Here is a 72,089-nt window from a genome sequence, read left to right as displayed (position 1 = left end):
ACTAACAGGTGAGCTGTGTGAGCTTATGTCTTTGAGGGAAACAAGGAGAGGTTATAAATGGATTGATAATGAGCTAGTATTGATTCTTCAATGTGGTTTGTGTTCTACACTTCAAAAACCAATGTTGGTATTAAACTGAGGAATACACACACACACACACACACACACACACACACACACACACTATAGTCTAGATTTTTCAAACTTTTTTGTTAAAGTTTTAGCACACTTGAATTCATCTGTAATTCATTTATCTTTAAGTAAACTCAGTTCCTTAAAGCAAATTGATGTAATTTTTGTCTTTAATGATATGACAAATGGACTAGATTCTGTTATATTAAAAATTCTTAGAATAAGGGGCTGGAGAGATGGCTCAGAGGTTAAGAGCACCAACTGCTCTTCCAGAGGTCCTGAGTTCAATTTCCAGCAACCACATGGTGGCTTACAACCATCCGTAATGAGATCTGGTGCCCTCTTCTGGTGTACAGATATATATATATATATATTATATATATATATATATATATATATGCAGAATGTTGTATACATAATAAATAAATAAAATCTTTAAAAACATTCATACAATAAATGCTAATACAATACAAAGTCAGTCACAAGTTAACAATTTTGTAACAATATTGAGTTCAAGGATAAACAATGTCTCATGGTGAGTATAGGAAACACCTGAGGAAGTTGAATGTGGATTTTTCAAGCTTACTGAGTGTGTTTCTTGCATATATAAGACCCTAGATTTAATTTCCAATGCAAAAAGAAGTGAGCGAAAAAGAATTCTTGAAAATATTTCTGAAAATCAAAGTAGTTTAGATATACTTGAGACACATTTGTGTATGGTCAGATTTGATAGGAACTGCAGTGTTTTAGCTTTGGTTCCATGAATTATCCAATAATTCCTTAGGCATTCTACCTAGTCCATTGCTGACTAAAGAAAAACATTGCAAATTAAGAGTTCAGACTTGTGGAGAAATGGGACTTTCAGTACTATCACCTGGGATGTAGGTGGAGCATTTAAATAAGAGTTTGAGAAGGTCTAACTGAAGTTGAGCTCAGTGTCTTTGGCTTCTCTCTCTTAGGCAGGGTGTTTATTGTCTCCATTCATGTCTATTGTGATGTGCAGGTATGTCTATGTGTATATGACTGTGTGCTATGCATGAGCATGAATGTGTAGCGATCAGGTTGTGTGGTATAAGCCATGTGTGCTCTGTATGTGCATGTGTGTGTAGGGAATAGGTGTGTACTTTTACATGAGTGTGTATATGTGTTTGTGATGAGTTTGTGGAGAATGAGGTGTATATATATGTGTATGTGTGCATGTGTATAACATGTACCTGTGTGTATATGGATGTGGATATATGCACATACACGTGTTTTGTGTAGGTGTGGTAGTATGAATGTGCACAAGTGTATTGTAGGGGTTGCATGCATATGCATTTTTATAGTATGTGTGTGTGTGTGTGTGTGTGTGTGTGTGTGTGTGTGTGTGTGTGTGTGTGCAATTGCATATACATATACACATGCCATGTACATGGTTTGCTTGTGGAGGTCAAAAGACAGCTTGTGGGAGTTAATATTGTCCTACTATGTCATTCCCAGTGATTGAATAAAGGTTATCAGGCTTAGTGGCAAGTTCCTTTGTCTGCTGAGCATCTTTCTACGCTAAGACAGAGAAAGGCTCAGTCTGGCCTTGAAACTCACTATGTAGTTCAGGTTGGCTGTGGTGATAATATTGTTTAGGTGATATATTTTTTGATTTAATAAAGCTTGCTTGAAGGATCAGAATGCAAAGCTAGCCATAGTCATAGAACCTGGGCAATAGAAGCACACACCTTTAATATAAGGGCTCTGGAGACAGAGGCAGATGGATCTCTGTGAGTTCAAGGCCACCCAGAGATACATGGGAGTGAATCAGTATAAAAAGGAAACAGAGATCATGCCTTCAATCCCAGAACTAGAGAGACTATAAGAATCTCAGTGCAGTCTCAGGAGAAGTCTGAGGTTTTGTGAGGAGTAGTGCAGTCTGGAGATTCAATCTGAGGTTCAGTGGATCGCCCCTTTGGTCTGAACATTGATAGAAGTGAGAACTCTATTTGCTTTGCCACTTTGCTTCTCTGATATTCATCTTGAACCCCAGTATCTGCTTCTGAACTTTTATTATTCATGTCACAGTTAACTCATCTCAAACTCTCAATCCCTCTCCCTTGGCCTTCATTTTCTGAGATCACATTCATTCATCCCTGCACAGCGGGAGAACATGTTCTCCTACTCATCCCAGCAGTAGGATTGAAACCAGTCCCTCTTACAGGATCAACAAATCCTCTTGAATTCAGCCACAATCCCAGCATTCTATTGTCAGTAGTAAATGGACTAACATCCTTACAATTTATCTACCATCATTTTTCCCTGCAGAAGACTATAGGACTGAAAAAACATGGAGGCTTTTATTTGTTTACTTTACTATGTTTTCCCATGCCTGTAGCCCCAAAGTGATGTGGGTTTGTGTTGTACTAATTGTCCAGAAAATTCTAGGGAAAATACTGTTAATTTCCATGTAGTTTCTAGCAGCAGACTTTTATAGAAGGAAACTAGTTTCAATGTCCTTACAATGTGTTTTTGTTGATAGAGTTAGATTTGATTTTTTCATATGGGACAGTTTTAGATAGAGAGTCTACTGATACTTTAAGAATGTCCCAGCTTATGCTCCCAGATGTCAATGGAACAGAACAGTTCATGGTGCCAAATGTTTTTCTGCTGAGCACTGATCAGAAATGAGAATCACAGCTGATTACAGTTGATTCCCTCAGGGACGTCCGTCCCCACAAAGAGCAGTAAACATGGTCAGCTTGTTTGTATCTAGATTGTGCTTATATTTATTCAAGTGCACTCTCTGAATCCCCTTCCCATGAAGTTGCACAGCAGCCAGGTGTTGTTTCTGGGAATGATGTCCCTGCTTCAAACAGGGCCACTTGACTGGTTTGTCTGTTGCAGTGTAAGATAGCTTGCCTTCCAGATGCTGGGATTCTGCTGGCTCAGACTCCACTGCAGCATTTTGTCTTTGCTGTTTGCTTTTGCAAATAGATCACAAATTTTGGCTCATCATGTGACTGTGGGGTAGAACCAAGGAGAACTCATTCAGTCCTTCTGACTGATTAGACACACTGCTCCAGCTTCAGACCTGATTGTTCTCATGTCCCACACAATCTGCAAGTAAACACAGCATAGAGAAACAAAAATGATATACATACCTCAGCCTTAAAACAAAGACAGTGGCTGTTGGCACACTTGCCCCTTGCCTATTAGTTAGAATGGGAATCAGTCTGAAATTAAAGATAATCTCACATGTCTTGGGTGCTTGTGCTATATATATATAGATCTATACATTAGTTACTAATTTGGTTTTAGAAACAATATCTTTATACATAGCCCGTATTAAGTGCAAATTTTTGATCCTCCTGCCTTAGACTCCTGAGTGATGGATTTATAGGTGTATATCTCCACACTTATCCTGGAAATTAATTTTATTTATATTGTGAATATTATAACACATATGAAAATTATAACAATTCTCGAAGGATATGACTAATCATTGATACTGTGTATTTTTAGTTTTATTTTTTTTTAAAAAAAACTTTTAATTCACTTTTTTTGTATAAGGATTGCTTTCTGATGGGGGATGTCTTTCTGTACATATGTTTCTCTTATTGGTTGATGAATAAAACAGTGATTGTTCAGTAGCCAGGCAGGGAGTATAGGTGTGACTACCAGACAAGGAGAATTCTTGGGAAAGGACGCAGAGAGTGAGCCAACAGAGACACAAATTATGTAGCCACCGAATGTGTAACAGGTACCGGTATTCTCTGGTAAGCCAAGACTACCTGGAGATACATAGTTTAATAGAAATGGGTTAATAATTAAGTGAGAGTTAGCCAATAAGAAACCTGAAACTATGCCTAAAGGGTGTGGCCACCACCGTAAGTTCACTGGCAAAGCAAGATGCCACCACACTTGTCCAAATTATTACTCATTTTTGTAACAAAATAGGAATTTCCATCTTCAGTGTTTTATTCTGATGGTTCAGTCAACCATATATCAAGCAGCTAGTGTCTTTCCTTGATATATATCTGCAATACAATGAAGGAGGGAAATCTACCACGTGACTGTCTTCCATCTGAAAACACCCAATTCTGTGAACTAGCGTGTGTATTAAATAGAACACAACTGTAGCAAACACTGTGCAAACTTCCTTAACAGTCTGGGTCCTTGCTTTTCCAGTTACATTCAGTTTAAGCTACATCTCTTCTATTCCCCATGAGGATAAGGTCATTCTTCATGCTACGTCTTTATTACATTCTTGCAAGAGGCTCTGTTACCAATTTCTACACTTCTGCCACCAAGTCTCTTCTAAGTCTTCAGATTCTTCTTGTACAAAACAACATAAAGCAACACAACACAATACAATACAAAACAATCTTTATATGGATTTCCTGTTGATTCTTTAAGTTTGTCAGAAGTCAGTTAGATCCAGCCAAAGGACCAAATCTGACCCATGTGTTGTTTGGGTAATTGTAGTTCTATTGAGATATACATTTGCATGTTTTGTACTGATGGCAGGCTTTTGCTCTACCAAAGTCTTTTGGGTAAAATGGTAGAGTTATTACAAACTTCATGACTCATGTAAACTACAATGCTCTGTGGTCCTTACAGAGACATTTTGTTAATCACTCGCCACATTTATTGAATATGTAAAAGTTTGTGGTGTTCTAGATGTTATAGACCTAAGTATAAATGACTTGATCCTTTCTGTCAAAGAGCTCACAGTCTTAGAGACACAGATATACCAGGAACAAATTAATTACAAATTAATTAAGATGAATCAGCATGAATCAGAACACATTTACTGTACATAAAAGAGGAATTTAGGCAAGGGACAAAATGAGGCTGTCTTGTAAAGACAGCCTGAATGTATGGCTTGTAGACCAAGAGTTTTCCTAATGAAGAGTGGGAACACTAGGCACCTTCCTGACAAAGGAGCAAAGAGACCTTTGCAAAGCAACAGGTAGTTTTGCTTGGCTGAACTATGTTAAAAGATGACTACAAGTTTGAAAGGTAGGTAGTGGTAGACCTCAAACTAGTGTTTAGTGGCTCAGATTCTTGCACTGCACAGCTTTAGGGTTTTTTTTTTTTTAATGTGGTATGGAGAATATAGGGAAGGACTTCATTCTAGAAGTTGGATTTTCTTCCTTGTGTAGATAATTGCATGGCTTCTTTAATACCCAATTTTTATCATCTTCTATCTCAGTGGTGATCTGTTTGCTCAGGATGCAATTCTTTAAAAAAAGCAGGAGTGTGTGTGTGTGTGTGTGTGTGTGTGTGTGTGTGTGTGTGTGTGTGTTGTGTTTGTGTACTGGGGAGTCTCTGTTAAGCTGAAACCATCATATTTTTACTTCAAGCTGTTATAGGTGTCTATTAGGAATCAGGTCTGAGGAATATTACTTTCTAAAGTCTTTGTTGCAAGGACAAATCAGGGATATTTCTCTATTTCAGGACTTTTTTACGAAAATCAATTTATTGGATATGTATGTATCAAGTGGCATGAATAACTGATAACCTTTGCCTCAGTATTTGACAAACAGTATTTTTATAGTTTCATGATGTAAATAGTTTTATTTGAAGTTTGCATACATGTATGTAATATACTTTGATCATATTCACCCTATTACCTCTTAACTCTCCCTCTCCCTTTCTTCTTATATAACAGCTCTCCTATTTTTACTGACATAACTTACCCCCAACCTATCTTGCACTTAAGAGTGTGGGGGTAAGTTTATCTTATAAAATGCCTTACTCACTTACCATGATATTGCTCAATTCTACACCTATATCTTTGAAACAACAACTCTATTCTTTTTTCTGGCTCAATTAAACTTCACTGTATTTATGTGTATTACTTGAATTTCCACACATCTTTTTATTTATTCATTGATGTGTATCTAAGATGACTCTATTTTCAAGCTATTGTAAATAGTGCGGCAATAAATATAGATGTGGAAATATTTCTGAGTTTGCTAATTTTGATTCAGGTATGGACCATATTGTCATTGTATGCTCATTGTCACAGACACTAGTCTGAAAGACTGTTTTGGATTTGAAATAAATTGCCCTTCATATGGAAGTGGGGATTAAGCAAATGGAATTTAAAAAGTAGTCATTTATTTGCCATGAAATCTGCTTTTTGTTTAATTAAAAGATGCTATTAATTAGTAGATAACACAAGTGGAGATTAGTGCAGCTAATTTATTCTCCCTGCCAAAAGAAATGATGTTTTTAAATTTTGTACCATGCTCAACTTCAAACTCTCTTATCCTTCTTTGAAATCTCACAGCAGTGCTGCTATTACACTTCAGAGTATAGAAATATTCTTCTAAATTCCTGATCAATAGATAGTACTTACATTGGAATACACAGAAATGCCTCTACACATACACTTTGCTTCCAAGAACTTGTGAGGTTGAAGCCATTTTTCCAACAAGTTTGTTGGGCTCATAAAGTTAGCCATTTATCTCAGAGTCTCAAATCAAGCATGTAGCTGACTCCAGAATGAAAGTGTGAACTCCAGGAACTGTTTAAATTGTGGACCATTTTTCTTTTTGCAATAGTGATGTAAGCATGTAATCAAAAGAGTTTTAGACAATAGTTCCTTTAGACAACAGTCAAAAAACCCAAGGTGGTAAGCCAGGCTTCCCTGATGAAGCCATGCAGGTCCTCTCCTCTGTCTGGAAAAGGATTCATAGTGCCTCCCACCCACCACTGCCTTTGCTGGCTGTTGTGAAAGTTGCAGGACAAAAACAATCAACATCAACTTCTGAACCAAGGTCAGAATTCAGATTCATTGTCTCAATTTCAATTTTTGCTACTGTTAACTGAAAACCAAACACTGGAATTTATAAAGAAATAGGTTTATTCCCTTCATGGCTCTGGAAGCCCAAGAACATTATGTCACCATGTGTTGTATATGATATACATAGTAAAGGACATCAGATGATGAGCTGGAGTAAGCCTGTAGTCCTGATCTCCATGTTCACAGCCTCTGTGATAAAAAAGGTTGCCTCCAAATGCCAGTACGCTCTGATCATTAAGCTTCCAACAGGAAACATACTCAAACCACTGCATTCATGTATTTGATTATTTCCATATTCTCTTTCTTCTTGAAGCCTGGATTCTGCCTTTCATTATAAGGCATCAAGTCCTTTGGGCAATTTTTATACCTAAAATTGCCTTTAATTCAGGTGACATCACTGTGGCATCTAAGATACATTTTTTGGATTGGTAAACTAATAAAAATGGAGAATTATTTAAAAGGGTGGAGTACTGTTGGCCATTGCTATTCAGAACTACCATGTCATATTCTTGGATGGAGGGGCAGAAATATTGAGTTGGGGGAAGAATAGAGGAGAGAGAGCAGGATGAGTGAGAGACACCATATCAGAGGGAGCCACTATAGGTCCGAGAAGATATCTGGAACCAGGGAGATCTCCAGAGACCTACAAGGATGACACTATCTGACAATCCAGGCAATGGGGGAGAGGATAACCTAAAAGCCCTTCCCCTAAAATGAGATTGATGACTTCTCTTTATGCCATCCTAGAGCCCTCATCCAGTGGCTGATGGAAGCAGAGACAGACATCCACAGATATACACTGAGCTGAAATCGGGAATTTAGTTGAAGAGAGGGAGGAATGAAGAGCGAAGGGGTCTGTACCAGGTTGGAGAAACCCACAGGAACAATTGGCCTGAATAAGGAAGAGCACATCGACCCCAGATGCTGTCGAGGAGGCCAGTACAAGGTTGATCCAGACCCCTGAACATGGATGTCAATAAGGAGGCCTCTGCACTCCAGGGAGCCTCTGGTGGTGGATTAGTATTTTTCCCTGGTGCAAGAAGGGACTTTGAGAGCCCATCCCACGTGAAGGGTTACACTCTGGCCCTGGACACATGGGGAAGGGTCCAGGACCAGCACAGGAAGATTTGGTGGACTTTGCAGAGCCCCCATTGAGGGCCCTACCCTGCCTGGGGAGTGGTGGGTGGATGGGGTGGGGGGTAGGCTGGGGTGGGGTAGGAGGGATAGAGGTGAGGGAAGGGAGAGGGAGAAGGGATTTACATGTGAAACAAGCTTGTTCCCTAACTAGAACTAATAAATAAATTTTAAAAAAGCTAATTCTTTGTTTCTATATGAAAACTTTTATACTTTAATTGACGTATTTAATTTATATTTAATATGACATCTTATTTATGAGGATTTATTCCAGGTACTTTAATATTTGTTTGTTTGCTTTATCTTTACCTAATTTTCTGTGGGTTATTTGAATTTCTTTTATTGTTATATTTGCCTCTCATACCATGTAAATATAGCTTTTTGTAAGTTTTAGAGAATAGACCTCTTAAGTGGTTGCTCTAGAGACGGCCCTGTGTTCTCAGTAAAGGAGATGTTTATATGAAATTCAGAGCATGCATTAAATATATCTCATGCTTTTATTTCATTTTTACATAGAGAACAATAGGGAGGGTTTATTTTAGTACACAGTTTGAGAATACAATCCACCATGGCATGGAAGACATGCTGTCAAAAATATGAGTCAGCTGATCCCATTGTATCTGCCATCAAGAATCAGAGAAAGGTGTTGCTGTTTAGTTCATTTTCTCCATTTTGTTCATTCTGTTCTACTACGTTGATGCCTTTTCCTACACTGGGAGTGGGCCTTCTCTCTTGAGGAAACCAGTTTTGGAAAACCCTCATGTTTGCAAAACACCCAGAGGTGTTTTCATGGGGATTCTAAATCCATCAAAGAAGATAATGAAGAGGAACCATTTCAGTGATACCTACATTTTCTACTCAAGGAACTATACATTATATCCTTAAGTATACAACATAGTTATAAAACAACATGTCATAGACAGCCCATGTGATTCCTTACACTTAAAACTTTTCTATATTTATATCACATGAAATAATAGAGAAACTAGTCTGATTTCTCAAATGGGAGTTTGTATTTGATTCACTTTTGGTTTTGAGGAGCCTGGACACTGAAGGTTAGATAACATAGTTTAAGAGCTTTGACAGACCTGGACACAGAGACTAGTTCCTTTAACACAGTTTGTTCAGTCTTTACACGTCTTTGCCTTGTTGACTTACTTCCTTGCTTTATAAGGTTTATGCTTTATGGCGCCTATTTATCAGTAAGCTAATATTTCTACTTAAAGTATAGGTAAATAAAGGCATATATTTATATTCATTTGTATCATGACATTTTTAATCGAGTATTCACATTATGAATGCAAAATTAATTCATCTAGATTTTGGTGTATAGATTAACAGGGAAAAATGTATGCATCAATTGAAAATCAGAAAATACTATAATAAACATTTTAAAAAGAAGAAAGTTTCTCTGACCAAGCAGTATACCTGAAAATATATAACATTTAATAATTGGAGATATGCAAGTTGATGCGCCACTACACACCCACTAAATTGGGAAAGGATGTAAAAATTATGGCAATACTGTATTGTCTGCTGAGGATGAATAATGAGAATCTTCATACTTATGTGAACAAAATCAATACAACCGGCTTGAATAAACAATCTTAACTCAATGCTTGGCAACATACCAGAACCTCATTATCTGTATACCATAGAAATACTGGTCCACAGGTGATTCAAAATTCTAAAAGTTTTATTTATGAATAAGTGTATGTGTGTATGTCTAAATGAGTGTGTGTGGATACTCACAGAGTCCAGAAAAGAGCATTGGACCCCTGGAGGTGGAGTTGCAGGCTGGAGTTGTGAGCTTCCTTGTGAGTTCTGGGAACCAAATTTGGGTTCTCTGTAAGAGAAGCAAGTGGTCTTAACTATTGAGACATCTCCCAATCCTTTGAATGAAAATGCATGCACAAGGGAACCTTCCCAGCAGGCTGTTATCAAGGGCCATGTGTGTGTCTCTAGTTATTCAGAAACCATTGTCTTTGTTGATATCCATGGCTCCTGTGCCATCTAGTGCCATGCTGACTCCAGTGGGCTGGGCTGCCTCCTGGGACCGAGTTTGGGTACATGAACCATGTTGCCACTGGGGCCACATTAGTTTGGGTGGCTTTTGCCATCACCCGAGGCCATGGTCACAGCCAAGCCAAGGATGCGGCCGAGGAACATGTCCGTGCAAGTGGTCTTACTGCAGTTGAGTTCTATGCTGATATCCATGACTCCATGGTGCCACCAAAGGCCACATGAAGCCTGGGTCTGGGGTGGCCTTGTTGATGTCCAGGGGACATGCTGCCATCAGAGTCACCATGATATGAGTGCTTAGAGCTACCACTTGGAGCAAGGATGTCAACCAGGCTAAGCTGCTTTCTGAGGCCATGTCTGGGTCTGTGGCCCAGCTGCAGCTGGAGTCTGTGTTGAACTCTGTGGCATAGTACTACTAGGTTCCATACAGAGGCCCAGGATCTGGGCCAGAGCCTGCAGCTTGGGTAGAGTCAGAGGATCAGCTACAGCAAGGGCCATACAGATATGGGTGTCCTGTGATACCACCTAGGCCTAGGTGGTGTCATTTGGGCCCAGGCTGCCACCGAGGCCCATGTCTGGGTCTGTGGTCATGTTGGGGCCAGGGTCTGGATTTTTCTATGTGGCTCTGGTTACCACCAAGCTCCATGAAAAAGCCCAGGGTCAGATGAGCCACCTCAGTCCAAGTTGGTTTTTGAGGACCAAGATGCATCCATATCTGTGTGCCCTGTGCTGCTTCTCAATGACATGGTAATGTCTGGGCCTTATCTGAAGCTGAGGGCCATGTCAGGGTCCATGCGTCCATTACAGCCAGGTTCTGTTTGATGTTCCTGTTACCATCGAACGCCATGCAGGCACCCAAGATCAAGGGCCAAGATAGTGTCTTAGGACCATACTGCCGCTAGGGCAGTGTGACATCCAGACCCAGCTGCTGAGGACTATGTGGGGTCCATGGTTCTACTGTGGCTGGAGTCTGAGCTGAAGTCCTGGTCCTGCATTGCTACCAATGGCCACATAGAGGCCCAGGGTTGGGGGCCACAACCTGAGGCCTTGTTGGTGACTGGTGGCCATATGGCTGCCAGAACCAGTCCTACCTGATTGGCCATTCGGTCCACCCAGAGCCAGAATGTAGTCCAGGTCTAAGCTGCTGACAAGGGCCATGCCTAGGTCCAGCCACAGCTGGGGTTTATGTTTATGCCTGTGGCCAGTGTCACCTCAAGAGGCCTTAGGAATCATGCGAGATTAAATCACAGTGCTATACTGAGCCCTTCACTGCCTGGAAAAGCTGGCCTCTCCTCTTGCTGGCCACTACAGCAAGAGAGCTAGGCCTTGAACTATGGAGAGAGGGCTCCCACCCCTCACCACAGGCAAGGATGAACCCTGAGGACAGGCATGTAGGGTAGAAGACTCTGCCCCTACACCCCAGTGGTGACCCTAGTGGTGTGATCTGATCTGCCTGGCTAACAACCAGGCTCCAAACAGGGCCTTGAATTGAGCCATCCTAGCATCTACCCTATCTAGATTCTGCTGGGGTGTGTGAAGGAACTGGTCCTATGGAAGAGTACCTGCAAGATCTCCAAGACTCTAGGGAAGCCACAGGATACCCCAGAATAGCTCTGGTGAGGATCCGGGGAGGATGGTGTACCAAAACCAAGAGGCCTTGAACCAGAACATCAACTCATTGCAATGAACATTTGCCATTCAGCTGGACAAAGGGGTATAATATATGACACACTGAACTCCAATGCCACCAGGATGGATGAAGAATTAATGGAGAGGCAGAGAAGAGAAGCAGAGATCTTCTTTTTCTCTTCTTCTTCTTCTTCTTCTTTTTTTTTTTTTTTTTTTTGGTTGTTCCTGGTGTGGTTTTTGTTCTGTTTTGGTTTATTTTTTATTTTTTCTTGTTCTTGCTTTTGCTTGTTTGATTGCCTACTTTGTTTGTTTTCTTTTGTGTGGGAGCAACAGTTATGAATAGGGATATGGAGGGGTTAGGGGTGTGCAGAATTGGGGTGAATGATGACATATCCCCAAAGGTCAATAAAGAAGTTTAAAAAAGAAAGAAAATACATACAGAAGAGAATTTGCAATACGATTACTCACAGTCAGATCAAAATGCAGGAAAGTGGGTGAGCCAACTGGTTTACAGTCATAGGGTAGAATATAAGAGAGTATAGATATGAGAACAGATTTATCCACTTTACATTTCCATGTGTCACCTCTGTCCCAGCTTTATCTACATCATCACTGTTCCGCTATAGACTGCCGGGAAGTTTCTTTAAAATAACATGTTATAGATATTCTTTATTTTACATATTACAAGCTCAGCACTTTTGACTTATACTCCCTTTCCCCACAAATCTAACACGAGCAGTGTGTGGCTTTTGTTTAATCAGAGAACAAAGCATAAGAGAAATGTGATGGTGGGTTTGCTCATCTACACAGGTTAAGCCAGTGCAACTCTGCTTGTCTTGGTTATGCCTCCCAACTCTTATAAAGGGTGATTGGAAATTCCAGGAGATAAAATGTACCCAGAGGTCAAGCCAGCATGGATAATTCAACTGGCAGAGAAAACATCAATCAACCGACAACATTCTGAGAATCTGTACCCAAACTATTAGAAAAGAATTGATTTTCTAAAGTTTTCAAATTGTACATAAACTGGCAAGCAGATTTTGAAATTATAACTTCCCTCTTTCCTATAAAGAGCCAAGAAAGAAAATGGAAAAGATAAATGTTCCATCCATAGTTCCCCAAATCCTCCTAATCTACTAAGCCTTCCATAGCTGGTTTAGGATTAGGGGGTTTTATACAAATATTAAGCAAAGAAGCCTGGTGTAACACCACTCTTTCTAACATTAATCCACATCTGGTCCAACAGTATTGTGGTCTCAAGTACCACATCTGGCAACACTTATGTAACACTCTCTTTGTAATTGTAACCCACTAGCAATAATTTTCTCACCTGTTTCTGGTAGCACTTGCTAAGTTTTAGTAGGTATAATACCAGACTTAAATGGAGACATGCCAGAATTTAGGCACATTGGAGAATTTAAATTGTTTCCAAAGAAGAATTTGGCTTTCAAACTCAAGTTTTTTATTTATTTATTTTTGCCAGTTAGAAAAAAAATAGCACTGTACTGCAGAGTGAATATGTTTATGATATGTTTTGAAAAGAAGTAAACCCAGAATACTATACCTTCCTGGAAGTAACTAGTCTGAAACAACCTAAGGGCCTCTACCTCATCATATATTACTTGCCTCTGTTGTTCCAAGGTCTGCCAGACAACCTGCTGGATGGGCATCTAAACTTGATCTTCCCTCACTTAGTGTTCTGCTTTTGGAGTGAAGTGTTTAATTCACTTAACAAGTTAATAAGACTGAACCTGATACTTTTGAAAATGAACCTGTGATTTGGACCAAACTTATGCATATGCTGAAGATCTGCATGTTACTGGGTTTTCAGAAACTGTGCCCTGATCCATTAGTTGGCCTTCACTATTTTCATTTGTAAACTTATGAACTTAACGAGAAGCAGGTTGATTTAGATGTCAGCTTGCCTTGCATGTGATAAAATTTACCTCTGTCCTTGTTAAGATGATTCTTGAATTCAGATTGAGACTCTTCTATCTAAAGTTATACATTAGCAAGAAAAATATCCTATTATTCAGGGTGGTCCTGGCTCAAGATCACATTTCATAAACACCCAGTTTTGGCTGAGAGTCTATTCTGACATTTCACAGAGATACAAAATGGCCATCTCATTTTCAGAACTCTGGAGAAATCCACGTTATACACACTACCATAGTGAGATTAAGGGATTAAGGGATGGAAACCTCCTTTTGAGATACATAAAGACATGTGGGTCAAGTAGAAGTTACATCAGAAGACATCTGTTTTACAGAGGAATTCTTATATTCCAAGCTGCCAGGTTTGGGCAGCATGTTATGCAATATCGGATGACCACTACATGGCTGAGTAGTACCTTTGGTGTTCTAAAGCAGAGATCTGAGCTGCAATTAGCTAACAAAGTTTTAGAACATCTGATTATTCTTTTTCTGATAAAACATGAGATAGTCACTGATCTTGCTGTTAAATTAGAACCTTAAAGATATAGATTTATTCTTTGGAACTACTTTTAAAAAATGTATTCATTTATTTTTTATTTGTACATTTATTTAAATTATAGTCTCACTGTGTTCCCCTGGCTGGTCTGCAACTCACTATATTGACCAGAATGGCCTTTACCTCACAGATACCTTCTTCCTGCTTCTCTACCTTACAAGTGCTGGCATCAAAGGCATGTACCATCACTCCAGTTTTGGATTATATATTTATATATACATATATACACACATATATATTTTCTCTCACATGTATGATATTTATAATAGCAGCATCATATAGCTTTATTTATCTGAAGTGGATGAAGTTCTGCAACTCCACATGGCGCCATAGCCAAAATGATAGAGGGAATATTTGTCTTTTAATTAACAAGACTTTCCTGTTAATATAGATTTATATTATTTATTTATAGTCATGTTTTACAATTGGTGTATAAAGTAATGAGTTTCATTATGGGGCTGTTATAATACATTGTTATTGTAGATTCCCTTTCCAAGCTGCCTCCCTCTTAATGATCCCTTTTCCTCTTTAACTAACCTTCCTGCTTTCCTTCATATCCCCTACCTAACTCTCACTTGAGACCTCTATTTCTGTTCTCTTACTCCTTTTTCTAGTTATGACCTATTACATGCCCAAATAAACACACATAAAAAAATTAAAATATGTCATTCATGTATGAGAAACCCATAGCCAACATTATTCTAAATGGGTAAAACCCAAGATCATTTACTCAAAAATCTGGAAAAAATAAGGGTGTTAACTGTGTTCACTCTTATTCAATAAGGTGCTTGAGGTTTTATCTAGAGCAATAAAATTATCAGCAAATGAAAGATGTACAAATGGGAAAAGAAGATATACTATCCCTAATTTGTATTTTATGTAATCCTGTACATAAAGATCCTATGGACTCCACCTGAAAATTACTGGACCCATAAATAGTTGAAGCAAAGTACCAGTATTAAAAAAACAATAACAATTAGTAGTCTTTATATTCACCAATAATGAAATTTTTGTGAAGAATTAAGAAAATATTTCATTAAATGATTGCTTAAAAATGTCCAGAAATAAACCTGCCCAAGGAGGTGAAAAATTTCTGTAATTAGAAGTTTAAGAACTGAAGGAAAAAAAAACTGAAAGAAGATACTGGAAGTTAAAAGACCCCTCCTCCTACCCTGCCCCCATGTTTATGGGTAGGAAGAATTAATACTGTAAAAATGTCCTTATTACCAAAAATAGTCTGCATATTCAATGTAATACTCCTTTGACTTCTACTGATATTCTCTGTTATTTATTGACTAAGGAATTAAGGTACTTGATACTAATTTTGTCTTGTTCACTTCCATTGTGCCTCTTCTGTTATGGAAAACAATATACATGGAATTTAAAAGTTATTCCCGAGAATTTCTAAAGCTATGTTTAATTTATGTGTGTGTGTTCATATGTGTACATGCAAGCTTACATGCTGTTATGTGCACCTACATGAAGATGACTAAGGAGCCTAGAAGATGGTGTCACATCCTCTGGACCTAATGTTATAGGCAGTTGTAAGCTGCCTGGTGTGAGCTTTGGGAATGGAACTGAGATCTTCAGCAAAAACAGTAAGCACTGTAAAATTCTGAGCCATCTCTATTCACTAATGGTTTAAAAATTATTTAATATAATATTTTTATCTAGAAACTATATTATTTTGCATTTCAATCCCACCTGTTCTCTCTCCCTGCCATCCTCCCATGCCCTCCACTCACTCCCCAAGGATAGTGAGGCCTTCCATGGGGGGAAATCACAAAGTCTGTCATATCATTTGGGGAGGTCCTAGGCCCTCTCCTGTGTATCTGGCCTGAGAGAGCATCCTGCAATGGGGAATGGGCTCCTAAAATCCATTTGTGCACTAGGGATAAAAACTATTCCACTGTCACAGGTACCATAGACTGCCCAGGCCTCCTTACTGGCACCCACATTCAGAGGACTTGGTTCTGTCCAATGCTGGTTCCCCAGCTTTTTGACTGAGGTCCCTGTGCTCTCACTAGGTGGGGAGGGGGGAGGAGAAAAGTAGTCAAGACTGTTCTGGAGAAACCTACAGAAACAGCTGACCTGACCTAATGAAAGCACTAGAAGTTGTTTTTTATTACGTTTTTGTTGTTGTTTTTTCTTTTTTTTTCTGAGACAGGGTTTCCCCGTATTGTTTGGAGCCTGGCCAGGAAGTCACTCTGTACATCAGGCTTGCCTCGAACTCACAGAGATCTGCCTGCCTCTGCCTCCTGAGTGCTGGGATTAAAGGCATGCACCTCCACCGCCCGGCAAGCACTTCAAGTTTTAATTGCTGAAAAAGATGAAAATTTTGTCCAGTAGATGTCCAATCCATGGGCACTGACTGAGTCCCAATGCTGTATTAGTGTGGAGAACTACTGCTGCAGGTTACAACCACTTTACTAATATTTCTGACAGGCAAAATAATCCTCCTTAATATAAAAGGTAAATGAAAGAAGAGAGAAATTTAAATTAATGTGATTATACCATATCATGAATTTAAATGGCTTAATATTTTATTGTCTTTGTGATTGTATGTCCGCAAATATGCCTCTCAATCTTCCTATAGCCATCAAGGGGTCCTTGGATTTTCAGTCCATCTGTGTCATCACTGAAATTCTGGTGAATTTCTTTTAAATATTGGCATGTAATTTTTGTTATGTGATTGTCTATTAGCTTGCTATCTACCAGAAACCTCAACCAGAGTGAAGCTTCCATGTACCACGAATAAAACAATCAGAACTAGCAGAATGATTTTTTTCAACTTGAAAAGCATTATCGGTGATATTGTTCTCATGGATGGTGAGCTGTGTATGTTTTCTGCCAGCCATGCATCGCCTTTCACAAGGGCAAGGGAATTTGAGATTGTCTTTTTAATGGTCCACAAATCCTGAAAATTATTTGACTTTGTAGATTAAGTGTAAGATTTTGAAGCATTGGCTAATATAGCCTGAATCTAACAACAAAGAACAGTTCTTTGATGAATAAAATTAGTGCTTTTGTATTCTGGGTTATACTCTATCGGAGTATACTCTATTGGGGATCCTATAACATTCAGTGAAGTTTTTCCTATTAGAAGTTTTACTGTCATTATTAGTTAAGTTTCTCTCTATGTTCATTAAAGATAAAGATTATAAAGTGGTGAGATGATTCATTGGGTAAAGGTAATTGCTGTCAAGCCTGATGACTTGTGATTGAGACTCTCGTGGTGAAAGAAGAGAATCTATTCCTCTAAGTTTTCCTCTGATCCCCATGTGTACCTGTGGCACACACACCCTCCAAATATGTTTCAAGATATTTATGGAAATGAATGTTGTTAGGATGTAGAGAATATGGTGTGGATGAAAGCAGATAATTGTGCCTCAGAAATACTAAATTGAATTACTTTGAGTGACTGACTCAGCTGTACAGTGAAACTGAGGAACTGTCAGAGTGCATATGTCATTCCCATAGTGTTTCTTTTCTAAGCATACCATTATGTAGAAGGAAGCTGTAACCACTTTCCTGTCTTGGACTGAGTTTTACAACTTCTAGTTTTGTATCCTTGCTCAAGTTCAAATTAAAAACATTCAATAAAATTAAACAACTTCTCTTTTGGACTTGGGAATTGCAATAGGCATAGCCTTCCATCCTTCAGTTAGAGATCTTTAATTAGCCATTAAGTCCCTGGTGTCTCACGTGTTGCTGCAAAGACTGACATAGTTAATGGACATAACCCAGGTGTTGACTGAGAATTCTTTCCCCAGGGGCTTTTGTCAAGTCTCTTGTTCTGTGGTTCCTGTTCCTTAGCAAAAGTGATGCATCTTCTGAGACCGACACAGCCATGGTGGCCTGAATGTTGCTCTGTCTTCAATATAAGTAAAGAAGAGGCTGTCCAGGCACTGTGGTTTGTTCCTAGGCAAATAGCTCTGAGGTCATTCTAAGAGAGACAATGCATAATGAAATTTGCCTTCTATAGACCATACATGCTGTCATGATCCTCGTTTTTATAATATCTTGTGCTTATGAAGTTAGGTGATTTGTAGATTCTTCAAAATAAAAAGTGGTGTGTGTTTAAAACAATGTAAAAGACTGCTGTGCAGCATAGCATGGTGGTACATGGAAGGTGGAGGCTGGAGATCAGAAATCTGAGGTCATCATGGGTTACCCTGTGAGTTCAAGTTCAGCTTAAGCTATATCTGTCTCACAAAAAACAAACAAACAAATAACAATAACAAAAAAGAGCACTGGGGTTGTAACTCAGTGTCAGAGTATTTTTTCAAAATATACAAAGTCCAGGGTTTGATCACTAGTACAAAACAAATCAAAACAAAACAGTACCTCACTCTACTATGATTCTCTATGCTTTGACCAGACTTTTGCTCTTTGGTAGAGACACCAGCTCTTACTCTCTGGATGGGTGTGGATTCTGTTACTATTTAAGTTTATATTATATTAATTTAAACTTTAAAGTTTCATTTTGAATTTTATAATCAGCGCTGTATTTATGTTATTTCCCACTCCTCCTTATCACCCCTTCAACATGGGAAGCCATGTCCTCATTCCTCCTTTTCAAATGCAAGAACACACACACATGTGTATATATATACATATATACATATATATGTATATATATATACATGCATACAACCTATTGAGTTTAATAATTTAGTGTTGTGTATATTTAAGGATGACCATTAGGATTGGATAACAAACCAGGAAGTTTGTACCTGGAGAAGACTGATTCTCTCTCTTCTCTCTCTCTCTCTCTCTCTCTCTCTCTCTCTCTCTCTCTCTCTGCAACCATTAATTGCCTCCAGGTCTTCATCTAGAGATAGAACCTTGTAAGATTTCCCCCATCCACACCTGTATCTCAAATATGTACATGTCATATTTATGTGAGCATAGTTTTGAGATTTCATGGGTGGAGAGTTTCTATCAATATAGAAGGTATTATCTCACAGAAGATATCCTGGTCCTCTGGTCCTTACAACAATTTCTTGGAATGTTCCCTTAGCCTTATGGGTATGAGTTGTGTTGTGGATATAACAATTAGTATTGGACATCCCGTGGTCTATTGTTGTCTATATTATAAGCAGTTGTGGCTTTCTGTAATAATACCCTTTGCTACATAAATAATTTTCTTCATGAAATGTGAGCTACAGTATCTGTGATATATAGATCACTATTTATAATATGTCTAGTACTCACTCTAGTTTAGGACATTGTAGTAGTAGTTCTCTTCTAGGGGCCATGACCTCACCAGCCATGGACAGTTGGGTGCATTTACACTACCAAACACACATTCCCTCCCATTGAGCATGTCTTAAGTCCAATTATACAGTTGCTTGTTGCCTCAAAGATGTAAGTATCACTTGTTCATCCTTAGAATAGCTGGTCATGCTGATTCTTGTTTTTAGACCCAGACTGATCCAAAGCTTTCATGGAGGGTCTGATTAAAGTACAAAGGGAACCTAGCTTTGTGTGATTGCTCAGGATTGAACTTGGTAAGGCCATTCTGGGGCCATGTCCTGGGCCTGGAAGGAGGTTTAGTTCCGGGGAACTTGGCTTTTCTTCCAGAAGAGACTGGGATTATTAGCCCCAAACTGTTGTGCACTCAGTCTATAATGCTCTCCGAATACCCTGCATTTGCTTTGTGTCACATTGCTTAAACAGTGTACTGCTGACTTTGTCCTATTGTATGATAGATTATGATAACTCTACCTAATTTATCCTCTGGAAATAATGTATAAGATAATGCCCGTCTTAATCAACTTGCTTGGCATGAGACATAGCTTGATCATGACCTCCAGATCCCACAATTATTTATCTCCCTGTCTTTTGATTATTTGATCCTCTCTCTCTGAACTTGTCACTGAATAATTAAGAATGGTCCATTGTTGTTTTTCTTCATTTATCCTATTTACCTTAGTTTTCAGGCACAGAATGCTTTGATGACAATAATACTCAAAAGGTCTCCATAAAGATGAGTTGTTGCTGCCTCCCATCTTTATTAATCCACAGCTATACCAACCTTCTAACTGATTGGTCCTATCTTTTATATGGAAAAGCAGAATCAAGGAACTGCTATCCTTAATGTCAGTGGTCATATGCTAACCTTTAGTAAATAATGAGTGGTGCAGTATCTCTTTTTCCCCCTGAGGATTAGATCATCTTTATTGAATTTTCCCATGCTAGTTTCCCATTATACTACTTTATTATAATTTATTGTTTACCTTTGATCATTAAGTACTCTTTTTGGTACAAATGATGTATTATAAGAAAGATTTTTGAGGTATAATTGATATGTTAAAAACTGCACATATTTAGTATATGCATTTTGATAGGTTTGGATATATAGATATACCTATGAAACATCCCCACAATCTTTTGCCTCCCAGAGTTCCCTGCTGTTCTTTTGTTTTAGATTTTTAAGTAGTTTTTAAAAAAATATCTCCACATTGATAGAGACATTATGATTTACAAATGATTTTTTGCAACTCATTTATTATATACCTCTAGACCTTACATTCTATTTGTTTCAAGAGTGATCATCTGCTATCGGGGAAGACTGAATTGATCACTATTCAGTAAAATCTCTACCAATTGGCCACATGGAGAAAAGAATGCATCCCCTACTTCACGAACCTTTGTTAAAATTAAAACCTATATTTTTGATTGTCTTTGAAGTCTCCATAAAGTAACCAAGATGAATTATTTCATCCTTCTAAGCAGCATCTCATATAAGAACAAAAATAAACAGAAGGCAACACAGTATTTGAAATTACTTGTACCCAGTGTGAGGGTAATCTTATGCAGGATTTTCTATTTTGAGTGTCTCAATTACTGTGGACATTCCTGAGACATAATCAACTCCCTAAGACATATCCACTTAACTATCACCCAGTCTTCCCAGTGGCCCTATTGCTTACACAGGGAAAGTAGAGGGTTGCACACTGAGCATTATCAGGTGCCTCTCCCTGCCTTTATATTTCCACACAACATAAGATTGCACAGCTTTCAAAAGGGTCTCCCAATGACTATAATACCATAAAAAATCCCTCATGGAGAAAGCAGGTTACAAACATTATACGTGAGGCAATTCTGTATGTTAAAGTCATTATGTGGATGAAGGCAGAAAAAGGATAGAGGCCATAAACACAAAGTATTGGCCATTGGATGACAGATAGTATTTGTTCTTTGTTTCCCCACCTATAATTTGTAGCATGTATGAACATCATGATCACATTTAAAGCAAAAAGTATGTATTTTAGTGAAGTAACTGCATTTGGGTCTAATGGTCTAATTGTTCTGGTTATAAGTCTGAGTATAGGTGATACACATACACAAGGGTTTTCTTGCTAAGTTTTCAGAATATACCTCTCCCAGTCCTGCTGAAGCTACTTACAGAATTAGCTCAGAATTCTAGAATATTCTCCTGACCCTTTGCTTCATATTATTCATCTCTGTCTGGAATGTTTGTATCCACAATAATGTGTGTGTGTGTGTGTGTGTGTGTGTGTGTGTGTGTATGTGTGTTTGTGTCTCTGTGTGTGTATGTATGTCTTTTCTTTTGAAAGCCTTTGGGTCTTTCCACACAGAGGGCTCTTTTTGGTTTTATTTACAGCTAAGGAAATAGTCAATAGGTAAGTGTTGAATAAATAATAGTTATCAGTAAATGCTGCCAAAGTGCTCCAGAAAAACATTAGCCATTGTTAGCAGAGTAGTAACTCACTCCAAACAACTAAAATGTAAGTCAGAGAGAAGTTTTCTTTGGTATAAGGAATATTTGAAATGCCACCTCAGGATGTGGGTCAGCATACTACATGACTATCCATGCCCTCAGAGCTCTAATTTGTGTATTCCTCACAGAAATACTTTTCCTTCCATTTTTACAAACTAGTGTGCTATTTTCCACACGAAGTAAACAAGGTGGGTGCATATGGAAATTTCACACAACTAACAGTGCTCAGCCTGTTATTGTCATCCCCAGTTTCTGCTTTAATCACTGTATTATCAGGTGAAAGCCAGGAGCTCTAGAAATTGTCATCTAAGGGATTCGACACACATCAGTGCATACAGACTCAGGTTCCCAGGGATTGTCAACTCAGAGTCACACCAAAGCAAAAACAAGAACTGGTTATAAACCCCTCCATCCAAACTGTAATGTTTACATCTTACAAATCTAAAATTCAAAACCCAAAATGTCAATTATACAAGTTTAATTTAATATTACAAAATATTAGTGATTAGAAGCAGCTTTCACAGGCAATATCACTTTTCTTAACCTCACATATCCTGAGTATAAGGCTAATCTTAAAAAAAATGTATTTAAAGACATATAGCAAGGTTGAGGCAGGAAATTTGTGAAATAAAGGAAGTTTGGCTGTGCTATATCACAAGACCCTGTCTTAAAAAACAAGTGGTACAAAAAAACTGTGATTTTAAACTTTATGTTAATGTTAATTTGTTAATAACCTGGAACCTTTGAGCTATGTTATATGAAAGCTAGAATTTTAAAATGCAACCTCAGTCTTTGATGATCCTCCATGGAAGGCCTCACCCTCTCAGGGGAGTAGATGGAGGGGGGATCGCCGGGGCAGGGGGTCAGAGAGAATTGGAGGATGGGAGGGAGAGGGAACTGGGATTGATATGTAAATTAAGATTTTTTTCTAAATTAAAATTTTAAAAATGCAACCTCAAAAAAAAAAAAAAAAAAAAAACAACTTACAGCTCAAGTATGGAAAGTACTCTTAAAAGTCAATAGGATGGTTATTAGCTCCTGAAGAGACAGGGAGATAAGTATGGACTCCCACAAAATTAAAAAGTTTCACAAAATTTGGGAGATGTAAATATAAATGACCTCAAAAAGTAGCAAAACATTTACTTTTCAAGAATAAAATAGAAGGAAATTAATATGACACTACTATGATATTTTGTCAGGAAAGCTGGTAAATTTTTGCTTAAAGTGCATTTCACTTCACCAGCAGCGACTAGAGAAGTGGTGCCCTCATATAGTGTCTGGAGTGTCAATTAGAGCAGATATAAAGACTAGTAATCTATCTTGCTACTTTTAGATGCCTAAATGTCCCCATTAGGCATTGTCTAATTAGTACTTCTTAGAAGAAATAATCAGAGATGTGGACATGTTTCTGTGCATCTCAGTATCTTGTGTGTGTGTGTGTGTGTGTGTGTGTGTGTGTGTGTGTGTGTGTGCGTGCGTGCCCATGAGTGCATGTATGTGAAAGAGAGGGGGAGGGTTATGAAAAACAAACCTACAAAATTATTTAGGAATAATTGGACAGAAAATTGCATTCATTTAAAGAAATATAATTTTAATCTTCTAGAATAGTGCTTATGATACAGTGCTTTCTGAAAAAAAAAAAACAGGGGCTGAACTATTAAAATCAGATTGAATTATGTATGTAAACCTGAAAACTGAATGGACTTTCCATTAGTATCTTTGAAGTCCATGATGCCACACATTTATTATTTTTATATTTTCAATGCTGTTCATGGTTTTGAACAGGGGTCAAAAATAAACACTATGAGGAATAGATATATAACCCAAATACATGGCAATAATTTATTCACCTAATACAAATCTATATTGACAATATCTGTGTGCCAACAATGGAGTCCTTGAAAATAAATGTTACAACTTCAGTTAAATGTTACTTTATAGCCCATACTGAAAAGTAGCATAGAGAGTTCTGTTTTTTTTTTTTCCAAAAACACCTCTCATACATATGATGCATTATCCCCACCCCTTTATAACAAGATACTGAAAAATTTTAATTATGTGTATGCATGTTTGTTTGTGTGGGGATATTTGTTTGTTTGCAGGTGCCTGTGGAGGCTAAATAGAACATTGGATTCCCTGGAATCAGGAGCTACATACTGTGGCTGCTGGAAACTTCCTTTTTTCTATTGTTTCCTTAACCTTTCTTTCTTTCTTTCTTTCTTTCTTTCTTTCTTTCTTTCTTTCTTTCTTTCTTTCTCTCTCTTTCTATCTTCTATCTTTTACTTTCTTTCCTACCTATTCATCTATTTTCTGTTCTGAAATCATAATTATCTATAATATTCTTTCTGTTTTCTTTCTCTCTTTGTGTGTCTGACTCTCTCTGTCTCTCTGTCTCTGTCTCTCCCTCTCTCTCAATCTCTCTCTCTTACACACACACACACACACACACACACACACACACACACGCGCACACACACACACACACACACACACACACACACACACACACACACACACACACAATTCAAGGGAAGAGCTGCAGAATATAAGACATTTGAACTATGACCTCAGATACAATTCTAAACTCTCTGGTATGTTCACTTTGGCTTAATCATCCTCTTGGCTCCCATTTCAACTATGAAAGGAGGAAAAGCCTTCAAGATCCATTATATTTTTGAATATGTAAGTTTTCTAATACTTTACTGGTGACATTGTTTTTATATCTCTAACTCTTACTTTTGTAAAACCCTACAATAGGCAGTTACAATGGAATATTACATTTTGATTTCTTTCTATAATATATAGAAGATACTATAACAGCATCAAAGTGGAATACTTGTCTTTTAGAGAAGTAGAGCCTTTTTCATCCTTTCCTTTGGGGAGCTAGCGTCCTGGAGATTTAATATCCTAGCAGTTATCAGGTTCATTCCCTGCAAATTTGAATAATTTAATTTATAGATCATAGGGAAGGGGTTTTAAGAAAAAAAGTATTTTGTCATAGTAAGTTTAAGAGAAAGAAAGAAGGCATAGTGCCTATATGGCAGGAGAGGTACATGAGAGTGTGTGGTGTGGTATTGTGCCTCGCTGCCTAAATTTAAGACTTTGTGTGATGTAAGAAGGAAGTGAGGATGAGTTGGTCAGTCCAGCTCCCATTCCAGTTGTGTGAAGGTGTTTGCAGTTTCAGCCAGTTCCTCAGTACAGGAAAGGGTACTGCCTTAGGGAAAAAGAAGTGAAGAGAAGCCAGGTGAACATTTGAAAATGTTCACCTTCTGGACATGGTGGAACCAGATATTTTGGCATAGACACTTCTGTCATCTCCGGTCTCCAACAAGGACAACTCTGCCAACAGGACCAAGCACATTTCTCTTTTAAGCCAAAAAAAAAAAAAAAAAAAAAAAAAAACCACTGGCAACTTTCTTTAAGGTCTTTTTACTCTAAACAGCCCAACTAAGGAGAACTTCCTGATCTCATGAGTGTTACCAGGGAAATGGGATTGGTTCCACCCCATGGTTGGTGGATCACAGTTTACCAGGACATTTTTGTTCCTTATTTGGTTCTTTAGTCCCATTGATGACAAAATTAAAAAATCCCCTAATAGTCTGGGCTTTCTCACTCTTTCTCTTGTAAGGAGACATCCTTTTTAGAGGCACAGCTGACAATGCCCGCTTGGGGCTGGCCACTTGGGCATGGTCAGAGTGACATAACAAGGATTTAAGTAGTAGGGAGGTGCACATGCAGGCCTGTTTTTTCTCTCTTCTGCCTGGCTGAGCAGACTAGGAGACATATGGTGGGTCACTCCTGCTCTGGTGCAAACCTGGTCACTGGCTCCCTTGTGTGAGTACTATTCTTTAATAAACTACATGTTATCAATCTAGTTCTGACTCCACTTTGTAAACCTCTTTATTCTCTGAATCCCTGACTCTCCCTCTACTGTGCAGTTGCTTGCTGACCTACATTGAAAAGTCATGGATTTCTTTCATCCTTCTCCTCATTTCTGCCTGGATTCTCCATTTGTCCTGTATTTTTTTTCTTTCAAACTTTGATAAAGTTGTTCTCAAACTTCCTTCCTAATGCTTTCTTGCTTTCCCTTGTCCCTCCTTCTTTTCTGTCCTTTTTCTTTCCTTCCTTCCTTCCTTCCTTCCTTCCTTCCTTCCTTCCTTCCTTCCTTCCTACCTTTCCTCCATTTTCCATTTTGAGACTAGGTCTTGCTATATAGCCCTGGTTGGCATGCAATTCTTTTTGCAGGCTAAGATGTTCTCAGTCTCACAGAAGTTGGCCTGCTTCTGCTTTCTCAGTGCTGGAATCAGAGACAGATGCCACCACGCTGCCACCACGCTGGGCTCTGAGTCCATTTTAAATATTCTGTTAATGGGAACTAACCTTGGTTTCTTTGGTAATAATGAGAGGCTGAAACTACTTTTCCAGGTAGTTTCAACTCAAAGCTGATCTTTGTGCAAATCTACAGCTTCTCAGATAGATCTGTTCAGGGGAAGCAAACTATATTGTTAGATTTACCAGCTTTATTCTCACTATGTGGAATATTTTTGAAGAAGACAAGGTTTTATTTTATTTTTATTAATTTTCATGCAGAATGTTTTGATCATGCTTCCCACCCCCTCCAGCTATTCCCAGATTCTCCCCCATCTTCCTGCCTACCTGACTTCATGTTCTTTCTCTCTTTCAGGAAAAAGTAATAGGACAAGAAAAATGCTAAAACAAAACAAAAATACCACGAATAAACAAACAGGGAGTTAATTTTGTGTTGGCCGTGGGTCTGCCCAGGAAAGTGGCTGTTATACCCAGTGACACTCCATTTTGAGAATAATGATTTCCACTTCACCGTCAAGTATCAATTACAAATAGCTTATTAGGTAGTAGTTGACCCATGTGTCTAATTCCCCTCTCTGTGCTGGTGCCCACTACCTGTAAATTTAATCCTGGAGAACTTTTAAGTCAGTTTGAGACAGGGAATAGAAAGATTCCCTGTTAACTTGGAATAGCCAAAGAGCTGTTTCTGGGTCATCTGTGAACTGGCCTTAGCAATGGATATTATTTGGGGTTTCAGACAAAATTACAGTAAAATTGTCAGTGAAAACTCTTCTACTGAAAACAATGGCTGACACTGGAGAACTAAAGTTATTTTTTATTATTTATTTATTTTTTGCTAAAGCTCAGCCCCAATCAAACCAGACATGCCTTCATCTTCATGGAAGAAAGAGCCAGGGAAGCATTAAGAAGTGTGGGTCAACAGAAACCTCAGTGTGGGGAATCACAAATGCTTGGCAAGAAAGATAGGCTGCTCTGTCTCTAGAGTATGCACTTCTGGAATGTCCCATCCATGAAATTCAGATGAAGACTGCTACAAATTATGCAATCCAAGCCATTTCGAAATCTGCTTTTAAAACATGTATTCCTACTTTAAGCAGAGTGGTAGAAATTGCATTAAATGGCTGAGTGTGTCTCTGGATATTTATGTCAAGTGTTCTGTGAGTTTATGACAATATTTCACAGCATTCTCAGGAATGTATCAATTATTCCAAACTTTTTCAGTGTAGATCCCTCATTTTGTATATGCCTGACTCTAATAATGTATCAGGTATGTGAGTAAAAGCTCCCAGAAATAGCCACAGCTTTCACCAAATCACCTGTGAGGGTGATACACTAATTGGAATTTTTATGACCTTCAAGCTGAAATATTATAGGTCCAGAACCAAATCACAATTTACCTTTATCTAACACTAGCTCCCTACAAAAGCATTCCTTGTCCACCTCCGTGTCTGACCTAACATCCTCTGATTGACAGATGAATCCCTGTGGAATGTGTTAACAAAATCCTGATTCCATCCACCAAAAGACTAAGTCCACCAGATAACATCTGAGGCCTATAGCTGAGGTTAGCCAGCTTCCTTCTAACCACCCAATGTTTCCATCCTTGTTTCTGAAAAGTGCTTTGATTGATGATTTTCTTTGTTCTGTTACTATTACAAATTTTCATATTTTTTTTTACCAGTTTGGAATGTAGAATCTGAGTTAGCCTAAATCTGTGCTCCTGGACCATGGTCATTCATATTTCACTCTAGAATAAGTATCTCTTATCCCCTTTGAGATGAAAATTGTGTTTTTGCATTGACAGGAATAGTCACAGAAACAGAAAATAATGAGAAGAATTTGAATAAAAAATGAAAACATGCAAAATTTTATTTGACACTATTATAAACACCTTGTTAATACATTGAGGTATCTCTCTCTCTGAATATCAATGGATGACAGTGGATAAAATAGTATGTCCAAGCTCAGTCTCACATAATTCCAAAATGTCACAAAAGTATAAACTAACAACTTGAGCTAGTTTCATCCTTACATGGGAATTTATATTGATTTTTGTGATAATGCCATCCATTATTTTATGAACTTAGCCTTCAAAAAATAATGAATGAAACAATGAGTAAATTTCAGTCAATAACCTATTATAATTTCCCTTAAGACAGCAATATTGAAGAATTCCAGTTTATTTGAAAGTGCAGAGTTGCTGAATAACTATAAAAATGGCATACATGGTAATGAAGATATTGAAAAATATTTTCAAGAGTCTAAAGATTGAAAAGAAAGGACAATAAAAACAAAAGAGAAAATTATTGCTTTAAGTTGCTTTAGCTAACATTGTGCTATAAATCTATTTTTGAAATGTGAGTTAGATTTTCGATGCAATCAGCCTTCAATTCATGTTTATTAGATGCCTGGCATATTGGATGCTCTCTCTTATATTTTATTTAACATCCTGAGCCTGGATACTTCTAACTTTTCATATCAGGAATCCTATCCTTATATTGGGAGTATATTCTTAAACAAATCAAATGAAGATAATGGATTTATGTCGGCTAGGGGTCAGTGTAACTATACCTGGTATGTTCTCTGTAAATAAAGTTTTATGGGCACACAGCTCAATTGCTTACATACTACACTTATGCTCTAGAGGTGAATATTTGGGAAAGAAATGCTTGGCCTACAAAGTCACAAACATTTATTACTTGTTTATTCACATGGTTCTGGGAATGGAACACACCTAAGCCACTTGTATGACAGGTTTAATCTGTAATACTAAGCTACAAGCCTAGCCTTTAACATTTTTAGTTGAAGAAAAGATCTTGTTAAGATTCCCTGTCTGACCTTAAATTTGAGATGCTTTTATTTTAGCACCCTAAGTTGCTGGGGTATGGCCTTATCCCACTAGGACTCATCCTAGCTCTATGGCTTTACCTCACTAAAACTTTCAAGCAATGAGGAGAGAATCTTTTAAGCAATGTTGCTGCACATTAGTTTAACAACCCCAACCTCTGAAATGATTGATAGCCACCAAGACATCCAAACTTACTTATTACTGATAGTGTGTTTAGCCATTCCAGCAGATCAGTACTTTGCTCGAGAGTAAATCAGACTGAGGTGGGAGAAACAGTGCCATCCTATGAAGTCATGTTCAGGGTTAGGGATTTACCCAGAAGTGGGCATCTGCCTTTAGCCTTTACATTTTTGTTTTTCAAATACCTTCAAAATTAGAGTAGATGTCCATCCAGGCATCTCTGTGAGAAAATAGCTTTGATTTTACAATTCAGAAGTAGAGAAAATAGGACAATCTAGAGGAGCAGAATTTAGGAACACATAGTTCAAATGAAGCATTTTGAGATGACATAGAGCAAGGCCCCTTTTAGGGGAAATTCATGAAAGATACTAAAATTGCAGGCACACCTTGTTTCACCACTGTTATTCCACCAGGAAAGTACATGGTTCAATTACTTTTTGATAATAGAACTCTAGTTGAATAAATAGAACATCTATACCTATCAAAATTCTCCTCCATATTTATTCTATAACATATAGTGATATTGAACAAGGCCCTGGAACAAAATAGCTACTCAGGATATAGTAATTCAACAAATACAAATAGTCAGTGTGAGAACAGTTGATCAGTTTTCCCTTCAGCCATTGTCATTAAACAATAGCATCATATGAATATAAAATGTAAATATAGAAGTGCCAGTAAATTAGTCTAGGTTTCCATTAATATATTATTCTAGTCAAGTTTAATTCCAATATGTTTTTATTTACTATATTCTAGAGATGATCATTCAAGTACAATTTTCCTCAAATTTAAACTTATCATAGTATTAACCTTGTAAAGTGTGATCAAGGAAGATTAATATCCTGTAAAAATATAACAAAACACTATTTTGATCTAGGCATGGTGGCACATACCTGAAATCATAACACTCAGGAGATTGAAGAGGAAAGTTATGAGTTTGAGGCTATTTTAGGCTACATATGTCTGGAATAAACAAAAGTAGGTTAAAATCTAAAATGTGAAAATACTATCACCACCACCACCATAAACAACAAATCATCCTAAAAGAAACAACAGCCTATGAAATACGCTTTTTGCTTTCTTGTTGTAGCCAGGGATCTCATCAGCATCGCAGGTTGGCATCAATGTCCCCTTGTAGCCTAAGCTAGCCTCAACCATTGGGTCTTTTTGCCCCAGGCATCTGTGTGCTGAGGTTACTGGAATGTGGCATCATATTGGAAAAAACACATCTCTTCCTTCTTTTCATCTTATCTTCCTTTTCTAATATGTGTCTCTTCCATAAAAATAAAAGTAATGTTTCTCCTGATCAATACTCTGTCTTCAAATATATTCAAAACTTTATCTTTACTGCATAACCAATTAGGAGGATCATCAAAAGGGAAGCCTATTTTTCCTACTCTCAGGCTTCTTTAGTTGCCTATATTCTTTGTTTAGTGGTGAATCCTTGGGAGACTTCATCTTTCCATGTTAGAATTTCTATTGGGGTTGTCCTTGACAGGTCTTGTTTAGGCAGCTGCATTGCTCAGGTGTAGTAGGTAAAGCTTCCCTACCATTTCTAGGATCTACAATCTCACAGCAGATTTCCTGTTCTTCTGGCTCTTATAATCTCTCTGTCCAACACCATCAATGTTAACAGAGACTTTTGTGAAGGAGCTGTTTTATAGATGAATTTGCTGGTGCTTCATACTCCATAATCAGTTCTCTGCATTTTGAATAGTTGTGAGTTTCTGAAGTGGTCTCTGTGCAATTAGTCAGACCTCAAATCACGTAAATACAAGTACCAACAAATGGACTAAGCAAGGTGTATTTAAGGCATTTTTGTATTTATAGATCTGTAGCAATAACAATTAAGAAAAGGAGTTGCTCCTTATATTGATATGGAACAGCTTTCGTCTGAAGCACATGCTATCTGATATGATAACAGCTACACTGGTTAGTTTAGTATTTCTGTTTGCCTGTTTTCCATCCTGTCACCCTCAATTTTACATGTATTTTCTGGTAACATGTGCTTTTTGGAGACAAAAGATAGCTATAATGTTTTATCCCTTTTTTGTTGAAAATAGATTCTTTTCTCATACAATATATCCTGAGTAGAGTTTCCCATCCCTCTACTCCTTCCAGTTCCTCCCCATTTCACCTCTGATCTGTATATACTCCCTTTCTTTCACTAAGGAGTAACAACAAAACAAGACAAAATAAAACATAAGATAAAAAAATCACAATGAAGTAAGATAGGAATCCCATAAAAATACTAAACTGAAAGCTCTAATATATATACAAGATACATCTTGTATATATATTTGTGTTGGCTTTGTGTAATTCATTTTCTGTTTGCTCATCCTTCATCTCCTCTGGCTCTTACATTCTTTTTGCCTCCTCTTCTCAGTGGTTCCTTGAGCTCTGAGGGGAGAGATTCGAAGAAGACATCCCATTTAGAGCTGTGTTCCAAGGTCTCTCTGCATAATGTCTAAATGAAGTCTCTGTATTTGTTCCCATCTACTGAAAGTGGAAGATTCTCTGTTGATGTCTGTAAGGCACTCATTTATGAGTATGGTAGAATATAATTAGGAGTCATTTTATTGTTACTTACTTTTTTAAGACCAGTAGTATTTGGTTTTACTCTAGTTCTCCGGGATATCTAGTCTCTAGTTCTTGCTCAGCTAAGCAGTTCCATCTAATGGAGTAAGCTTTCAGTCATATCAGCCATTGGTTGATTACTCCAACAAGTTTTGTGCCACCATTGTGGCCTTGGTTTGAAGGAAAATAACCCCCAATGGGAGTGGCACTATTAGGATGTGTAGCTTGTTGGAGTGGTGTGGCCTTCTTGGAGGAAGTTTGTTACTCTGAAGGTGGGCTTTGAGGTGTCAAATATGCTCAAGCACAGTGAGACAGACCATAACCTTTTGCCTGTGAGCCAAGATGGAAGAACTTTCAGCTCCTTCACTAGCACCATGTTTGCCTGAATGCTACCTTGCTTTCCACAGTGATAATAATGGATTAAAACTCTGAAATGTAAGCAAGTCATTGCATTTAAATGTTTTCCTTTATAAGAGTTGCCACAATCATGTGGTATCTGTTCACAGAAATAGAAACCCTAAATATGACTTGCCCCAGGTGGACCAAACGACCGAGAGGCGGCTGATGTTGCTGGGCTACTCCACTCAAGGGAAGGTGAGCTTGGGCACCTGTCTCAGGTACAACTTCTGCTTGTCCACTATGGGATATCCTGGCCTGGGTACTGCAGGCAGGTTGACTTACACCCAGCAGACCAAGCAATCCCAAGTCTGCAAACATTGCTGTGCTAGTCCTGCTTTCACCCACCTGGAGAGGGAGGGCTTCAGATACACCTGCACCCACCATGAGACCTATCACAGTATTGGACTAGCTTGCACCAACCCGAAGAGAACCTTGGACCCATACCCACCAGGAGAGAAAGAGACCCCACCTGCACTAACTGGAAGAAGGAATGGGAAGATGACAATATAAAAAAACACTCAAGGAAATGAAAGTCAAAACAATTCTGAGATACCATCTTACTCCTGTTATAATGGCCAAAACCAAAAACACCAATGACAGTTTATGCTGGAGAGGATGTAGAGAAAGGAGAACACTTCTCCACTGCTGGTGGGAGTGCCAGCTTTTACAGCCACATTGAAAATCAGTATGGAGACTCCTCAAGAAAATGGGAATCAGTCTACCACAAGATCCAGCAATTCCACTCCTAGGTATATACCCAAAAGAAGCACATTCATACAGCAAAGACATCTGTTCAACGATATTCATAGCAGCACTATTTGTAATAGCCAGAAACTAGAAGCAGCCTAAATGCCCCTCAACCAAAGAATGGACAGAGAAAATGTGGTACATTTACACAATGGAGTACTATTCAGCAGAAAAAAAAGAAAACAAAAAACAATGGAATCTTGAAATTTTCGGGAAAATGGATGGAACTTGAAGAAACCATTCTGAGAGAGGTAATCCAATCACAAAGACAAACATGATATGTACTCACTCATATGTGGATTTTAAACATAGAGTAAGGGATTACCAGCCTACAATCCACACTGCCAGAGAAACTAGTAAACAAGGAGGACCCTAAAAGAGACAAATTTTGAGATAGTTAGCTGGTGTCATCTTTGTAGATCTCCAGACTTTTGCCTAGTGCCTGGTTTATCTGTAAACCAAAAATGTCTCCCTCTATTATGATATCTCCATTCTTGTTATCATGTATTCTTCTCCTGACTCATACTTTCTGCTCCCTCATGTCCTCGGCATCCCTCCTCTCCCCTTCTCATTCTCCTAGCTCAGATTCTCATTCCCAATTTGCTCAGAAGATCTTGAACCTCTCCCCTTCTCCAGGGGACAATGTATGTCTCTCTTAGGGACCTCCTTGTTTATTAGCTTCTTTGGCAGTATGGACTGTAGGCTTGGGAGGAGAGGCTACCTTAACTGCCCTCCCCTGATTATGAGATTGATGACTGACTTATATGCCATCCTATAGCCTTCATCCATCAGCTGGTGGAAGTAGACGCAGACAACCGTAACTAATCACCAAACTGAACTGGAACCCAGATGCAGAGAAGGACCAGTGAAGACCACAGAGGCCCAGACCAGGCTGGTGAAATCCACAGAAACAGCTGACCTGAATATCTGGGAACACTTGCTCCCCAGTCTGATAGCTGGAATAGCAGCATGGGACTGATCCAGACCCCAGGAACATGGGTTTCTGTGAGGAAATCTCAGAAATCTATGGGATCTCCTGTAGAAGCCCAGTATTTATCCCTAGCATAGGTGTGGACTTTGAGAGCCCATTCCATATAGAGGAATACTCCCTGAGCCAAGACAAACAGGGGTGGGTCTAGGCCCTAACCCAAAGGATATGAAAGACTCTGATGACACCCTATGGAAGGTCTCACCATCCAGGGGGAGCAGAAAAGATATGTGACAGATAAGGTTTTAGTTGGGGGGCTAGGGGAGGATGGTGGGGGAAGGGAACTGGGATTGTCATATAAAACAATCCTGTTTCTAATTCAAATAAAAAGGTTGGAAAAAAAGAGAGACAAACTTTGTCCCATGAAGGGGAAAGGGTCACCATCCCCTGAGCAAATTGAGACCATGGGAAGATGGGGGAGGGAGCTACGAGAATGAGAGGGGAAGAAGAGGAAGGATGCAGAGGTCATGAGGGAGCAGAAAGGTTGAGTCAGGGGAAGAACAGAAGAAAGGATATGTGATAGGGTTTTAGTTGGGAGGGTTGTAGGGGAGGAGGGGAGGGAGAAGGGACCTGGGATTGTCATGTAACTGAAATAAAATAAATAAATAAATAAATAAATAAATAAATAAAAATAAAAATTAAAAAAGGAAAACACTCAACAACAGGAAAACAAATACGATGACACTAGAGTCTTGGGACTCTACACTAGCAAGACCTGACCATGCCCACACAGATGAAGCAGAAGAGAATGACCTTAAAAACAACTTCACTAAGATGATAGAGACCCTAAATGAGGAAATGGGAAAGAAATGGAAGAAAAGACAAACCAAAAATTACAAGAAACAATTCAAACAGTGCAAGGTTTGAAAGCTGAAATAGAGACAATAAAAAAAAAAACAATCTGAGGGAATTCTGGAATTAGAAAAGATGGGTAAATGATCAGGAACAACAGATGCAAGCATAAACAACAGAATACAAGAGATAGAAGAGAGACTCTCAGGCAGTGAAGATACACTAGGAGAAATAGATTCATCGACCAAAGAAAATCTTAAGTTCAAAAAATCCTTAACACAAAATATCCAGGAAATATGGGACACTGTGAAAAGGCCATACCTAAGAATAATAGGTATAGAAGAAGGTACAGAAATCATATTCAACAAAACTATAGAAGAAAAACCTAAAGAGAGACATGCCAATGAAAGTATAAGAAGCCTACAGAACAACAAATAGAGTGGACCACAAAAAAAGTTCCCTTGCCACATAATAATCAAAACACCAACATATAGAATAAAGAAAATATTAAGAACAGCAAAGGAAAAAGGCCACGTAACATATAAAGGCAAACCTATCAGAATTACACTGGACTTCTCCATGGAAACTGTGAAAGCCAGAAGGTCCTGGATAGATATTCTACAAACACTAAGAGACCATGGATGACAGCCCAGACAATTATACCCAGCAAACCTTTCAATCACTATAGAAAACAAGATATTCCATGACAAAACCAGATTTAAATACTACATATCTACCAGTCCAGCCCTACAGAAAGTAAGGAAGGAAAATTCCAACTTAAGGAAGTTAACTACACTCACAAAACCATAGGCAATTTTACCAACAGCCAAAAGAAAAAGTGGGGTAAATCCACACACAATACCACCACCACCAAATCCAAAACAAACAAGAATTAACACTCAATGGTACTTAATTTCCCTCAATATTAATCATCTTAACTTGCCTATAAAAAGCACAGACTAACAGAATGTATACGAAGACAGAATCCATCCTTTTGCTGCATACAAGAAACACATCTCAACTTCAAAGACAGACATTACCTCAGAGTAAAGGGTTGGGTTAAGATTTTCCAATCAAATGGACTTAAGAAACAAGCTGGTGTAGCCATCCTAATATTTAACAAAATAGACTTCAAACTAAAATCAATCAAAAGAGATAAAGAAGGTCATTTCATATTTATTACAGGAAAAATCCATCAGGAAGAAGTCTCAATTCTGAACATCAATGCCCAAATACAAAGGCACCCACATTAATAAAAGAAACATTACTAAAATTCAAATCATACATAACACATCACACAGTTATAATGGGAGACTTCACCACCCCACTCTCACCATTAGATAGGACAACCAGACAGAAACTTAACAAAGAAACAAAGGAACAAACAGACGTTACATCCCAATTGGCTTAAACAGACATCTATAGAACATTCCATTCAAACACAAAAGAATGTACCTTCTTCCCCATACCACATGGAACCTTCTCTAAAATCAATCACATATTCCGAAACATAGCAAACCTCAACAGGTACAAGAAAATTGGAAAAATGCTTTTTATCTTATCAGACCACCATACTTTAAAGTTAGAATTCAACAACAACACAAATTGCAGAAACCCTACAAACTCATGGAAATTGAACAATGTGCAATTGCACCATTCCTGGGTCAGGGAAGTAATAAAGAGAGAAATTAAAGACTTCCTAGAATTCAATGAAAATTCAATGAAGACACAACATACCCAAACTTATGGTACACTTTGAAAACAGTACTAAGAGGAAAGTTCATAGCACTAAGTGCCCTCATGAAGAAACTGGAGAATAGCCACATTAGAGAACACAACTAAGAGTTCTAGAACCCAAAGAAGCCAATGTGCCCTGGAGGTGTAGAAGCCAAGAAATAATCAAACTGGGGGCTGAAATCAATAAAGTAGATACAAAGAAAACAAAGAATCAATGTAACAAAGAGGTGGTTCTTTGAGAAAATCAACAAGAAAGACAAACCTTTATCCAAACTAACCAAAAAGGCAGAGACAGAAATGAAAAGGGGAATATAACAAGGGAAATGGAGGAAATGCAGAGAATATTCTGGTCATTCTTTGAAAACCTGTACTCCACAAAATTAAAAAATTTAAAGGGAATGGACAATTTTCTGGATAGTTAATCACTTACAAAAATTAAATTAAGAAGAAATAAGCAATTTAAGCAGACCTATATCCACTAATGAAATAGAAGCAGTCATCAAATTCTGCCAACAAAAAAGCCAACAGCAAGATGGTTTCATTGCAGAATTCTACCAATAATTCAAAGAGTAGCTAACACAAATGCGCCTCAAATTGTTCCACACAATAGAAGCAGAAGGTTCTTTGCCAAACTATTTTTTATAAGGCTACAATTACCTTGGTACCCAAGCCACACAAAGATACAACAATGAAAGAGAACTACAGACCAATATCCCTCATGAACATTGATGCAAAAATACTCAATAAAATACTGGCAAATCGAATCCAAGAATATAACAGTGAAATCATCCACCATGATCAAGTAGGCTTCATCACCCGGATGCAGGGATATTTCAACATAGGAAAATCTATCAACTTAATCGAAAATATAAAAAAACTACAGAAGAAAAACACATGATCATCTCACTAGATGCTGAAAAGCCTTTGAAATAAATCCAACTCCCCTTCATGATAAAAGGTCCTGGAGAGATCAGGGATAACAGGAACATACTTGAATATAATAAACACAATATACGATAAACTAACAGCCAACATCAAACTAAATGGAGAGAAAGAAACTCAATGTGATTCCTCTAAAATCAGGAACATCACTAGGCTGTCCACTCTTTACATATCTCTTCAACTTTGTACTTGAAGTTCTAGCTAGAGCAATAAGACAACAAAAGGAGATCAAGGGGATACAAATTGGAAAGGAAAAAGTCAAACTCCACTATTTGTAGATGATATGATAGTTTACATAAGTGACCTGAAAAATTCTACCAGGGAACTCCTATAACTGATAAACACCTTCAGCAAAGTGGCAGGATACAAGATTAACTAAAAAAAAATCAGTAGCACTACTATATACAGAAGATAAATGGGCTGAGAAAGAAATCAGAGAAACATCAACCTTTACAATAGCCACAAAGTACATAAAATCTTGGGGTAACACCAACCAAACAAGTGAAAGACCTGCATATCAAGAACTTTGAGACTTTAAATAATGCAATTAAAGAAGTTACCTGAACATGGAAAGATCACCCATGCACTTGGATAGGTAGAATTAGCATAGTAAAAATGGCAATCTTGCCAAAAGAAATCTACAGAATCAATGCAATCCCTATCAAAATAGCAGCATAATTCTTCATAGACCTTGAAACAACAATAAACAACTTTATATGGAAAAAGAAAAGATCTAGGATAGCCAAAGCAAAGCTGTAAAATAAAGGAACTTCTGGAGGCATCACCATCACTGACTTCAAGCACTCTTATAGAGCTATAGGACTGAAAACAGCTTGGTATTAGCACAAAAATAGACAGGTAGACCAATAGAATCGAATTTAAAACCTTGATATTTACCCACACACTTAAGAACACCTGATTTGGACAAAGAAGATAAAAATATACACCGATAAAAAAGAAAGCATGTTCAACAAATGGTGCTGGCATGTAGACTACAGGTAGATATATATCTGTCACCATGCACAAAACTTAAGTCCAAATAAATGAAAGATCTCAACACAAATCCAACCACACTGAACCTCTTAGAAGAGTAAGTGGGAAGTATCCTTGAACGAATTGGTACATGAGACTGCTTCCTGAACATAATACCAGTAGCATAGACACTGTTATCAACAATTAATAAATGGGATGTCCTGAAACTGAGAAGCTTTTGTAAGGCAAATGACACAATCAACAAGACAAAATTACAGCACAAAGAATGGGAAAAGACATTCAACAACTCCACATCTAACAAAGGTATGATATCTAAAATTTACAATGAACTCAAGAAGCTAGTCTTCAAGACACCAAACAATCCAATTAAAATGCAGGGTACAGAACTAAGAGAATTCTCAATAGAGGAATCTAAAATGGCTGATAGACACTTAAGAAAATGTTCAACATCCTTAGCCATCATGGAAATGCAAATCAAAACAACTCTGTGATACCATGGTACTTCTGTCAGAATGTCTGAAATAAAAAACATGAATGACAGTCTATGTTGGAGAGGATATGGAGAAAGGGGAACACTCCTCCACTGCTGGTGGAAGTGTCAAATTGTACAGCCACTTTGGAAATCAGTATGGAGATTCCTTGGGAAAATGAGAATCAGTCTACCACAAGATCCAGCAATTCCACTCTTAGGCATATATCCAAAAGATGCACATTCATACAGTAAGTCCATGTGTTCAACCATGTTCATAGCAGCATTATTTGTATTAGCTAGAACCAGAAAGCAACCTAGATGCCCCTCAACTGAAGAATAGATAGAGAAAATGTGGTACTTTTACAGAATGGAGTACTACTCAGTAGAAAAAAAATGTAATATTGAAATTTGTAGGCAAATGGATGGAACTAGAAAAGCGAGGTAACCCAGGCACAAAAAGGCAAACATAGTATGCACTTACTCATGTATGTATTTTAGACATAGAACAAAGGATTGCCACCCTACAATCCACACTGCCAGAGAAGCTAGGAAACAAGGAGGACCCTAAGAGAGACATACATGTTCTCCAGGAGAAGCGGAAATGGATGAGATCTCCTGAGCAATTTGGGAGCATGGTGGGATGGGAAAGGGAGCTAGGAGATGGACAAGGGGAGAAGGTAGGAGGAAGACATGAGAGACCAGGAAGATTGAGACAGGGGAAATATAGAGGAGTGCCGCCCCCCAACTAACACCCTACCTCTCCCATACCCTTTCTGCTCCCCAGGGAGTGTGACAGGGTTTCTCTGTATTGTTTTGGAGCCTGTCCTGGAACTCCCTCTGTAAATCAGGCTGGCCTGAATCTCACAGAGATCCACCTGCCTCTGCCTCCAAAGTGCTGGGATTAAAGGCATGTGCTACTAACACCAGGCCAGTGTTGGCCTATTTCTGTTGTGGCTCTTAATATTATTTATTTGCTTTGCTGCATTTTACTTGTGTCTCTGATAAGTTTCAGTGATGCTGGAATACTGGTTGGGCAAAAGGTGGCTTCCAGTTGCTTTTAGACCTAAGAACATTGATATTAGTGAAATTGGGAGGTAATAGAAAAGGGATCAGAGAGGAAGGAAAGAATGACAAGGCCATATGGCTCAAATAAATGAGAACTAGCAGAGAAAATATTCTAAAGTAGCTGAAGAGAACGGGCAGCCCGATAGCCTTTGCTAATGAAGTAATAGTTAAAACTGAGCAGCTAAACTATAAAACATAAATATTAAAAATAAGTAACAACAGAAAATAGAACTAATATTCCTCCCAGCCAGTATTTCTTTTTTACTGTAATGATAATTTCTTTCTTGCCATGATTCTCATTTTTATCAGTTTCCACAGGAGTAGGGGAGTGTTCCTTTCTAGTCAACCCAGTGAAGCCAGACTGTCCCTGGTAAGAAACATATCTGTGACCAACATCCCTTTTCTGCCATAAATCACTGTACACCAGTGACTCCCAATCCTGTGTTTGGTATTTAGAAATGTTTCTTTCTACTTTCAGGACTTTGGGGGGCTGTAGAACTAAGGAGATGTTGCTCAGCTAACCCATTGTTACTCTTACTGGACTCATATTGCTGGGCAAAGTCTTAATAGCTCTCTCTTTGTGCATCCAAGAAGTTGTAGAGGAGGGAGGCTTCTCTCTCAATGAATATCTTTTAGTCTCATCTTTATGCATTTTTGCTACAAATCTGCTTACATTTTCACAGCATTTCAATATGCTTCCCTTTCTGCATGCTTCATAAAGTGTGTGTGTGTGTGTGTGTGTGTGTGTGTGTGTGTGTGTGTGTGTGTGTGTGTGTGCATGCACAAACATATGTCTTGACAGCCCTCACCTAGTTCCCACCCATGAAAGCACTTCCCTGCTAACTGGGTCTAATCTTGGCTCAGCATAAGCTGCATGCTTGAGCAAGGCACTGCTGACTTGGAGAAATCTCTACTTAAGCTATTGATATTATCTTCAGCTCTCATAGGACTGAGTATAGAATCTATTGTTTCCATCTGAATGTTTTTCACTTGATTGTGTATACATCACCTCAATCATCCATCATACCTGAAGCTGCAGATGTCAGCTTCAGAATCAACATTTCTATTGTCTTAGATTTTAGTCAAATTTCCTTATGTTCTTACTTCATTCTTCTACATATTGAATAGTCTACTACTGATGGTTCTAAATATTTTTTGTAACCCAGTAACCTTTCCATAGGTGTTTCTTTTCCTTTCTTTTCTTTATTAAAATGCATTTTTTATTACTTTAATTTTTGTCAAGTAGTAATTTTTTTCTGAGATGGACAAGTTAGTTTGAAAAGTGTTCTAAAACTCTTAGGTAACAGAATTCGTTTTTTTTTTTTTAAATATTGCTATTATTGAATGCCATATTTTTATAATGTGGCAAAATGTGGCTTTTGTATTTCATATTCTTTATAGCTTTTATCATTGTACACTTATTGCGATTGCACCAGTCTACATCCATTTATAAGTTTGATTTATAGTCACAATGTAAAATCTACTTACATCATTTACATGTTTGGTTACTGTTAAATAAGAAACACTGTTATGTAAGAAATTGTGAGAACTACATTTTTATGGTCACAATTCTGTCAAGTTAGTCAGAAATGTATAATAAATTTTGCAATAAATTGTGGTATATTATCTGCAACATTAAAGTTGTCACTGTTTTGTTTTATTGTACATTTATTCACTTCATGAATATAAATGTATGATCTGAGAACAAGTAATATCTTTCATCTATACTTTTTACTTGAAATTTATTTTTCTCCAGATTGTTTATGTTTGTAGTTTAAAATAAACCTAGAGTCTGGGGAGATGGCTCAGTGGGCAAGGGTGCTTTCTGTGTAAATATGAGGTTCTGAGTTTGCATAGCCAGCCTCCACATAAAAAGTCAGGCATGGTTGTAAGGAATTGTAACCTCAACATTGGTTGGGCGGGATATGAGAGTGGGAAGTGGCAGGTAGATCCTTGCAGCTCATTTGTCAACCAGCCTAGCCAAAGTGACACTTCAGGATCAGGGACTAGCACTCTCATGATGAAATGAGGCAGAGAACTACAGAGGGAGACACTTGGTGTCCTCCCCTGGCCTCTAAACACATGTGTAGAGGAATGCATACTCACATGCATATAATAAACACATATAAACACAATAAAATACAATTATTCTGTAGCTCCTTCAAGTATCTTTACTGGCTTTCCTTAATCCCTAAAATAAATATGTCCCTATGTATTGTAATACTGACATTTCCTCCTTCTCTTCACTCCTAAATTTGTTCCTAACATTACCTATCTATTGTTTTCTGTGTCAGTTCATATTTAACTCACCTCCGCATTGAAAAATCAATACAACAATGACTTCAACATGCTCATTTTTTTTTCTTTTGTATGTGAGCCCTAGAGGAAAGAATGAAGTGTCATGGCTCTCAGGCATTTGCAGAGACTTTCTATTCACACTGTCCTGATTACTTCTTATGACTGCTCTGCTGAGACACTTTTAATATACATCCAAGCTTTAGTTCACATGAGGGAGGAGGGGCAAAAGAGAGTTTCTTCCCAGAAAAGTTATCCTTCCGTCCTTCTAATGTCATTTTTGTTGTAGTCCAGCACTTGGAATTTTCAGCCTACACCTTCTTCACCATAATTTGTCTGGCATCTGCCAGTTGTAAAGACACCTTGAGAATCTTAGTCTTATTATCGCAGCTAAATATCAAGAGTTGGACCCTGTTCACAAAGAGAAGAGTGTTTGAAGCAGTCAGCAGCAGCTCTGTGAGATAATATAAGCCCTTTTCCTTTTTCCCTGTATCTTACAGTTTCTATTGCTGTGAAGAAACTCTATGACCATTGCAACTTGTAATAAAGGAAACATTTAATTGGAGATGGCTTACAGTTTCAGAAGTTTAGTTCACCATTGCCATGGCAGGAAGCATGACAGTGCACAGGCAGACATGGGCTTGGAGAAGGATCCACAGTACCACATCTGGATTAGTGGGGTAGCAGGAAAAGAAAGTGAGACACTCGTCTGGGCTTGAGCTTCTGAAACCTGAAAGACCACCCACATTCACTCACTTCCTCCAATAAGGGCACATCTACTCTAACAAGGTCACACCTCCAATAATGAGTATCCCTATGTGTTTATGGGCACCATTTTCATTCAAAACACCACACCCTACCTTTGCCACAAACTAATACTTACCATTGCTTAAAGAACCAATTGTTAGTACATATGTCAAACATGTGTTGATACAGCTTACATCTGAGCCAGGTGGCATACTGGTCACTTTCCTTTCTTGTGCACATCATTTTGGCTCTCTAGCTGTGACTTTCCAACCATGTCATACCTATCTCAACCCCATGGTAGACTGAAGTCAGAAAATCTTGTTTCCTCAATTTCCTTGAAGCCAGCTATACCTATATGGCACAGTTATAGAAAAGCTGTGTTTGTCATTGTTTTGTTGAATCTTCTAATGCCAGATGTTTTTAACAAACCAGTATAGTTGGATTTAGTAATAGCCTTTATTTTTCACTTCATTAATGCTGTATTTGATCATTACTAATTCCACCTGTTACTAAAGATCTACCAATTATTGTTGACTGAAATGCTTCCTAGTTTGGAGATATTGAGGACAGAAAAATCTTGATTTTAATTTTTGAAACGTTTATTTCCTAGCTGTATTAGTTAGGTTTCTGTTGCTTTGAAAAAGTATCACGACAGTGGTAACAGGAGAAGGAATAATTTGTTTGACTTATAGTTTCAGAGGGGTAAGAGTACATCCTGACAGAAAAGCGTGACAGAAAACGGCAGTCACATATGGTAGCTTCCATATTCAAATATGCATAAATCAGAAAGAGTGAACTTAAAGTTTTGTGAGGCTTTAAACTCTTGAAACCTGACACTACTGACATACTTCCTCTGGCAATATCATACCTCTAAATATCCACAAACAGTACTATCAACTAGGTACCAAGTATTCTAATATCTGAGTCTGTGAAGGACACTCTCAAATCACCACACTATCCTTTTATTGCTATTTTACCATAAATATATTAATTTTATATAAGGAATTATTCAGATATTATATTAAATTCAATAAATTAAATGCTTTTGACTTTCTATATTTAGAATTAAACATAGCTTTTAAAATACTTCCATAACTTGAATGCAACGGCTTTCCATATTTCTTTTCCTTCAAGAAACTAATTTTTTCAGAGTAGATGTAGATTTTAGTTAAGCAAAAAGAAGTTATAAGGCTAGATAGTCCTCTGTAGAATTAATGTCAAAAATATTATTATATCAATGCTTGTAATTTAGCAACTAGAGCAGTGTTTGAGTGTGTGTGTGTTCCTTTTTTATTCATAGGGAAAATTTTGCAATCTTAGCACAGAAGGATACAGTCCTTTCTGATATTTCCCGTCTAATGAAGAACCTCTATCCAGCACTTTGGGAGGGTAAATACAGTTTGATCTACATGTTCATTCACACTTTCAATTTGTACTTAATTGTATTTTCAGATCTTTTTAGAGGACTAAAAATGTTGCTGGTTTTATTTACTTTTTGGGTTTTTTTCTAACCCTAACTCTGATCCCTAACACTAACCCTATTCACATTCATTCACATTTTTAAGCTCCTTTTTCTCCCTAAAAGTTAACAAGTAGGTTTGAAATTTTGAGACAAAAATCCCTAAGTGGTTGATTGATTCGAGGTTATGATTTCATGTTTCTTAGATGAACAGGATGAATATCATCTGGGAACTTGTTAGACATGTAGGCAGTCAGGCCCAAATTATACCTGTTGACTAATGAATGAGGAGTGGGAACAGTTACCTGTGCTTGAAGAAGCCAGTAATTATAGTGGACACCAAAGTAACAACACCACAGACAGAGAGAAGTAATCAGATTTAATAATTATACAAGAACAAGTGTTTTCAGAGTATTATAGCTGCATTCTGGCTTCAATGATTAGAATAACAACAAAGCCGGAAATTCTGGTTAGCCCACACACCTTATTCCAGTTTGGCTGTGAACCTGAGAAAAGAATATGGAAATGTGAGGGATGTTTTCCTTGTTAGCAGAGACAGTAGAGTCAGTAAAAAAAATACTTAGGTAAAACTGTGACAAAGGTCCAATAAGAGTGAAGAAGAATGATGGCATCATTTGTTCTTTCATTTCTTAGTAATTTTATTTCTTAATGTATTAATTGAACTGTCTATCAATTCTTTTTTAATTAATTAATTAATTTTGCATCCCAACTGCAGTTTCCCCTCCCTTTTCTCCCCCCATCCCTTTCCCCACCCTGTGTCTCCCAATCAATTTCTCCTTTGTTTATGTTTAGAAAAGTGCAGGCCTCCCATTCTCTCTCTCTCTCTCTCTCTCTCTCTCTCTCTCTCTCTCTCTCTCTCTCTCTCTCTCTCTCTCTCTCTCTCTCCTCTCTCTCTCTCTCTCTCTCTCTCGTCCTCTCTCTCTCTCTCTCTGTGTGTGTGTGTGTGTGTGTGTGTGTGTGTGTGTGTGTGTGTGATGTCCATGACCCCTCTGGCTCTTAAAATCCTTCTTTCCTCTCTTCAGCTGGATTCCAGGAGCTTGGCCTAATGTTTGTTTGTGGGTCTCTGCATCTGTTTCTATTAGTTACTTGATGAAGGCTTTGTGATGACAATTAGTGTAGTCACGAATCTGATCACAGGAGATGATAAATTCAGGCTCAGTGCCCACTATTGCTAGGAGTCTTAGATGGGGTCAACCTTGTAGATTTGTGGGAGTTTCCTTTGCATGTTTTCTTCCTGTCTGCCCAAAGCAGACCCTCTTCAGTATTCTCTTTCAGTATTCTCAACTTCCACCAACCCCCAATCCAATCCCTCCAGTTTCCATTCCCACCTGCCCCCAGTCCACCCAGGAGATCTCTTTTATTTCTCCTTCCCAGGGAGATCCATGCATTCCCCCTGACAAACACCTTCAGACCTCCTTGCCTCTCTGAATCTCTGGATTATAATATGGTTATCCTTTTACACCTAATATTCAGTTATGAGTGAGTACATACCATGTTTATGTTTCTGGGTCTGGGTTGCCTCACTCAAGAAGATTTTTTCTTATTACATTCATTTGCTTTCAAATTTCATGATGGCATTGTTTTTTAACAGCTGAGTAATACTCCATTGTGTAAATGTGCCACATTTTTCTTTTTTTATTCATTATTTACTTGAGTATCTAGCTTGTTTCCAGCTATTTAAAAAAAAAAAAAGACTGGACATAGTTGAGCAAGTGTTTTTATGGTATGATTGAGTATCCTTTTATTGAACTATGGTTTGAGAAAATGTGCAAGACTTTTAAAATGTAGCATCAATTCTCAAAGACTTTATGTTCTATGGGAGAGAAATAGGAAAGACTAGGGAAGAAGAAAAGAAGAAGCAAGCAAGCACTGCCAGTTGGCACAGATCCCTCCAAAGTTTTTGCAGGGATCAATTACCTTTGTGAAACCGCATAACCCATCGACTTTCCAGATGAAAGTACAGCTCATTCAGAGTAGAACACCTTTCTTATCATTTGGCTGTGATGTGGCTATCTATCACCTGTAAAGTCAATAAAGCTCCATGGATTTCCCCTGGGCTACACAATCTATTTTGTTCATTTTTTCTCACATAGCTCAAATTCCTGCATATATTTTCCAGGTAGCTCTTTTTCCATATAGCCAGGACGAGAGTGAGCTGGCTGAAAAGCAGGAGACTACTATGCTGCTACACTCACTATTTTGAGATTTCAAAAACATATCCCATTCCAAGTTAGCTTTCTCATTGTTGTGTTTGTGTATGTCAGCTCATAACTAGCACTTTGCCTGTCTGCTGGCAGCCATGCTCCTCACCAAGGTGGTTGTGATGGCTATTCTTGGTTGTCCACTTGATTACCTCTGGAATGAACTATCTTCCAGAAACGGAGGGCACCCATTTGAGAGATTATTTTTGCTTGGTTTGAAGGTGGTAAATCCACTTCTAGTCCACAGCTTTAAGGTAGGAAGACACATCTTTGATCCTTTCATCTGAGCTACACTTCTTCTGGAAGCCTATTTAAGGACTTGGAAGAAGGAACCTTTTGCTTTTTACCTGCTTGTCCTTGTCTTGCTAGTACATCCATATCTTCACTGGCATTGGAGCATACTTCTTTAGGATTCCAGCATATCCTAAATACCAAGAGGATATCAGCCTGTGGACAGAGAAACTAGTGGATTTTTGAACTCTCTAGTCACAGCCAGCCATTGTAGGTTAGCTGCACTGAAGAGTATAAGTCATTCCAATAAATAATATATATTTGTGTGTATATATATATGAAGGTGTGTGGGGGTGTGTATAGGGAGAGAGAGGAGGAGAGAAAGTGAGATAGAGACAGATTCATTCTACAACTTCTGTTACTTTATAGAACCCTGAGTAATACAGATTTTGGTAGCTGAAGTGGTTCTAGAACAAATGAAGTAAAAGAATAAATGCTTTAAATATCTGAAATTGGCTTTCCAGTTTGCCAACATCTACAGACATCAAAGCTTCTTCCCTCACTCCCTCTCCTGGGATCTTGGAGAGCACTGAGAGCCCATGCTGTGAACAAGATCACACACTTAAGGAGATAAAGGCATTGGATTATGTTGATTCACCAACTGTAAGTGCCAATGTATTTGGTGACACTGTTTAGGAAACTTTTGACAGTTTGGGGGAAAATAAGAAAAACAATGGTGTTTGGTTGCTCTTAGCATCTGTGGATAAATTGATAAAGGATAGTGATGAGCTTCATGATAAAATAAACCAACTTCTAGCATTTCAGAATACCAGGAAGGAAAACAAAAACTTCAGTGGTAAAATGACCAGCTACAGATGTGCATCAACAGACTTTCTGAGTGTGTCTTGGAAGGGACTCCTTGCTGTAGCAACAGAGCTTGAGTTGTAGAAAATCAAACTGAAGCCTCATTATAAGTTTGGCTTAGTTACATAGAAAAGTCAAGTTCTGACCTCAGAGGATGCTGGCAGTTAACCTAAGGACATGAATTGGTAAGGAATGGGATCTTGTTACTTGTTACACTACAGGAGCTGAGAACTTTGAAGCCTCAGATTCCCAAGGGTTCATCTCACCTGAGAAAGTAGTACCTTCAAGCCCAGCCCCTAGAAATATTTCAATTTTCATCATTGAAGGAAGAAATTCATTCTTCATTGTCTGCTAATCCATCAGGCACTTTCTCTGAAGGAGATGCCAGGAAAGACAATAATGCTATTCTTCAGAGCCTAAAAATAGTTATCTCTAGACATATTACAGGATTTAATGCAAAGTAGGCTCCTATGCGAGAAGTAGAAAGTGTAGTGCATGAGGAGGTATGCTATACTATTAAAGAGTTAAATGAGATTATTAATTCATTCAAGAATAAGTCTGGGGAATATGTATGGGAATGGACTCTGAAAGTGTGGGAAAATGGTGGAAGGAACATAAAATTGGATCAGCCTGAGATTGTTGATATGGGCCCTCTGAGTATAGATTCTAGGTTAAATATCAAAGCTTGCCCAGTTTTTTTTTTTTTAAAGGTGCCAAAGTTTTGTTTGAATAGTTGGCAGAAGCATTTGTCAAAAGAAGGCCTACTGAAAACAAGTTGAAGGTGCTTGATATCCCTTGGTTTAGTGTTGATGATGACATTTTTAAGAATCAGGGAGGTTGCAATGTTAAAGTGGGTACACTGTGTAAAAACTAATCTTCCACTCTGAAGGTCCAAAAGACATGCCTTTCACTAACCTTATAAGATGCAAAATGGTGAGAGGGGCACCAGCATATTTGAAGAACTTTATTGTGTCTTTTGCCTTGGGCAAGACCTTAGGCTTAGAGATAGCTGCTGCTCAACTGAATAGGTTCAATGCAATAGGTTTAATTGGGCACTGACTTGGCAAGGACCAAGTAGAAGCACTTAATTGCCAAGATAAGGTATTCATTGTTATTGTACTGTGAAGCATAGACAAAACAATGTTTGCAATGACCTAACCCATAGCAGTCAGCACAGGCAAAGTGAATTTTATGGTGGCATCACTCCTTTGGACCTCTGGTACTAGCTAATTGATCTTGGTTTTTCTAAACATGAAATAGATAAGCCTACTAAATATTTTTATGTATATAAGTGGAAAAATTCTCAAACAAATGAAAGAAAGGTTCCATTAAATTATAGCAAAAGGCAATCTTGGCCAGTGTATCAATTTCCAAACGTTAACTAATTTGCAGACCCCAAACCCCTTGAATGAAGAGATGACAAGGTTCCCCTGAAGAACCTTGATAAAATACCTAAAAGTTTTACTGTTAGCCTTTCTTCAGTTATTCCCCAGAGCTACATATGCCCTTTTGACATATGCCCTTTTAGACAGGTATACTCAGTGAAAAGAAACCATCAGATCTTTGGGCGTTTATTGAATACTGGTTTTGAATTGACACTGAATCCAGGAGATCCCAAGAGACATTGGGAACCTCCAGTTAAAGTAGGGGCTTATGGAGTTCAGAAGATTAATGAACTTCTGCCTGACATCTGACTCATACTAGGTCTTGTGTAGCCCAGAACTCATCCTCTGCTTATTTCCCCAGCTCTAGAATGAATAGCTGGCAGAATTCTCACATTGGTTCCCTCATCTGTAGAGTTGCGGCGTCCACCCTTGACCAGCAAGAAAGACGCCACACCGAGGAATCTTCTTTAAACACAGTTTAATCGGGAACCTCTTTTCTTTGTACAATGTGTAATGGAGGCGGCGGCCCCAGGCCGAGGGAGACGGGGCCTGATATAGTCTACATCTACCAATCACCTAACCCTACGTGGCGCGCCAGGATAGGTTGTCTCCAAGCAGAATTAAGAGGATACATGACCTCTACCATATTTGGAGTTGTTTACCACAGAGAGCGCTCGCCGTCGGGCTGGCGGAAGGCGGAAACCAGCGCCATCTTTTGGGTGCGGTTTTCTGCAGCTCTCTACAGTTCCCCCTTTTTGTTTTAATATTATAGGAGTAGCAGTATCTATCTGTTGTCAGATTTCAGTCATCTCTGTCTTAGGTTCAACCCCAGTGTCCCTATCTTACCCGTCAAAGAGTCACTGTGTCGCCCTCACAGGCTCATGTCTTAGGTTGAAGGGAACACATGTATGCTTATTCGCTCAGCATGAGGGTAGGTGCCCGTCATTGAGCATGACTGATTCAGATACGCATTACTCACTCAGCAAGGGCGAGACAGACATCTATTTGTCTGTCAGCATGGATAACCATGCTTGAGGGGACTGTCCTGCTTCCACAGCAGCAAAGGCCTGTACCAACATAGCAGCTTGGGATTTTTGCGACTTCCTGATCCTGTATAGGCACCACAAGCAAACAAAAATGGCTAACAGCATCATGGAAAACATAACCCCTATTCCAGCCCATTCCTTAACTAAACTAAAGGCTCGCTTAAGGGTAGTTAAGAGGGTATTAACAGTGGGCAGGCTCAGGCGTGTAGCATTCACGGCAATAATCTGTTGTGTCAGGGTGTCTGTCAGGTTCTCGAACTGTTGACTCCAATTTCCCTGAAGGTAGGCACTCAGCTGCCAACTCAGGTTGCTGTTCTCCGTGAAATTATTGGCCATCCTGGAGGTGATACACAAAGAAGAAAAGGAATGAATGCATCCTATGGAAGTTAAGGTTACTAAATCATCCACCTGTTCCTGCAACAGGTCCACTCTTTGGTTCACAGTTAGAATGCCAGCTTTTAAGTGGCCATCAATAGATCTCAAGGTAGTTAATGTTGTAGCTGTTTTTTCCACAATATCATTGACTGTCTCAGCTGATTGGACCTGAGCAGCCATGGCAACGGCGGCAGTCGTAGCCGCTGCTGCAGAAAGGGTAATGGCAGTAACCAATGCTGCAGTTATGCCAAAATCCCGTTTGGTTCTGATGATTTCCGTAATGGGAAACGTTCCTGTATCCACTTTGACTGGAATAGGAACATACATAGGAATCCTCATCACTACTGCTGTATTAGCAGAACCATTCCAACATTGGCTAGCAATGCAGGAGACATCAGTCGAATTGCACGAGATCACTTCTTTGGTAGCATCAGTAGCATTAGAGAGCAGAAAGAAAAAAGGAGCTTTTAAGCATACTGGGCTAGCTGGAACAGTGAGATTATTCAAAGCTTTATGTATTGATAGATTCTTAAGAGAAGGTCCCTTCTCATCCCTTGTACCAGAAACATTAAGAAGTCTTATGCAGAGATTCTGGAGAACTGCAAAAGGTTCAAGAGAAGTAAATGCTCCACGCTCGTTGGAGAGTACCCATTGAAACCATGGCCAGGTATTTTTACTGCCTGTTCTTTGGGAACCTCCCTGAGTTAGGTTATACTGGTACTTGCCAAGAGGGGGAGTAAATTCAAAACCTGGAGCTATTTGCTTAAGTTTGTGATCCGGACTCTGACAAGGCGTCCAATGAGGTGGATAGCCTCGATTGGGTGCACAATAAGGCAAGACTTGTCGAGCAGTGGAGTTCTCTTGACTAAAGCGTGAATTTGAGGGTCGGAGCCCCTCCATCAGCATCAGAAATGTAGTGATATTTACATCTTTGGTTCCATTTGTACCAGTGCCAGAGCCAGAACTAGCGCCTGTACTAAACTGAGACAGGGCTTCAGTGAGCATAGCACTCGAGATCTGGTTATTAGTAAGAGGATCAAGCCAATTGCCAATAGAACCATTCTTCAACCAAATGCATGGGTTAGAATTATTAATAAGGGAGAAGCATAATGCTCCATTGAGAGAAATATTAGTGGCTGAATACTGGGCAGTGTCAGGATCTAAATTGACACAAGGCAAACCCAATTCACAACTAGTAGAAAAGAAAACAGGCAAAACTTTAGATGTGCTATGAACAGGCAAAGGAATTGGCCACGCTTTCGCTATGGCCCACAGGATTTGTTCTCTGGCCTGGATCAGCCACGGTGTTGTCAAGATCAGCAGCAGGATCAATATCGGAGGCTTCATCTTGTTTGTTGCACCTCCTCGTTAGTCTCTCTGGAATCCACACCGGGTCTTGCTGATCCTGAGGGAAAACACAAACAGAACCTCTCGCCCATGCTAATACCGGGTCCGGTCCATGCCATAGACCCGTAAGGATATCTTTCCATTTTACATAGCCCTTCTGAGCAGGTGCCCGAGTCTGGTGCCTATCGGCAGCAGAAAGGCCTTGAGAATCCAAATTTAAAAAATTCAGAGTAAAGAGAGCCAAAGATAGTTGTTCCTTTGGTGTTCTACCATGGCCTATTCCCCCTTTTTGTTTTAATAAACATTCTTTCAATGTGCGATGGGCTCTTTTAACTATTTTTTGTCCTTGGGGATTATAAGGCAGGCCATGGTTTAATTGGACTTCCATCTGTTTACAGAAGGAGGTAAAAGATTGAGCTGTATAAGCAGGACCATTGTCAGTCTTTAATTGCTGAGGTTTTCCCCAGGCAGCCCACGCCTCAAGGCAATGTCCAATGACATTGCGAGCCTTTTCCCCACTCATAGGGGTGGCATGGATGATGCCTGAACAGGTATCCACAGACACATGGATATATTTAAGAGTTCCAAATCCTGAAAAATGAGTTACGTCCATTTGCCAGATCTTCAAGGGCAATAACCCTCTGGGATTGACCCCCAGGCTAGGGGGGTGCAAGAAGGTTATACATTGTTGACAATTTAATACTATCTGTCTAGCTTCTGTTCGAGATAGCTGAAACCTTTGCTGTAAAGTTTTTGTAGATACATGAAATTGTTTGTGAAAGTGCTGTGTTCGTTCCATAGAGGAAGCGAAAAATACATATTCCCCTCTAGTACAGAGATCTACGATCTCATTGCCTTTTGATAGAGGTCCAGGCAAGTTGGTATGAGCTCTAATATGTTGTATAAAAAATTTCTGATCGCGATGCCAGATCAACTTTTGTAACTCCTGTAAGAGTTTGTAAACTGTACTATTAGGTTTAATAGGTCCTGCAACCTCCAGGGCCTTAACAGCATTCACAACATATGCCGAATCAGAAATCAGATTAAAGGAGAACGGGCAATTTCTAAACACTTTAAGAACAATTTTACATTCAATAATCTGGGGGGAGCCAGGCTGATATTGAAATTGCATTGGATCCTGATGCTCTATCATGTAGGCTCCACAGCCCGTCTTGGATCCATCAGTGAAAATATTTGTGGCTCCAGCAATAGGAGCTGCTGCAGTCATTTTAGGAAAAATGACTGGATGTTCTTTAAAAAATGACATTAGAGGGTGTTTTGGATAATGATTATCTATTTCTCCTGAAAATCCATATTGAAGAATTGCCCAATCATCCACAGTTCCACAAAGTATCTTAACTTGTTGAGCAGTATAAGGGATTATGATCTTAATTGGTAGTTTCCCAAAATATTGAATACATTGCTGTATCCCATTTTGAGCCAAGTCAGCAACCGCTGTAGGATAGTATTCAATAGTTTTTCCTGGGGAGGATTTAGAATAAATCCATAGTAACGGACCATCTTGCCACAGCAAAGCTGTAGGCTGGGAGAATGTTGGAAGCACATACAAAAGAATATCCATATTTTCTATTAGCCGTTTAAGGCTGGCATTTTGTAATTCTGTCTCCATTTTTTTTAAAGCTTTTCTGGCTTTAGCAGTTAACTGCCTAGGTGAATCTAATGCTGAATCACCATTGAGAATATTATACAATGGCTTTAACTCATAATTTGGTAATTTTAAATAACATCTTATCCAATTTATATCTCCCAACAACTTTTGAAAATCATTAAGAGTTTTTAAATTATCTTTTCTAATCTCTATCTTTTGTGGAATAATTGTATGAGGGAGAATCTTAGCCCCTAGATAGTTAACAACAGTGTCCTTTTGTACCTTTTCTGAGGCTATGACTAAATTATGCATCTCAAGCAATTTTACCAATTTTGTATATGCCTTATTAAGCGTTTTATCATCTTTGGCAGCCAATAAAATATCATCCATATAATGAACACATCTAATCTTTGGAAAGTCCACTCTCAAAGGAGCAATTGCTTCTGCTACAAACAACTGACACATAGTAGGACTATTGGCCATCCCCTGTGGCAACACTATCCATTCATACCTTAAATCAGGTTGTTCATGATTACAAGAGGGCAGCGTAAACGCAAAACGCCCTGAATCCTTGGCACACAAAGGTATGGAAAAGAAGCAATCTTTAATATCTATAGAGATGATAGGCCATGATGCAGGTAAAGAAGTTAAAAGTGGAAGACCACGTTGTACAGGGCCCATAATTTGCATCTGTTGATTAATAGCTCTAAGATCGTGAAGCAGTCTCCATTTACCAGATTTTTTCTTAATGACAAAAATAGGAGTATTCCATGGAGATACAGAGGATTTTATATGCCCCAGATCCAGCTGCTCCCGCACTAGAGTCTTAGCAGCTTCCAGTTTTTCAGAGGAAAGTGGCCACTGAGGAACCCATACCGGCTCCTCTGTTTTCCAGGTAATAGGAATACCTCCCTCAGTGGCCCCTAGGAAAAACCCAGACCTAGATTCTTTGGTCTCGGTTGTGGAATAATAGGACTGGTACGACCCTGTAGATGTTTCCCGAGGCCTCGGCCTGGGACGTATCCCATTCGTTTTATGATACCTTGAGATGTTTCTGAGTATTCATTTGTGAGTTTAAAACCCATATCCTTTAACAAATCTCTTCCCCATAATGAAATTGGTAAGTCTAACACATAAGGTTGCATGGTCCCTGAATGCCCTTCCTGATCTTTCCAAGGCAATTGTCTAGCACTCATATCAGGAGCCTTAGCATAGCCTAAACCTTGTAAACTTTGAGAAGAAACCTGTATAGGCCAGCCAGAGGGCCAATCTTTAGTGGCTATGATGCTCTTATCAGCTCCAGAATCTAGTAAGCCTAAGATTTTCTTACCATTCACTATTAACTCAAGGGTTGGACGTTGATCAAGGTCTAAAGCTAGGAAAGTTAAGTTTGATCCAGTGGAGCCAAAGTTTCCCTCTCCTCTCTCTCTGGCTTGTGTTGGAAACTTGTCATGCAAGCTTGGCAAAAGCAGTAACTGTGCTATCCTGTCTCCATGAGAAATGGCTGTAATCCCTCTAGGAGATTCTACCATGATCTTTACTACACCCATGTAATCAGGATCTATAACTCTAGGATGTACTCGTAAACCTTTCAATGCTGTAGATGATCTTCCTATAAGCAAACCTACTGTGCCAGGCTCAAGGGGTCCCTTAAAATCGGTGTCAACAAGCTGGACCCCCATTCTGGGAGTTAATACGAGTCTGGTGGTGGAGCGTAAGTCCAGCCCCGCGGAGCCTGTAGTGGCTCTCCTCGGTCCCTCGGATGACGAAGAGAGGGCCAGGTTTTGGGACTCTGCTCCTGGTTCTGATCCTCCATGGCCCCATATATTTGTGGGCCCTGGGGTCGTGGGCCCCGTCGTCCGTTTTTTGAACGGGCTCCTCCATACCCCTGAACAAGAGGCTGTCCACTGATGTCTTTTACTGATCTACAATCCTTAGCCCAATGATTTCCTTTTCTACATCTAGGACATAAGCCAGGTTGCTTAGGGCGCGGAGCAAAGTTATTGACTTTAGTGTTTCCTCCCTCGGGGCATTGCTTTTTCAAATGCCCTTGCTTGCCGCATTTAAAGCAAGCTCCTGAACCTCCACCTTTCTTAGTTAATTGCATCACAGCAGCTGCTAGTCCAGCATTAGTCAGCGGACCCCCTAACTCCCTACAGACTTTCATCCAGACTTCAAGGCCTTTACCCTTATATGGAGTTATTGCAGCTCTACACTCTTTTGTACACTGTTCATAAATCAGCTGTTTGATCAAAGGCATAGCAGCATCTGGATCCCCAAACACTCTTCCTGCAGCTTCTACCATTCTTGCCACAAAGTCTGAAAAGGGTTCCATAGGACCCTGTAATATCTTTGTAAGATTTCCACTGACCTCACCTTTGTTAGGCAGAGACCTCCAAGCCCTAATGGCTATTTGATTAATCTGATCATACACTTGAGGAGGATATCCTGTTTGTTGCTGTGCAAAACGTCCTTGACCAAGAAGCATGTCCACATCCCAATATTGATCACCAGCTGCACGATTAATCGCACCTTGATCATTGGCAAACTCAATTTGAAAAGCTCTCCAATCCAAATATTGTCCTGGTGATAAGCAAGCTCTTACCAAATTTGTCCAATCACTGGGTGTCATACAGTAGCGACCGAGCGCCTCTACCTGAGCAATTGTAAAAGCTGCCGTCACCCCATAGGTGCGTACCGATTCTGCCAGAGCTTTGACTATTTTAAAGTCAATTGGTTCATGATATCTCTGTTGGTTACCGTCTGTAAAAACTGGATAAGCCAGTGGTCGAGTAACCCGAAACTCAGTGCGAACCGTACGCCACACTTCCGGACAGAAGGTGGAGCAACCAGGACCTCCTACTTCCTCTTTCGAGCAGTAGGGGGGAGGAGCGATAGGGCGGTGCCCTTGTTTTACAGTCGCCATTTTAGGACGCTGTTTTTCTGATACTTTTAATGAATGTTTTTCCATGAGCTCAATAATCTCTTCCTCCTCTTCCTCCATGATGTCCTCATCCTCACATATATCCTCCTCTGATTCTGAATCCTCTCCTGGTTCTTTTAATTCCTTCCTCAACCTTCCTAGAGAAGGATAGACTCGCTTCTTATCCCTTTTCTGTTTCTCCTTTGTTCTCTCACTTTCTGACTGTTCTGACCTTTCTTCTTGGAGCATTTCAAGGGCAGCCTGTCCATTTGCTATAGCTTTCTTATTTCCCCCTTTGTCCTCTAGACAGCTGCGCACCAGGCGCCAAACCGGGCGAACACTCGGCTTCAACGCTCCTTGCTCCCAGGCAAAATCCAGGTCTTTCCCTAATTTATCCCAACTATCCACAGTGAGATTGCCCGAGGCTGCAAACCAGGGTGCAATGGTGTCGCATTCACTCAGGAACCTCTGTAATGTGGCTTTAGTTAACCTTAAATTGTTAGAATGAAGTAGCTCTTGAAGAGCCAGAAAAATTGGATGTGATTGTGACGATCCCATTGTGCTTTTGTCTTAATTAGCGCGCTCCGAAGGTGTGCAAGTCGGATAACACCACCAGAAAACAAAAGCCCACACTGCGATATTAAAAAGCAACCAAATCACCACTATAATAGCGGGGTCCATTAACTTACTTTCACTCTGCAAATTAAAGCAGAAGCGAGGGTTTTTTACTTTCGGTTCGCTTTTGTCGCGAACAATGTTGCTCCTTTCCGGAGACTTTACTGCCTCTTCCCCGAGGGCTTTGGTACTCTTTTACTGAGACCTATCTCCTCTTTCCTGAGGACCTTGGTGCTCCTTTACCGGAGACCTATCTCCGCATTCACCGCGGACTTTACAGTTCCACTTACCTTGGGAACTTACCGGCGCCGCCCCGACTGTGAGAAGTTCTGAATTCCCCGTACGGGCCACCACTTGCAGCGTCCACCCTTGACCAGCAAGAAAGACGCCACACCGAGGAATCTTCTTTAAACACAGTTTAATCGGGAACCTCTTTTCTTTGTACAATGTATAATGGAGGCGGCGGCCCCAGGCCGAGGGAGACGGGGCCTGATATAGTCTACATCTACCAATCACCTAACCCTACGTGGCGCGCCAGGATAGGTTGTCTCCAAGCAGAATTAAGAGGATACATGACCTCTACCATATTTGGAGTTGTTTACCACAGAGAGCGCTCGCCGTCGGGCTGGCGGAAGGCGGAAACCAGCGCCATCTTTTGGGTGCGGTTTTCTGCAGCTCTCTACATAGAGTGAAGGTTATTATGGTTGAAAAGCTAAATGGAAGTCTTTGTAGTTGCCTCTGCCAAAGAACATAGCAAATCAAAAACAGTGTCACATCCCTGGAGGAATTGTAAAAATCAGTGCTACCTCTGAGGACTTGAAGGGTACAGGTACGGGTTTCTACCACATCTCCCTTTAACTCTCCTATCTGTCTATCGAAGAAGACAGATGTATCATGGAGAATGACAGTTGACTATTGCAAACTCAGTGATGTAGTGACCCCAATTGCAGTTGCTGTATCAGATGTGTTTTCCTTATTTGTGCAAATTAACACATCTCCTAGCACATGGTATGGAGCTATTGATTTATAAAATGCTTTTTTTTCTTCATAAGGACCACCAGAAGCAATTTTCTTTCAGTTGGCAAGGTCAGCAGTATACTTTTATAATTTTACCTCAAGGATATGTCACCTCCTGCCATGTGATATAACTTAGTTAGAAGGGATCTCAACTGTCTGTTTCTCTCACAAAATATCACAAAACATTATGCTGATTGAGCACAGGAGGCAGCCACCACTTTGAACTCACTGATAACCAATATGTATATCAGAGGATGGGAAATAAATCTAACTAAAATTCAAAGGCCTTCTACCTCAGTGAAAGTTTTAGGACTTCAGTAGTGTAGCTTATGCATTGATATTCCTTCTTAGGTGAAAGGTAAGCTATTGCACCTTGCCCCTCTGACCACCAAGAAAAAAAAGCACAATATTTAGTGGGCTTCTTTGGATTCTGGTCACAACACATTCCTCACTTGAGTAGTGTGTTCATTCAGTCCATAACAAGTGATTAAGAAGACCAACATCTTTGTGTGAGACCTGAAACAGGAGAAGGCTTTCTCAACAAGTTTAGAATGCTGTTCAGGCTGAGCTAGTACTTGAACCATATGATCCAGAAGACTCAATGGTACTTGAGATGTCAGTGGGAGATAGGGATGTTGTTTGGAGCTTTGGAAGGTCCTTATAGGTGAGTCACAGAAGAGAGTATTGATATTTTGAAGTAAGGCTCTAACTAATATCATGTGCAAACAGCTATTCTTCCTTTGAAAGACAGCAGTTGGCCTGCTATGAGGCCTTAGTAGAAACAACATTTGAGAATGGGCCACCAATTTACAGTATGGCCAGAACTTTTCATCATGAGCTGGATATTATTTGACCCACCAAGTCATAATGTAGGAGATGCACAGCAATCAAATGGAAGTAATATATATCAGTCTGGAGCAGGCCCTGAAGGCATAAGCAAGTTACATGAAGAAGCTTCCCAAATGCCTTTGGTTTCTACTCCTGTCACAATGCCATCTGCTGCCAAATGTGGACATATAGCCTCTCAGGGTGTTGAATAATAATTGACTGAGGAAGAGAAAGCTAGGGCCTGGTTTAGTGATGGTTCTGCATGTTATACAGCCACTATCTAGAAATGGGAAGCTATGAAATTGCAACCCATTTTTAGGACAACCCTGAAGGACACTGGTGAAGTTAATTCTTCACATTGGTCAGTACACAAATTTGCCAGGGTGGCAGAAATGGAAGTTTTTCATGGGCTGGACAACACTGGCTTCCACTCAGCAAAGCTCACCTGGCTACAGCTGCTGCTGAGTGCCAGATATTCAAATAGCAGAGACAAATTAGACAGCAACCTAGTGGTAGGTTGACTACATTGGACCACTTCCTCCATGGAAAGGACAATTCTTTGTGCTTGCTGAAGTAGATAGTTTTTCTGGATATGGATTTGCTTTTCCTGCACACAATGCTTCTGCCAAAACCACCATCCATGGACTGTTAGAATTCCTTATCCATCATTATGGTATTCCACACACTATTGCTTTTGACCAAGGAATTCAGCCATAGAAGTGACCCACAATAATGGAATCCTTGATCTTAAGATGTTCCATGACACCCTGAAGCAGATGGCTGACAGAACAATGGAATGATGTTTGAAGAAACAGATACAGTGCCAATTAGAAGGCAGCACCACAGACGGCTATGGTAGGGTTCTCCAGAAAAGAGTATATTCTTTGAATCAGTACCCAATATATAGTACGGTTTCTCCTACAGCCAGAATCCAGTGGTCTAGGAGTCAATGTATAAACATGGGAATAGTTCCACTTACACCTAGTGACCCATCAGGAAAATTTTGCTTTTTGTTTCTATAATATTTAATTCTGCTGGACTAGAGCTGTTGGTTCCAGTGGGGGCAAGGTGCTCTTCTCAGGAACCAAGACCTGCTGAGGTGTTTGCTGAGGGTAGAGAAAACACAGAATGGGTGGTAGAAGAAGGAAGTTATAAATACCAGTTAAGGCCACATGGTCAGTTGCAGAAAGGATTATAGTTAACATGAGTATTTCTGTGGTATTTCATTAAGAATATTTCATAGTTATTTGTGTTTTCTTTCAATTTCTTCACCATGTAATGTAACATCAATTAAAAGAATCAATGCTTATCATACTTGAGTTTGAGATACTAAAGGAATGTTCCATAAGGAACATTGCCACTTACTCTAAATTTATAATACCTTTGTGGTTGTGCAAGGGACAGTTATATCAGATAGGTATAATTATGATTTGGTTAAACATATAGTATATTTGCAATTTTATGTGGGATAGTTTTATCATGTTTATGCAATTGTTTGCACTTGGAAATTAATCATGACATAAATAGATATTATTGTATGTCAAATTGACAAGGGGTAGACTTGTGATGGCTATTCTTGATTGTCAACTTGCCTGCATCTGGAATGAACTACAATCCAGAAATGGGAAGGCATACCTGGGAGAGATTGTTTTTGTTTGGTTTGAAGTGGGTAGATCCCCTTCTAGTCCTGGCTTTTGAGAGAGAAAAACAGAAACCTTTGATCCTTTAACCTGGACCATACCTTCTGCTGTAAGCCTATTTAAGGATGTAGAAGAAAGAATCTTTTTCTTGTTGCCTACTTGCCCTCACCTAGCTAGCACACTTATTCATTAACTGGTATTGAAGTCTACTTTTTGGGTATTCCATCATGAGCTGAATATCAATGGAGACATCCAACTTTGTGAACTGAGCAACTATGGGCTTTTTAGACTTTCTGTTCATATCATCCAGCCATTGATGGATTAGCTAGAATGCATCCTGTAAGTCACTACACTAACTAAATCCCATATATATATATGTATATATGGGGAAAGACAGTGGGGGGATTCATTCTCATTGTATTTTTTACTCTAGAGAACCCTGACAAATACAGTGGTCATGGACTCCAACAGTCTGAAACCAAGAAAACCCACAACTCTTCTATAAGTTGTTTCATCACAGTGTCTCTTTACTGCAAGAGAAATTAACTAAAACAGCCTTAGTAGAACTGTCATACTTACTGAAGTTCAAATGATTCTTTCCTTCTGTATAACATCAATAGTATGGGACATTGGTCTCAAGAACCATGCTATCATAGTGATGATTATTGTGTTGTTCCGATATTAAATACATATGGAGACATATTGTGAATCTTAATGTTCACAATTTGGACACTTCCTAGATCCTCTGATAGCTGCAACTATTTTAATACTTGACAACATATTAGATGTTATGCATAATAAAGACATCAGTAAGTCATAGCACCTGACAAAAAAAAATCTTATTCTCTTAATCTGGTGGGGAAGCTGTGGCACCGACACTGAAGTTTTTACAATGGAGGCTAGAGGGCAATGCCCAAGGATATATATCAAGAGATGAAGACTGCTATAAAGACAGACATACAAGGGATGCATTGCTAGTTGATATATGGAGAGACAGGTACAAAGTTGGATGAGTACACTGACAGGTATTTAAGTAGATAAATACCATGCATGGATTAGATGTCTCTAATGTCTCTAGGGAAAGATCCAATATGTGGATCCTTGCAGCCCTATCTTTTTTTCCTTTGTTAAATGCCAGGGTACATTCAAATGCTTAAACTTTCCAATATATTTTCTAAGAGATGTTGAATTTCTTCTTCCTTTTTCTGGTCTCTTTGCCCTGAGCTATGCACACAGCTTGCTATCCCTTTATTTAGAATGTCTGTGCAATCACCATGTTATCAGAGAGGTGTTCCCTGACTAGCATTCTCTACTTGTATTCATCTGTGTTCTTCCCTGAAACTTCTACTTCCTTCCTCAGGGCAATTTTACTCTTTGTGATTTTTCTCTTTTGAAGGGTAAGCCTAGTATGAGTGCTATAGACCAAAATAGATTTGTTGTTAGAATAGTAACTGACATGTATTATATTATACATAACCACTGCTTGACTGAATTAATAATGAGATACTTAGATGATGGAAAAAACTATAACACCAAGGGATTGCATTAGAGAGAAAGAATGTGGATATATTTTGCAGTTATATCAGCTAGCTACTGATGCAGGAATGCATTGCCCTGGCACAGCTTTATTCTCTTTTCTGTGGAGGTCAGTAATAAACAGCTGGCTAACATTGGCAGTGTGCAGCAGGATACTTCTGATGGTTTTGAGGGGCTACCTTCACATGTCTGGAGCAAGCTCAGATCTACAGATGATCCTGACCTGCCCTGAGCTTGGTCAATTCTGACCCAGCACTCTCTCACTTTCCTTTTGAGGTTAGCATACAAACTGAGCACTATCTTCTAGGAAGAAGTTGCACCCAGAAGAAAGCAAGAGCTCCTTTGCCTTTAGTTTTCAAGACCACTCTTGCAACCAGTCTGCTACCATCCCACTGCCTGACAAAAGTAAATCCATGGTTATGATGAAAAGAGCAGAAAGAGCAAGATTTCAACCAAGTCATTACAATGGAGGATGTTGCTTCATAGTTTTGGCCAATTTGTGCAACTGTGAAAAGTTTGTACAATATTACAAAATTCTCAGAATTTATACATATTATTTGGAGTCTGTGTTGCATTAATGAAAGTGAACTGTCAGTCAGACTTTTAATAATGCATGTTTTGATCACAGTATGCCCAGGAAGTATGCACAGTAACTTGTGCTGTTCAGACATAGTTTTTCCTGTATACTATTTATTTTCCAGTTTTTATTGTAGAAACAACTAAGTGTTCCCTTTGCTCCCATCCAATTTCCCCTTTGTGGGAATTTAATTTATAAGACTGCTGACTTTAATTACAGATGGAGGCATGAAACTGTTCTATCAAAATGTAATTGACTGTCATAATAGTACAGCTTTGAGAGTTTCTTATTTTCCTCTTCCATTTGAAGAATAGACTCTAGAGATTTGAGTTAATGATGCTGCTGATGTGCTGATTGCCAGATTATTTGCTATATTTCTTCTTGCGTTTGGGACTCACATGATTATTTGAAAGACACCTGCAATTATTTTTCAAATGTTCAGTTTCAAACATGGAAATCTGCCATTCCATGTGTGGGTACTCTAATACTACAGTATTTCCCAAGGATAGCAATACTGTGTGTGTGTGTGTGTGTGTGTGTGTGTGTGTGTGTGTGTGTGTGTGTGTGACTTTTCTCACAGATCCACTACTGGGATTAGGTCATGTAACTAGCAAGGTCAGTTTGAACAGATTTTCTAGGTTTCAGTTCCTAGAAATATGTAAAGTCATTACGATGGTTGGAATGAAAATGGAGGCCATGGGCTCATAGTGGGTATTACTACTGGGAGGTATGGCCTTGTGGAGTAGGTGTCACCTAGTTAGAGGAAGTTACTGGAGGGTGAGTTTTGGGGTTTCAGAAGCATAATCCAGGGCCTGTATCACTCTTTATTTCTGCTGCCTGCTGATCCAGATGTAGAACTCTCATCTAACATTTTAGCACCATGTATGCCTGCATGCCTGCATGCCACCATGCGTTCTGCAATGGTGATAATATCCTAAACCTCTGAACTGTAGTCCAGCCCCAATTAAATGTTTTCCTTTATAAGAGTTGCCATGATCATGGTGTTTTTGCACAGCAATAGGAATCCTAAGACAATCACATTAGCTGCATCCAAAAGTTAAGAAGACTGTGGGTGTTAAGATGCTAAAAGTGGTTGCTGTTCTTAGAGATTATGAACTTATACATTTTATCACAAATAAATATTAAATATTAAATAAAGGCATACCATAGAGCTTACATGTGATGACTAATCTTGGTTACCAACATGACATGTCTGAGAAAAAAGAGGAGAGAAAACAGATGAGGAATTTCTTCAAATTGTCCTGTGAACATGTCTGTGGGACATTTTTCATTTTTATTGCTAATTGATATAGTGGGACCCAGCTTTCTGTGTGCAGTGCCACCCCTGGGCAGGTCTACCTAGGATCTATAAGACAGGAAGTCACACAAGGCAGAGAAATCATGCTAGGAAACAGTATTCCTCCATGGTCTCTGCTTCAGTTCCTACTTCTGGTATTCTGCCTTGACTTCTCTCAATGGTCAACTGTAAAATGTGAGACAAAATAAACCCCTCCCTTCCCAAGTTCCTATTGGTCAGCATTCTGTTATAACAACAGCAAGCTAGAAGCCTGCAGCATTGGCTGAAGGCCCTAGTATCTTCTGTGAATTAGCATCTAAATGAAGTTTATTACTGCTGGATGAATCTTTTCATGTTAACAATGATGTTGATTTCTCTCATTTCCATTAGATTTTATCATTATAACATACCCAAGAATGACTTGCACCATGACTTTCCTTCTTGTGCAAAAATAGAATTGACCTCTCTTCATGCCTTTTTTCCTTATCTTCTTGTTGCAGTGCGATACAGTAATTCTCATTCCACATCTCAATTGTTCACTATGTCAACTTCCTGCAAATGATTTGGTAAGATCTTCAGCATTATTTGGCCCATAGAATAAAAGCAATTAAATGTCAAACAAAGCAATATAGGCACACCAAACTCATCAAAGGTACCCAAGGATGAGAGAAAGAAATCATGCATGTTTCCTTACTGTTTCCAAAAAACAACCCCTGGAATGGTAATAAGTTTGGTGGCATACCTGCATGTAATCATGACTCCTTGGATCAAGCATGGGTCTTTACTCTGAACAATCTCATCTAAACTGTCTTAAGCTTGAAAATCCCACTGTAAACACTGCTTATGTTTAGACTGGGTAACTTTTGACAATCCCATCCCTTCATACATTTAAGTTTTTATACAATGATTGTAAAGACAAAGCATGGCACATGCTCATTAGCAGGTGGCTTATTTAAGGAGGAGAAATTCCTTGTGAATGAACTCTGCAAGGTTGAGGAAGTTATTTCTCAAGGATGAGCAAATTACTGTCCTCATTATACATTTTTGGAATATGGGAGGCTTGTCAGGTAATTTGATTTCCCCAGATTTACAGTTGCTGTCAATAATGCCATGTGTGATTGATATGTCTGATTGAACATATTTGTAGCTCAACACTAAAGCTGACAACTGGTTTAAAGATGCTACTGTTATGTAGAATTGACTTTGCCATTGGAAATCAGGAGTTGATTTTTAAGGTTTCCATGGATGGCAACACTGTTGATCTATGAATTTTCTCTCGACAGATAAGATCCAACCTGCCCTGCAGGATTATTATATAGAGTTCCTTATGGCAATAGTCTCCTACTTTTACCTGCAACTTTTTATGTGAAATTGGGTGCATTTTTTTCTTAATACATTGTGGATATTTTGTTTTCAAGGACCTTAGAAATGCTTGCACCATTGCTGCACCAAGCCAATATTCGTATTTCTTGCATCTCTGTCATTAAAAGGGGATGAATACTTGCATCCTAGAACAAGTTACATTTGTGGTCACAGGACTAGGAGTTTTTATCTAAAATGTATCCATGTTTACTGAATTAATAATTCACCTTAATGAGGTTGTCATGTCTGATGAATAAAATAATTGGTTAAGAATCTTCATCCCACGTCTTTTTCAAGATATTTGGGAAAACATAGGGACATATACCTTTAACTGCTCTCTCTCTCTCTCTGAATTGCTGTTTTCATCGAACTTTTGGTTTCAACCTCTCTGGGAAGCTTTATAATCTTGATTATTTTTTGGCTCTCATACAGAATAGTGGGTTTAATCATCATATCCTCATACATATCTGTCATTATGTGTTGTTCTTTGGTCCTCTCTTCCATTATCTACCTTTTACCCTCTCTTATTTCTAGCGTGTCTCTTCTTTTCCCCAGTCAGAGCCCTCTGCTTTCTTTTCACATGTATTTATTTCCACACATTTTTTCTTTCCCTTTCATGATGCTTTTTCTAGCTTTGTGATCTAAACATGAACACACACACACACACACACACACACACACACACACACAATGTGTCTGTGTGTGCAACACTATTCTTGGGGGGATAGGAACAAACTTCTGTTTGCTCTAGATGGGGTACTAACAGGACACCTAAATAAGAATTCTTTAAAATCCAACTTTGTGAACCAGTGAGTTTTTTAGTGTTGCTTACAGGAATTAGGTTGAGGTGTTCCTTACAAGAGCAGATAAGAGTCAAAGACAACTGCATCTCCAAATTCACCCCAGAATCTATGACAATTTGCCAAGTTAGATCTTACTGCTAAACATGCTTGGCTGGTCAGGGGGTATCTTTCTCTGGCAGCCTGACTAGTCTCTGCTACTTTGGCTTGGGTAGTCAAAGCTGCTTCTAGGGAGCTCAACTTGTCTGAAATGACCTCTCAGCAGCTCTTGCTGTTTACTTATTCTTGGAGACAGAGAGGTCTGCTATATCTCTTCAGTTTTCAAACTTCTTGAAACCACTGAGTTGTTTACCTGTGGAACTTAATGAATGTTGCTTCAGGATGGAATGTTTCACCTCCTGTTTATCATCAAGAGTCTTAACAAGCTTCCCAGAAGTTTTATCTCAGTGGAAATTGGTACACAACCATGTTATAAAACAAACATGCATATACATACATGTGATGTGACTATTATTGGATGTGTGTATGTGAGATGTGACTATTATCTATTTATCACTTAATTCCTCTCCCCAATTTTTGTGACAAAATACTATTTAAAAAGCTGTCCATGTGAGAAAAGATTTATTCAGTACAGTTTATTGGGGTGGTCAAATCAAGGTGACATGAGTTAATGCAGCATCTCAGCCCCCTTTATTTATTTATAAAGTCTAGGATTTCAGCTAGGGAATGACACCACCCATGGGAGAGTGTCTTTGTATCTTAATGAAGGCAATCAAGATAATTCTTCTAAGGGACAACCAGGAGCCCATCTTCCAGGTGATTCTAGATTCTGTCAAGTTGACAATTAGCACTAGCTATTGCAGAATTGTCTTCTGTCTAGCCTATATTTATACTGATGAAGCTAGTCCTTGTTTGAAAAGCTTTTCCACTCCCTGCTTATATTAGCTGTTTTATACTTTAATTCTTACTATGCCTTAGTACTTCCTAAAGAATCACTAGCTTCTATGCAGTGTGATTTCCCTTGTATATCCACAACTGAGCATGCACCATGGTTAGTTCTCAGAGAGACTTGACCTGAATTGCAGAGTTAATTCACCTTCATTACTTTCATTATATAAATCTCCTTTTATCTCTTACCTGTTAAAAAGGCTTGCTCTGTTAACTCTACTTTATGTATTTGATATCTTTCTCTTTGGAAACCAGTTTTCCTCTTTCACCCCTCTTATATCCAACTTAATTTATAAAAGAATGTTATGATAGTACCTCACTATAAAGTCCAGTTTGTCTTAGAGATTCCAAGGTTGCATGTAACATAACCTGAACTAATATTGTGTTCTAAGACAAAGTTGAAACCTTCCTATGACAGACCATGTTGGAACTGTTTTATAAAAGCACACATTTTCTCTGTTGTATACTTTTATTTAGTTTTCTTTACAGCTACTTAAAAATGTAAAACAATTCTTACTTTACAGCTCACAGTGAAAATGGGTATAGCCTGGGTCCATAGCTGTATTTTTCTCTCTTTTGACTAATAGGCTTTACGGTGAGAAGGAAAACTCCCCTTATTTCAACAGTTGCCTAGGAGATATCAGCTGGAAATTATTTCACTGTAATTTTTCTAATAAGCTCAAGGCCTCACATTTCACAGGGTTTGAATCAGTCAAAACAAACTATGATTAGGCTTATGGGAGAACTCATTTTTGAGCAACGAATGATGGGATTTGTTCTGAAGGCCTAGATTCAGGCCATCAGGGAAATGCAAATCAAAACAACTCTGAGATACCATCATATTCCTATCAGAATGGCTAAAAAAAAAAAAACAAAAAAAAACAAAACAACAACAACAACAAAAAAAAACAATGACAGTCTATGCTGGATAGGATGTTTAGAAAGGGGAACATTCCTTCACTGCTGGTGGGAGTACAGCCACTTTGGAAATCAGAATGACAGTTCCTCAGGAAAATGAGAATCAGTCCACCTCAAGATCCAGCAATTCCACTCATAGGCATATACTCCAAAGATGTACATTCACACAACAAGAACATTTGTTCAACCATGTTCATAGTAGCATTGTTTATAATAGCCAGAACCTGGAAGCAACCTAGATGCCCCTCAACTAAAGAATGGATGGAGAAAATGTGGTAATTTTCACAATGGAGTACTACTAAGCATAAAAACAATGGAAACTTGAAATTGGAAGGCAAATGGATGGAACTAGAAGTAGCCATCCTGAGTGAGGTAATCCAGTCACAAAAAGAAAAACATAGTATGTACTCACTCATATATGGATTTTAGACAAAGAGTACAGGATTACCAGCCTACAATCCACACTGCCAGAGAGTCTAGGAAATGAGAAGGACACTAAGAGATACATACATGGTCCCCATGAGACGGAGAAAGGGACAAGATCTCCTGAGCTAATTGGGAACATGGGGGCAGGGAGAGGGAGTCAGGAGAAAGAGAAGGAGAGAAGAGGAGGGGAGAGGAGGACATGAGGGATCAGGAAGATTGAGTTGGGGAAAGAATAGAGAAGAGCAAGAAAAAAGATACCATAATAGAGGGAGCCATTGTTGGTTTAAAGAGAAATCTGGCACTAGGGAAATGTCCAGATATCTACATTGTTGTCCCAACTAACAATCTAAGCAATAGTTGAGAGGCTATCTTAAACGTCCTTCTCTGATAATGAGATTGAGATTGATTACTATCTTATATGCCATCCTAGGGCCTTCTTCCAGTAGCTGATAGAAGCAGAAACAGACTCCCTCAGATAAACACTGAACTGAACTCTGAAATGCAGTTGCAGAGAGGGAGGAGTGATGAACAAAGGGGTCAAGACTAGGCTGGAGAAACCCACAGAAACAGCTGACCTGAACACAGGGGAGCTCATGGACTCCAGACTGATAGCTGGGAAACCAGCATAGGACTGTTCCAGACTCGCTGAATGTGGATGTCAGTTTGGAAGTCTGGTTAATCTATGGGGCCTCTAGTAGTGGATCAGCTTGTATCCCTAGTACACAAATGGACTTTGGGAGCCCATTCCACATAGATGATACTCTCTCAGTCTAGACACATGGGGAAGGTCTAGGCCCTGCTTCAAATGATATGGATATGACAGACTTTGAAGATCCCCAGTGGAAGGCCTCACCCTCCCTGGGGAGCAGAAAAGGGATGGGGGGCAGGGGAGTAGGGTAGGGAGAGGAAACTGGGATTAACATGTAAAACAAGCTTGTTTCTAATTGAAATAAAAAAGTAAACTCTAGAACTTCTCCAACTCCACATGATCTTTTAGTGAATTTTGACACTGGCATATGTTTTCCTGCTCAGCATATAAATAACCTCAGTGTTTTCTCCTTTGAATTTTATTTAATTAACATTTATTTATTTATTTTATATACCTACTACAATTTCACCTCTCTCCTATCCTCCAGTTCTGTTCCCCACCCTGCTGCCTCCTGTCTACCCCCATCCACCCCTCTTCCCTGTTCATTCAGAAAGGGCAGGCTTCTATGGGCTTGAACAAATCATGGCACATCAAGTTGAAGCATTACCAAATTCCTCCCTCCAGAATCAAGGCTGGGCAAGGTAATCCAGCATGTTCCCAAAAGCCAGCTAAGCACCAGGGACAGTCCTGATCTCACTGCTAGGAGCTTTACAAACAGACCAAGCTACACAACTGCTACACACACAGGTAGAGGGCCTAGGTTGGTTCCAGGAGCTCAGCTCAGTTGTATCTGTGGGATTTCCTATCATAGCATTGACCCATCTGGCTGCTATAATCCCTCTTCTCTTTCTTTAGCAGGACTCTTGGAGTTAGGCCCAGTGCTTAGCTGTGGGACTCTCCACTTGCTTCCATCAGTTACTGGATAAAGGCTCTCTCATGACAATTAGGGTAGTCACTTATCTAAATATAGTAGAAGGCCAGTTCAGGCATCCTCTCCACTATAGCTAGGGATCTTAGCTGGGGTCATCCTGGAGGATTACTGAAGGCTCCCTGGCACTAGGTTTTTCTCTAACCCCAAAATGTGCCCCCATCAAGATGTCCCTTTAGTTACTTTCTTCACCAATCCTCGCCTAACCCACCTCCCCTATCCAGCCTGTACAACCTCCTCCATCAAGTACCCATTCCCCATCCCCAATGCCACTACCTCCCCCAGTTAAGTCAGGAGATATCTTCTATTTCCTATTACCGGGGAAATCAATGTTTCTTTCTTTGCACCCTCCTTGTCATCTAGCCTTTATACTATATTCCTAATATTCACTTACAGTGAGTACATACCATGTTTGTCTTTCTGGTCTGGGTTACTTCACTCAGGTTCCATCACTTTCCTGTGAATTTAATGAGCTCATTGTGTTCTTACAGCTGAGTAATACTCCATTGTATAAATGTACCACATTTTCCTTATCAATTCTTCATCTGAGTAACATCTTAGTTATTTCCAGGTTCTGGCTATTATCAATAATACTGCTGTGAAAATAGTTGAGCAAGTGTCCTTGGGGTATGACTGAGAATCCTTTGGGTATATGGCCAAGATTACTATAACTAGGTCTTGAGGTAAATTGATATCCAATTTTCTGTGGAAATGCCATATTGATTTCCAAAGTAGTTGTGCAAGTTGCACTCCCACCAGCACATTCTCTCCAACATAAGCTACCAGCAGTGTTTTTTATCTTAGCCATTATGACAGGTGTTAAGATGATAACTCAGATTTGTTTTGATTTGCATTCCCCTAAGGTTATGGAACAATTCTTTTTTTTCCAACTTTTTATTTGAATTAGAAACAGGATTGTTTTACATGACAATTCCAGTTCCCTTCTCCCACCCGTCCTCCCCTACCCAACTAAAACCTTATCTGTCACATATCTTTTCTACTCCCTCTGGAAGGTGAGGCCTTCCATAGGGTGTCATCAGCGTCTATTGTATCCTTTGGGATAGGGCCTAGGCCCACCCTCCTGTGTCTTGGCTCAGGGAGTATTCCTCTATATGGAATGGGCTCTCAAAGTCCACACTTAGGCTAGGGATAAATACTGGGCTTCTACAGGAGGTCCCATAGATTTCTGAGGTTTCCTCACAGAAACCCATGTTCCTGGGGCCTGGATCCATCTATGCTGGTATTCCAGCTATCAGACTGGGGAGCAAGAGTTCCTGGATGTTCAGGTCAGCTGTTTCTGTGGGTTTCACCAGCCTGGTCTGGACCTCTGTGCTCTTCACTGATCCTTCTCTGCATCTGGGTTCCAGTTCAGTTAGGTGATTTGTTATGGTTGTCTGCTTCTACTTCCACCAGCTGCTGGATGAAGGCTATAGGATGGCATATAAGTCAGCCATCAATCTCATAATCAGGGGAGGGCATTTAAGGTAGCCTCTCCTCCGTTGCTGAGATAGTTAGCTGGTGTCATCTTTGTAGATCTCCAGACATTTCCCTAGTGCCTGATTTCTCTGTAAACCAAAAATGTCCCCCTCTATTATGATATCACCATTCTTGTTATCATGTATTCTTCCCTGACTCAAACTTTCTGCTCCCACATGTCCTCAGCATCCCTCTTCTTCTGGCCTTCTCATTCTCCTAGCTCCCTCCCCCCTCTTCCCATGCTCCCAATTTGCTCAGCAGATCTTGAACCTCTCCCCTTCTCCAGGGGACCATGTATGTCTCTCTTAGGGACCTCCTTGTTTATTAGCTTCTTTGGCAGTGTGCATTGTAGACTGGTAATCCTTACTCTATGTCTAAAATCCGAATATGAGTGAGTACATACCATGTTTGGCTTTTTGAGATTGGGTTACCGTTACCTCACTCAGAATGGTTTCTTCTAGATCCATCCATTTTCCTGCAAATTTCAAGATTGCATTGTTTTTGTTCTGCTGAGTAGTACTCCATTTTGTAAATATACCACATTTTCTCTATCCATTCTTCA

The sequence above is a fragment of the Cricetulus griseus genome (genome assembly GCF_003668045.3).
Source record: "Cricetulus griseus strain 17A/GY chromosome 1 unlocalized genomic scaffold, alternate assembly CriGri-PICRH-1.0 chr1_1, whole genome shotgun sequence".
NCBI classification, from domain to species: Eukaryota; Metazoa; Chordata; class Mammalia; order Rodentia; family Cricetidae; genus Cricetulus; species Cricetulus griseus.
This window is presented reverse-complemented; position numbering follows the sequence as displayed.